General features: G+C 37.9%; 5 protein-coding genes and 1 pseudogene across 9 annotated transcripts; 3 read left to right on the top strand and 3 right to left on the bottom strand.

The window, feature by feature from the left end:
• The first annotated feature begins 7,137 nt into the window (after window positions 1-7,137).
• LOC127456402 (uncharacterized) lies at window positions 7,138-17,259 on the top strand. Of its 5 annotated transcripts, none has more exons than XR_007899831.1 (9): window positions 7,138-7,630; window positions 7,811-7,924; window positions 8,133-8,246; window positions 8,449-8,562; window positions 8,747-8,860; window positions 10,389-10,580; window positions 11,811-11,967; window positions 12,588-13,086; window positions 14,669-14,876. XR_007899831.1 is itself a non-coding variant. In XM_051724871.1 (9 exons), exons 1-9 carry the CDS (start codon window positions 7,444-7,446, stop codon window positions 14,936-14,938), a joined length of 1,383 nt encoding a protein of 460 aa, XP_051580831.1. In that variant the 5' UTR covers window positions 7,138-7,443; the 3' UTR covers window positions 14,939-15,404. The 5 variants fall into 5 exon arrangements, 4 of the variants coding, with proteins under 4 accessions (XP_051580831.1, XP_051580832.1, XP_051580833.1 ...); XM_051724871.1 differs by having other exon boundaries at window positions 12,588-12,776; window positions 14,737-15,404; XM_051724872.1 differs by lacking the exons at window positions 7,811-7,924; window positions 14,669-14,876 and adding an exon at window positions 17,019-17,259 and having other exon boundaries at window positions 12,588-12,776.
• Window positions 17,260-25,294: 8,035 nt separating this feature from the next.
• LOC127456401 (uncharacterized) lies at window positions 25,295-26,923 on the top strand (annotated as a pseudogene).
• Window positions 26,924-29,844: 2,921 nt separating this feature from the next.
• LOC127456398 (tryptophan 5-hydroxylase 2-like) lies at window positions 29,845-35,287 on the bottom strand. The gene is made up of 11 exons (XM_051724865.1): window positions 34,973-35,287; window positions 34,295-34,438; window positions 33,854-34,037; window positions 33,549-33,688; window positions 33,367-33,434; window positions 32,989-33,185; window positions 31,958-32,093; window positions 31,740-31,866; window positions 31,143-31,238; window positions 30,933-31,066; window positions 29,845-30,610 (listed from the first exon to the last, which is right to left on the bottom strand). Exons 1-11 carry the CDS (start codon window positions 35,207-35,209, stop codon window positions 30,436-30,438), a joined length of 1,638 nt encoding a protein of 545 aa, XP_051580825.1. The 5' UTR covers window positions 35,210-35,287; the 3' UTR covers window positions 29,845-30,435.
• A 1,322-nt stretch (window positions 35,288-36,609) lies between these two features.
• Window positions 36,610-48,072, bottom strand: LOC127456392 (TBC1 domain family member 15-like). The gene is made up of 17 exons (XM_051724858.1): window positions 47,998-48,072; window positions 45,979-46,074; window positions 45,638-45,709; window positions 45,278-45,419; window positions 44,015-44,219; window positions 42,147-42,249; window positions 41,186-41,383; window positions 40,902-41,030; window positions 39,667-39,770; window positions 38,884-38,978; window positions 38,606-38,722; window positions 38,250-38,350; window positions 37,981-38,080; window positions 37,774-37,871; window positions 37,532-37,648; window positions 37,352-37,438; window positions 36,610-37,168 (listed from the first exon to the last, which is right to left on the bottom strand). Exons 1-17 carry the CDS (start codon window positions 48,019-48,021, stop codon window positions 36,962-36,964), a joined length of 1,995 nt encoding a protein of 664 aa, XP_051580818.1. The 5' UTR covers window positions 48,022-48,072; the 3' UTR covers window positions 36,610-36,961.
• A 1,039-nt stretch (window positions 48,073-49,111) lies between these two features.
• LOC127456409 (chromosome transmission fidelity protein 8 homolog) lies at window positions 49,112-50,473 on the top strand. Its single transcript, XM_051724882.1, has 4 exons — window positions 49,112-49,198; window positions 49,312-49,413; window positions 49,505-49,622; window positions 49,863-50,473. The coding sequence occupies exons 2-4, from the start codon at window positions 49,391-49,393 to the stop codon at window positions 50,094-50,096; spliced, it is 375 nt and encodes a 124-aa protein (XP_051580842.1). The 5' UTR covers window positions 49,112-49,198; window positions 49,312-49,390; the 3' UTR covers window positions 50,097-50,473.
• A 1,166-nt stretch (window positions 50,474-51,639) lies between these two features.
• LOC127456396 (hyaluronan synthase 3-like) lies at window positions 51,640-70,937 on the bottom strand. Its single transcript, XM_051724864.1, has 7 exons — window positions 70,465-70,937; window positions 69,498-69,569; window positions 69,127-69,299; window positions 68,327-68,863; window positions 64,615-65,244; window positions 55,293-55,394; window positions 51,640-55,154 (listed from the first exon to the last, which is right to left on the bottom strand). The coding sequence occupies exons 4-7, from the start codon at window positions 68,333-68,335 to the stop codon at window positions 54,225-54,227; spliced, it is 1,671 nt and encodes a 556-aa protein (XP_051580824.1). The 5' UTR covers window positions 68,336-68,863; window positions 69,127-69,299; window positions 69,498-69,569; window positions 70,465-70,937; the 3' UTR covers window positions 51,640-54,224.
• Between the last annotated feature and the right edge of the window lie 385 nt (window positions 70,938-71,322).

Genomic DNA, 71,322 nt, shown 5'->3' with positions numbered 1-71,322 from the left:
GCTTCACTACATTTATCTATGACTGGGAAGGTTAATGTTATAAAAATGAATTGTATTCCAAAATTCAACTACCTACTACAGTCTCTCCCTCTTTTCAAGTTCCCCTCTTTTATTTTAAACAATTTGATAGTATAGCTAAATTCTTTATCTGGAATGGTAAACGTCCTCATTTTAACAAGTTACGCAGGCCAATTGACAAAGGTGGGTTAGGTCTCCCCAAGATTTTGTTTTACTATTATGCTTTTGGTCTCAGACATTTGCCGCATTGGTCGCTTCCTCCTGAGAGAGCCCCTCCCTGGCTCTTTATTGAACAGAAGTTCCTTGCCCCTGTCTTGCCATTGCAAAGTCTTTCTACCAAGCTGCCGGGAGAAGTAAAGACACATCCCGTTATATCGCATATGCATTTAGTGTGGACAAAAGTTTCCCGTGTGTTCAGTTTGGACATTTACCTGAATGTTGCCGCAAGTGTTTGTTTAAACCCTAAATTGTGCAGTAACAAATCCCCTTTCTGCTGGACAGAATGGATTGAGTTGCTACGCTGGGTGACCGGGGTTGGGAGGGTTACTTTTGAAATGTATTCCACTACATATTACAGAGTACATGCTGTAAAATGTAATTTGTAGCATATTCCGTTGAATACTCAAGGTCAATAACGTATTCTATTTGGATTTCTTCTTCAGCACTGGTAGATTTTTTCACTTGTTTTTGACTATAAAAATTCTGCCAGTACAGTAAGACAAAATACACATGTTAAAAATACATTCTCTGAAAAACCTAAATATCTTATGCAGTGTTGTTTCTAAAACAAGATAAATCAAACTGTTCTTTTTTAAGGATTTTTAGATATTTTTACAGGAAAACAATACAAAAATTATTAGCAAGTATACAATTTTTGCCCTAATATCAAAGGTCTTACTAGAAAAAAAGAAATTATGATCCAACGTGAATTTTCTTGATAAAAAAATATGATCGTGCCTGGTAACGTGCATGTAAAATGGCTAGAAATAGCATTTTAGCTTAGTGTAAAGCTGGCAATTTACACAAGGTTTATTTCTATTTCTTCTGCTCCAAACTTACTTCAAACGTACTTCTCTGTCTGCTCATATGAATGTAACACATCATAAGAAAGTGTTTCACCGCTGTTCAAATGCACTTTGGTTTGCATCATTTATATATATAAATGTTTTCCATCTGAAAGGACTAAATATTAAATGAATCAAATGACAATAAAATTCAAAGTAATCTCTTCAGTAATCAAAATACTTTTTGAATGTAACTGTATTCTAATGACCAATTATTTAAATTGTAACTGTAGTGGAATACAGTTACTTATATTTTGTATTTTAAATACGTAATCCCGTTATATGTATTCCGTTACTCCCCAACCCTCTGGGTGACCTGTATGAAAATGGAGTGTTGAGATCCTTTGAAAATATTATACAACGGTATGGGATTCCCAGATCTCAATTCTTCAGGTACTTACAGCTGTGCCATCTACTTTGTGCCAAATTTTGGTGTAGTACGCAGCCCCCTAAAGCAGCGGACACTCTTGAGATGGTGCTTGCTGCTTTTGGAAAGGGTCACGAGGCTTCAGCGTACTATTCCTGGCTAATTCAGAGTTTAGGGGATGGGATTTTAACATCTCTTAAGAAGTTATTTGAGAGAGACTTGAATTTAATACTGGAGAATGAAGAATGGGGTAGGATTTTTTAAAATGTCACGTCTATGTCTAGGGATGCAAGGGTGCGCCTCATTCAGTTTAAGATTCTGCATTGTTTTTATTGGGCTCCCTCTAGATTGTATAGGCTTGGCCTTAAAGAAACACCTATTTGCTGGCGATGCCAGTCGGAGGATGGGTATATAGCCCACGTTTTTTTGGTTCTGTACTAAGATTCAAGAGTTTTGGTTGAGGGTTCAGAGTTATGTCTGTGAGGTCTGGAGCACTCAGATTTTATTCTGCCCCAGACTTTGTATTTTGGGTGATGGGGCGAGTATTAACGTAGGGAATAAACACATAAAAAACTGGGTCCTTGCCAGCATGATGAGTTGGGCAGAGTGGCAGCCTTTGAAAAGATGTCACATAGATGGCTGGGCAGTTTGGGTACTTATGACAAGAAGTGGGGCACTTATTTGGCCTTCCTAGAGGGATGCCAGGGAGGAGCAGTGGAGAGGGACAGTTTGGATTGAATATATATAATTAATATTTGGAACTTTTTTCTTTTTCTTTTTTGTTGGTTAATCTTTTGTGTCTTTTTATGTCATCGAGTATTTTCTTTGGACTGTCTGTTTATATGTATGTCTGTTGTTGTGAAAGCTGATTCTGTGTTTTCATGTACTGTTTCTGTTGATTTGAGTTTGGAATCAATAAAAATTGTTAATGAGATAATGAAAGCATAATAGTAAGTTAAGTTCACACAAAAGTGAAAAATCTAAATCTCAATTATCCAAACAAACCATTTCACAAAAATTAATCAGACTTTTTAATGATTCATATGAGAATGTGTTTGATTCTCCTCTTTTATCATATTGTGCTGTAGCAGCGGGGGCGTGGTCAAGCGTCCATCCGGAGAGAGAGAAAGCAGTAAGTGTGCTTGTACCTGAGCTAGATTATGTGTAACACCTGTCTCTAATTCCAGTGTGCATGGGGAGAGCGGCATATAAGCAGTCACGCCACCAGCAGAGAGAGTGAGAGAGAGTCTGGCACAAGGAAGGCCACGGTGCTCCTGAAGCTGCTACGTTTAATCTGTTATGTTTGTGAAGCTGTTGTGTTTAAGTTACTATGTGCCTGTGAAGCTGATGAGTTTGTGAAGTTGTAAAGCATTGAAGTGGCTGATTAAAAGTCCTACCTGAGCCTGGAAAAACCTGCTTCCCTGTGTTCTCCTTCCCTTCTGTTTGTGAGCTGTTACATGTGCTTATAAACCAGGGTTCATATGTGAACGTATCCAGAAATTATTCAAATTCCAGGACATTTTGCATCCCGGAATGGAATTTGATTTTTTCAGGACAGATGATCAAAAACCGGGACGATCCTGGAAAATCCTGGATGGGTGGCAACCCTAATCCTAACCCTACACCTAACATTCACATAAACATGATTTGTCCGATTTATGAGCCCTTTTTATAGTGTGGACCACTTAAAATGTCCTCACTGGTAGGGTAAATCTCACGAAAAACTGATTTTAACGAGGCCATTCAAGATTTTTTTTAAAGTTAACGATTTAGTTTCTTATTTGGAACATAAAAAGGGAAGTCTGAAATCATTGTAAACAGTAAAATCAATATTTGGACATTTTTACAAATTTTTGAAGACAAAATTATCATTCCAGAAAAAATTCTCATTACTGCAACACATAAAACTGTGGCCAAAAATCTAAGTAGCTGATTAGTTTGAAAATAATAAAAATGTACATGCCAACCTTTATTAGATGCTCTAAACAAAAATCATTACTCGCCAAATTTGATTAAAAAATTTACAATTGGTCTCATTACCGAAACACACCTACCAATATCACACCTTGTTTTTTTTTGTGTTTCATATGAACCCATAATGACTAGTATAAGGATAAATGATCACAATTGCCATTTAATAATTGTAAAGGTTTCTTGGCTGTGTAATCTATAACGTATTGTTATGTGTATCAGTAATGATAAAAAAAGTTCTGATAATGAGAATTCCATTCAAGATTTACAGCTAAATTCCATGTATTTTTTTTTAGAAGATCCTTCCCTCCACCCTCAAGCACCTAAATCATTATTTATGCATATTAGTGGCTGTTAATATAAATAGTATGAGAGCATTTTGTCTACCTGATTTACCCTGTTGAACATGTTACTGTCTAGATCACTTGGACAGCCTTTAAAACTGTGATACACTCAAGTCAAGGGTATTAGCACACCTCCTTTAGCTGTATAATCATTTATTAAATAACAAATAATGGTACAAATAAATCATGTAAAATGTTCTTAAACTTTAAGAACATTTATTAATTTATTTTATTATAATAAAACTTGCCATGTTTTGCTAACAATAGAGAAGCTAATTACTTTATATCTAAATATATATCACAGATTAAATTTTCACAGAAACAGGTCTCTTCCACAGGGCCTAGTAAGGAGGATGAGAGACCTCAGAATGTTTTGCTAACAGTCTTTATGAACAAATCTTAATGGACAGAGAATGAGAACATCGCTGATGGACATTTAATTTTCCTGAAATTTTTCTATTTTTTTTATACAAGAATATTTAATTTATGATTTTAATTAATTTAGAAAACATTTAGTATGACATGCATTTTTTTAATTTTTTTATTTTTATTTTGTGTCACAAATGGAGACATTGTGTAAATGAAAATTTTAAGTACAATTATTGAAAAGGTATGTAAAATGGGCAGGACAGACAACTTGACTATATTTAATTTAATTTTAATTTAATTTAATTATTTTGTAGACTGGGGCTAGGTGTCACACTTTTTACTGCAGGGAATATTTCTCAGGGTAGTGGGGTATTATTGAGTCAGCGTCTCAACTTCTGCATTGCCACATACCTTAAAGTTTTGGCTACAAAAAGCTATTGAACATTTTCACTGTTATTGCCGAGGAAAAAAGCTAAAGCTTTTGTGAAAACTCACCCCAATAAGAGCACATGTTTACATACTATGTGGGGTAAGTTGTCATACAAACATCCTATCATAGGCTTTTTAGCAGCATATATAAACTAAAACAATTATGAGGCACAAAATGATTAATTAAATAACAGAAATGGAAAAGGTAACATACAAAAATATCAAAACATTGTTTTGGCCAATATGCTTATATCTCTCAATATTGCCAATCTAACTTCAGCAGCAGCTCTCTCTCGTTCAACCTAGGTAACAATATAATGCATTAATAATATTAAAATGCATTCATTTTGGAACTGAAAAGAAAATTTTAACTTGAAATACTGAAAAACAGAATATTTTCTCATTACTGAAACAATTATACAAATGTTGCGGTAATGTGGTGACCTAACACAAAAACCCTGATAATAGAGACACCCATTATAAGTGAGCAAAAATGATTGCTTCATCTCACAGAGATATGTAAAAACGAATATGGTTGGCAAGATTGATCATTAAATCCATTGTCTAACAAATTTAGCATTCGTTGCGGTAATGAGAATGCAAAGTGTCTGAAACAGGTTAAATAGACACAACTACAACATTTTTAGTAAAAAAAGTGAGGTGACCAGTATCTAAGTATTCATGTTTGAACTTCTACTCTTGCTGATGCATCACAGCAGAACAAGTCTTTACTTCACAAAAATTATTTGTTTTCAAAAGGCAGCCAAAAAGTGTTGCAATACAGAGAAATGGCTTGATGGACACCAGTTTTTTTCATGCTATTATCCAGATAGTGATGTTTGGAGTGTCAAATAAATTATTTTTATGTACTATCGGGTCTTGGGAACAACAATACATTATGGAAATTCCATTTTAAGATTGTTTTATTTTGTTTATACTACATTAAACAGTCCTAATTTTTAAGCTGGATGCATTGCGGTAATGAGAATTTTCCATAAAATTCTTTAAAAAAGGTAAAATAAAACATGACATGCTTTGTAATCTTTATGTCCAAGATGGAGCACATGTACTGTTTATCTATTGTGTTCATTTATCAGAATAGAATTTTATATTGATGTTTATATAGATATCCTCACTGCCATAGCTCAAGCTCAGTTTCATGAGATTTACCCTGTAGGTTTTCAACATGTTCACTATGTTAGTGAGAACATTTTCAAAAATGTGGCCCTTATAAATATAGTGAAACTTGTACACATACACATACACACACACCTAAAATCTTGATATTGCAATAAATAAAATCCATACCCTAATACTAACAAATCAGCCCACTACATTTCCCTGCCACTTGTATTGCTCTCATTGAAAAAGTTTCTGGCTGCAAATGGACAAACTAGTTATTCACAGTCCTCATTTGTATGATTGTTAAGTGGGAGCGATGCCAGTTTTTGTTTTGCACTCTTGATGAATGGTTCTGTGAGATCCTCCTTATTGCCTGGATATCAAATATTATTCATACAGTAAGTGTCAATGCAAAGAACAAAATTAAGCCCCAAAGATTCTTTACATGGTTTTAATTCTTTGCCTTTTTCACCAAACATTTTAATGCATAGCATTTTAAAGCTTAAAGTATTACTAAGTCAAAGTCAAACTAATTATTTGATATAAGGAAATTTGAAGCATGAGTAATAACTGTAGCTGCATACTGTATCAAAGCCCCTCATATAAGTCAACACTCATAGTGTTGTTCCAGTACACAGTTTCAAAAATGTAAAAAATACAACAGATGTGACTGAACACAGCTAAAAAAACAAACAAACATGTTTTTTGATTGTATCCTGGGTAAAATGTCCATCCATGATTTAACAAACATTCATAGGACATTCTACAATAAGACCATAGATGATGATAAACACTGTAATAATCTCTAGATTAAAGAAGAAACTGCCTGCATTATATACATCTTATCGTACCCTGTCTTGTTATGGTAAACACTGATATACAGATAGTGACACTGTTACCACGGTTTTAGTGTTATGCAGAGAGAAATCCTCCCAATAGCATCTCTCTAACACATCCCACACAGTCTAACAGACACTCTACACTGTGAATTTCAAACCCACTGTGCTCATCCAAGTGAACAAAATTCATACCATACTGGTGTTTGGCCCACGTGCCATCTTTAAACACCATCTGCTGCATCACACTGTTTATACACACATATGCAAACACACACGTTATTGTTCTTCGGGGTGCACAAGAAATCGTGATGCATTATATGTCAACATGTTGATCTGATGAAATATTATAAATATATAATATGCTGTGTGCCTACAGATCGCCTCTCTCTTTTTGTTGCATTTAGATATGAGACAGAGGCTTACATGGGCATCATGACATGCCTTGATTCACCCTCGGCTGTCCCAAGGGAGAGAGAGAGCATGCACGGGTTATTGGAGAGATGAGATCAAGGAATTTAGAGTGCACAAAATTACATTCACACGTGCTCTTCGTGTTATGTAAGAGCCCTGACTGCCTCACTGTATGCTGTAGGATAACAGAGGTGGTGAGCGGAGAGACAGATCAGATGCTGAATACACATAGAGGGAAACCTACACTTAATACAGCAAGAGAACAAGAGAAGAAGACACAAAGAGCTGAAATTTTTAGGAGCTATGGGCATGTGCTTGGACGATCTCAAAAACCTGTATATTTACAAACATCTTTAATAGGAGCAATTGGTTTCATGGTGATATTCTCTCATTGAGCAGTATGGATGGATTTTGGTCAGCTATGTTTATCTTGCTATGCAGATTATTGTAATAACCTGAGGACATATCTGCTATTTTGATCCTTGTGTTGTGGCCCCTGGGGGCCTTTGATGATGACATCAGTGTGGCCTTTGGTGTGGGTTATATGTGGACTGACTGTGTGGTTTCCGCACACTCATGCAGCCTCATTGAGCCCCATTCTGCTCATGACCACATCTGCTCCAACCACGGAGGAGCAGTCAACAGAACCAGAACATCAGACTGACCCTACAGATCCATCCAGCAACAACAACACAGGTGAGAACAACTGCACACAATGATAGATAGATAGATGGATGGATGGATGGATGCACACATACATACACATCTGCTGTTTTGATCCTTGTGTTGTGGCCCCTGGGGGCCTTTGATGATAACATCAGTGTGGCCCTTGTTGTGAGTTGTGTGTGGACTGACTGTGTGGTTTTCTGCATGCAGCCTCATTGAGCCCCATTCTGCTCATGACCACATCTGCTCCATCCATGGAGCAGCAGTCAACAGAACCAGAGTATCAGACTGATTTTACAGATCCATCCAGCAACAACAACACAGGTGAGAACAACTGCATAGATAGATAGATAGATAGATAGATAGATAGATAGATGGATGGATGGATGGATAGATAGATAGATGCACACTTACATGCACATCTGCTGTTTTGATCCTTGTGTTGTGGCCCCTGGGGGCCTTTGATGATAACATCAGTGTGGCCCTTGTTGTGAGTTGTGTGTGGACTGACTGTGTGGTTTTCTGCATGCAGCCTCATTGAGCCCCATTCTGCTCATGACCACATCTGCTCCATCCATGGAGCAGCAGTCAACAGAACCAGAGTATCAGACTGATTTTACAGATCCATCCAGCAACAACAACACAGGTGAGAACAACTGCATAGATAGATAGATAGATAGATAGATGGATGGATGGATGGATGGATAGATAGATGCACACTTACATGCACATCTGCTGTTTTGATCCTTGTGTTGTGGCCCCTGGGGGCATTTGATGATAATATCAGTGTGGCCCTTGTTGTGATTTGTGTGTGGACTGATTGTATGGTTTTCCACATACTCTTGCAGCCTCATTGAGCCCCATTCTGCTAATGACCACATCTGCTCAATCCATGGAAGAGCAGTCAACAAACCCAGAACATCAGACTTACCCTACAGATCCATCCAACCACAACAACACAGGTGAGAACAACTGCACACACTGATGAATGAATAGATAGATGGACGGACAGATACATACATTCATGCATGCATACAGTATCTGCTCTTTTGATGGAGCCTTGATTTGGGGTATTTGATGATAAAATCTGGCCCTTTATGTGAGTTGTGTGTGGACTGACTGTGAGGTTTCCGCACACTCATGCAGCCTCATTAAGCCCCATTCTGCTCATGACCACATCTGCTCCATCCACGGAGGAGCAGTCAACAGAACCAGAGCATCAGACTGACTCTACAGAACCATCCAGCAACAACAACACAGGTGAGAACAACTGCACAGATAGATAGATAGATAGATAGATAGATAGATAGATAGATAGATAGATAGATCGATAGATAGATAGATAGATGATGGATGGACAGATTGATAGACAGATAGATAGATAGATAGATAGATAGATAGATAGATAGATAGATGATGGATGGACAGATTGATAGACAGTGGCTGTGTTAGAAGACATGATATGATATACAAAATTACACAATACATGAACTTTCCTGTTGGACATTACAACACGTGTGCAGAGCTTTTAACAAGGCTCTTTTAGCACTTCATACACTTTTAGCACACCATAGCACAAACCTCTCTTCACCTGTGCTCAGAATGCCTTGACAGATCATATCAGCTGGGTAGCACTAAGTGCACTTTCACAGGTTCTAAATAATAGGAGAGCCTAGAGGAATAAATCAATATCTGATAAAGGGCCTTATCTTTATTTCATCAGATGCTATTCCAAAAGAGGGGAGGCCTCCTGACAGGAAGGTGGGAGGGGAAGGGGCATTTAAGAAGCAGGACATATAGAGTAGACAGTCACAGATTTGAATACAAAGTGTAATTTACTCTCAGACCACCATGCAAATAGGTGACAGCCATGTACACAATTATGAAAATGTACTGTGGTTCACCACAGGATACAAAGATGCAGTGGACACAGATGTCTACAATAATGACAACAACATGCATATGAAAGTAGAAACAATCCATACCATATGTAATATATATATATATATATATATATATATATATATATATATATATATATATATATATATATATATATATATTACATATGGTATAGATTGTTTGCTGTCCAGTTACTGCACACACACACACACACACACACACACACACACACACACATGTGTGTGTGTGTGTGTGTGGGCAGGTTTAAGTGGTGTACGAGGACTTTTTTTAGGTTATAAACTGATAATTACAAGGGTATTATGCTATAAATGTGGTTTATGAGGACATTTCTAGTGTCCCCATAATTCAAATAGCTTAAAAAACATACTAAATTATGTTTTATTGAAAATGTAGAAATGCAGTAAGTTTTTTGTGAGGGTTAGGTTTAGGGGTAGGGTTAGGGTTAGGGGATAGAATCTATAGTTTGTACAGTATAAAAATCATTATGTCTATGGAGAGTCCTCATAATGATAGCTGCACCAACATCTGTGTGTGTGTGTGTGTGTGTGTGTGTGCAGTAACTGGACTAGTACAATGGCAATCACAATCTCATTCCTGAGAGGGTTACATTATTTTGCATGTATTGGAATTTAAAAGATTTTACTGAATATAAAATACATTCAGGCATGTGTCATGAGTCAATTCACGGCTTAGTCATAATTTATCACCACAGGCACTCTTACAGAAACATCACGCAGGTTGACCAGCTAAACTAGCATAGACCAGCAACGAAATTCATGCTGGTCTAAGTCTATTTGCTCTGATCTTATCTATGTGACTGACTGTCCATGACCACTTCTGTCTGTCTGTCAATATGTTCTCATAGGACGTACGTGTATGTCTCTGCTTCCCCCTCGACGGGGATCATACTACGTGGAGCATGGCACAGGGGTGTCTGTGGGCTCTATGCTTGTGTTCTGGTGCAGGGAGGGTTACCAACTGGTTGGCCATGAGAAAATTACCTGTATCCTGAAAGCAGGCACCCCTCAATGGAGCAGCTACCTTCCAGTCTGTGAGAGTATGGCAGCCATTGAATTATATTTTATATAAATATAGTTTGTAAAAAAAAAAAAAAAAAAAAAAAAAAAAAAACTTTCCATTAGCTCTCCATTTCCATTCGATTGCTGTGTACATGGAAAACTTTGTTTATTTCCCCTAAATATACTGCAGGAACATGTCTGTTATTATCTGCAGGACATGTTCAGGTTAAAAAGAATATTCTGGATTCAATACAAGTTAAGCTCAATCGTCAGAATTTGTGGCATAATATTTATTACCACAAAAGTTATTTTAGACTTGTTCTTCCTTTAAAAAACCAGTGAGGCACTTTACAATGGAAGTCAATGGGGCCAATTTGTAAACATTAGAATACTCACTATTTCAAAAGTATAGCCACAAGACATAAACAATATACGTGTTAACATGATTTTTTGTGATAGAATCACTTACTAACCTTTTCTGTGTAAAGTTATAGCCAATTTTACAACTTCGTTGCCATGACGACACAACGCCCTAACCTACAAAATGGCTGTGAAGATGACAATTGAAACAACTTTACAGCCCAAATAATAGAGTTTTAACAGAAGAATTAATGTAAGTACTTTTATAAAATTATAAACTTCACATTTCTGCCTTTAAATCTCCAAAAATTGGTCCCATTCACTTTCATTGTGCCTCATTGTAACCCAGATGTTTTGTTTTTTTTTGTTGTTTTTTTTTAAGAAACAGAGGGACGAGTTGAAATAATGTTTGTGGTAATCAACATCATGCCACAAAATGCTTTTTATTGAGCTTAACTTCTGATGAACCTAGAATAGTCTTTTAAAGCTGAAATGTGTCATTTCAAAAGTGTATAATAGACCACTAGTGTCACCAAATGGAATTGCAAAACTAATGATTGTTTTCAGACAGGTTTTCCAAAAACACCTGCCAGTGATTTGTCAAACAGATAGTCCTGCCCCCAGACTCACTCCATTGAATTAGCCAGTGTTACTATGTTAGGCTGGTCGGGATGCTCAAACAAACAGAGCAATGTTTTGACACTATACAGCCACAGTTTAATCAACCTGAAAAATGGTTCACCTATAGATGTCTCTACATATTAACCTGGGATAGGAGAGAGTATTTTAACATGGAAAAAAATCACACACTTCAGCTTTTAAATATTTAATATAATGAATTGCAGTTTTTCTCTCTGTTTCTGGTAAATAGAATGATATCTGTTAAAAGCATCACATTATTTTTCCAGGCATCCCTAGGCCAAATGACCAGGGACTTCGCATTGCTTTGTTGGTTTCGATAGTCAGTGGGGTGGTCATCTTGCTCATGAGTGTGTTCTTCATCATCTGCTGTTGTCAAGAGCACATCAGTAAAAAGAGGGAAAAGCAACGGACAGGCAGGAGCAGGTTAGAGAGTCACTTTAACAAAAAACATTGTCAAATGAATAGTTCGTCTATGATTAAATGAGCTGGGTTCAAAAGATTTGCTTAATTTCTATAAACAAATACCTAACAAATACCACTAATATATTGATAGGCTATGTTGCTACATTGCTATGTCATAACAGCCTATAGTTAAAATAATGAACTATATTACCTAGCGGAATAAATGTTTATTTGGATAATGATCAATAATAAATGTAAGTGTTTGTTGAACACTGGTGTCTTTTATTATAGTTCTGTAACTGCTGTTTTATAAAAGCAATAGGCCACTCGAGTCCATGCATTACAGTGATTGTACCACAAGTAAGGGAGTTTTCTTAGACACAACGTAAAGCCTTATTGCATTATTTGCACATTCATATTAATTAAAAAAATCAGTCATAATCATGAGGACATGCCAACAGTTTTGGTGTCTCTCAATAGAATAATTTAAACAAATATGTTTGAACCTGATATTCATCTGTTCATGTATGAATATTTACATTTCCTAGAATACACAGGCCTAAGCAAATATACTGTGATCTATGGTTTTGATGATGGTGTTAAAAATTAAACTTCAAAAATTATTATTTGTTGACCCTTAGGAGAAGAGAAAAGCGGAGCTCTAGATCTCATAGGAGCCCATCCTGGTTACAAAGAGAGCAGCTGGACTGGGAGGCATTCCCCCCACCTAAACTTTTCAACCTGTCCCAGCGTCTTGACCGACCACTGCCTCCTGGTAGCCCTGTTTATTCTGAGGTTGTCAGAGCCTATGAGAACAGAGGGTATGAGAGGTAAGGAGATCAATTTTAAAGGGATACTCACAATTAATTTATTCCAAACTTGTATGAATTTCTTTCTTCCATGAAAAACAAAAGGAGATGTTAGGTAAAATGTTCAATTTCACCATTCACTTTCAATGTATGAAAAGAAATATGATGGTAACTGTGGATGGCAGACCCCAACATTCTGCTTAACCTTTCCTTGTGTGTTCCACCAAAAAAAGAAAATCTTATGGGTTTGGAACAACATGAGGGTGAGAAAATGATGACAATTTTTTCATGTCTTGGTGAATATAAACTTTTTATCCATAGCCACTTACAGGTGCATCTCAATAAATTAGAATGTCGTGGAAAAGTTCATTTATTTCAGTAATTCAACTCAAATTGTGAAACTCATGTATTAAATAAATTCAATGCACACAGACTGAAGTAGTTTAAGTCTTTGGTTCTTTTAATTGTGATGATTTTGGCTCACATTTAGCAAAAACCCACCAATTCACTATCTCAAAAAATTAGAATACATCATAAGACCAATAAAAAAACATTTTTAGTGAATTGTTGGCCTTCTGGAAAGTATGTTCATTTACTGTATATGTACTCAATACTTGGTAGGGGCTCCTTTTGCTTTAATTACTGCCTCAATTCGGCATGGCATGGAGGTGATCAGTTTGTGGCACTGCTGAGGTGGTATGGAAGCCCAGGTTTCTTTGACAGTGGCCTTCAGCTCATCTGCATTTTTTGGTCTCTTGTTTCTCATTTTCCTCTTGACAATACCCCATAGATTCTCTATGGGGTTCAGGTCTGGTGAGTTTGCTGGCCAGTCAAGCACACCAACACCATGGTCATTTAACCAACTTTTGGTGCTTTTGGCAGTGTGGGCAGGTGCCAAATCCTGCTGGAAAATGAAATCAGCATCTTTAAAAAGCTGGTCAGCAGAAGGAAGCATGAAGTGCTCCAAAATTTCTTGGTAAACGGGTGCAGTGACTTTGGTTTTCAAAAAACACAATGGACCAACACCAGCAGATGACATTGCACCCCAAATCATCACAGACTGTGGAAACTTAACACTGGACTTCAAGCAACTTGGGCTATGAGCTTCTCCACCCTTCCTCCAGACTCTAAGACCTTGGTTTCCAAATGAAATACAAAACTTGCTCTCATCTGAAAAGAGGACTTTGGACCACTGGGCAACAGTCCAGTTCTTCTTCTCCTTAGCCCAGGTAAGACGCCTCTGACGTTGTCTGTGGTTCAGGAGTGGCTTAACAAGAGGAATACGACAACTGTAGCCAAATTCCTTGACATGTCTCTGTGTGGTGGCTCTTGATGTCTTGACCCCAGCCTCAGTCCATTCCTTGTGAAGTTCACCCAAATTCTTGAATCGATTTTGCTTGACAATCGTAAGGCTGCGGTTCTCTCGGTTGGTTGTGCATCTTTTTCTTCCACACTTTTTCCTTCCACTCAACTTTCTGTTAACATGCTTGGATACAGCACTCTGTGAACAGCCAGCTTCTTTGGCAATGAATGTTTGTGGCTTACCCTCCTTGTGAAGGGTGTCAATGATTGTCTTCTGGACAACTGTCAGATCAGCAGTCTTCCCCATGATTGTGTAGCCTAGTGAACCAAACTGAGAGACCATTTTGAAGGCTCAGGAAACCTTTGCAGGTGTTTTGAGTTGATTAGCTGATTGGCATGTCACCGTATTCTAATTTTTTGAGATAGTGAATTGGTGGGTTTTTGTTAAATGTGAGCCAAAATCATCACAATTAAAAGAACCAAAGACTTAAACTACTTCAGTCTGTGTGCATTGAATTTATTTAATACACGAGTTTCACAATTTGAGTTGAATTACTGAAATAAATGAACTTTTCCACGACATTCTAATTTATTGAGATGCACCTGTACAGTAGACTTAAAAACAGGTTCTACTTTCTATGATTTAGTACATAAGATAGCTTTTCTCCCTTCTAACCAGGAGTCAGGAGAGCCTGCTGAGAAGCCCCCATACCACATACCCCACATACCAAGCCAACAGCCAAATCTACCCAGCCCTTGTTTTCCAGAGGGTCCAAACTGGGCCAAACCCCACCACCTCCACCAACAACTCTGTTTACGTACAGATTTCTACTCCTCCAAAAAACAAGACCACACATGGTCCTTCTGTTACCCACCCATAGACTCAAAGGGGATGCAACCATTATGCAATTTTCCCATCAGCAGCACTGAATGTGGCCAAGACAACACAGAAAACATTTTAGAAAAGAATGGTGGATAGATACAGCCAAATAGATGGTGAGGAGATTGAAAAGGAATTTGTGACCAGGAGAAGCACTTTGATATTTCTGCAGGAAAGCTGAAGATATTTTCTGTATTTTAAATAGTTTGGGGTGGGCTTAGTTATTCTGGTCAGATTCTTAATTAAATGTAATCATACTGTAAGACGTTTTGATGACATTGTAAGCAAATTAATACTAATACTAATCAGAATGTTTTGTTTTGCACAGTTCAGAGGTCTGCTTAAAGGGATAGTTCACCCAAAAATGAAAATTATCTCATCATTTACTCACCCTCATGCCATCCCAGATATGTATGACTTTCTTTCTTCTGCTGAACACAAACAAAGATTTTTAGAAGAATATTTCGAATCTGTAGGTCTGTACAATGCAAGTGAATGGTGACCAGAACTTTGAAACTCCAAAAATTGCATAAAGGCAGCATAAAAGTAATCCATATGACTCAAGTGGTTAAATCTGTATCTTCAGAAGTGACATGATAGGTGTGGATGAGAAGCAGATCAATATTTAAGTCCTTTTTTACTATAAATCTCCATTTTCACATTCTTTCATAGTCTGAAAGTGAAAGTGGAGATTTTTAGTAAAAAGCTATTTAAATATTGATATGTTTCTCACACAAAGTGATTGCATTGCTTCAGAAGCCATATATTAAACCACTGGAGTCATATGGATTACTTTCATGCTGCCTTAGTGATTTCTGAAGCTTGAAAGTTCTGGCCACCATTCACTTGCTTTGTGAGGACCTACAAAACTGAAATATTCTTCTAAAAATCTTCATTTGTGTTCATCAGAAGAAAGAAAGTCATAAACATGGCATGAGAGTGCATGAGGATGAGTATACATATGTTATATATATATATATATATTCGTTTTTGGGTGAACTATCACTTTAAGGTGGCCATCTACCACCAGTTTTCATTAATTATTTGTTGTAAAACATAGGTATACACTCTTGTTACAATATTCATAAAGTATCAGGCTTAACCATTGTTAACTTATAATCTAACTGTAAAATTTGCACTTTAAATGCACTTATTGTGCACTAATTTGTAATATATTGTTGTGTCCATCTTTTTGAACGTGTCTCTCTTCATTCAATTATGAGTATTCTACACTAAATAAAACAGCTTTTTTCTCTTAAGTGAAACCAGATGCTCCTGTTCTCCTGTTGATTTGGTTAGTATTTTTTTCTAAACCAGAAAAGAAAAAAATTCCCTGATTTTCATTGTGTGGACACCTTGTACTTGATGAGCCATAACATGTATTCAAATAATTGAACTTCATTTACATTGACACAACAGAACAAGGACTGATATAAAAGTGTGTATTTTATCATATATACTGTATGTATCTATCAAGAAGAGAGTGAAGAGACAGCAGACACAATATTTCTCTCACACCACAAGGTAGGTGTATGTATTAACACTTTCAGTGTTTTGTACTCATTTTAATTGTTTATACTAATTTTAATAGTTATGTATGAACATACACAATGGGGTCTAAAAGTCTGGGACCACTGTGAAAAATCGTTTTTTTTTTTTCATTTTTCTAATTTATTACTGTGTTTTCCATCAAAAAAATGTATTATGAGTATAACAATTTGAGTGAAAATTGCAAAGGTTTGCACAAAACCTGTTGTTTCAATGTTTCAAAGAGCATCTTGTGTGCTTCAAAGTAAGCAAAGAAATCTGACCTTTTACAAACGAGTTAACATGGTCAATGTATCAAATTTGCTCATTTCATTTTCATTGTTCATACTGTATATAAATAGTCTTAAATATTTCTAATTTTTTTTTACATTATAACAGTCCTAAAACTTTGTGTATTTCCAGATTTAAATTAGATTTTGAATCCAGAGTTTGAATGTGGATTTTTTAACCCCATTGTATAAAGGAAAATCGAACCATTTCAATGCCTTTTTGAATTAAAAGCAACATTCTTTTGTTGTTTGCTGTATCTGCAGTGCTCAATCAACATGGCAATCAACACAACAAATGAAATCTATACCAACACTACAAATCTACATATTTACAGAAATACCACTAACCATCCAAATCATTGGAGTGTGTTGTTTCTTACCATTGTGGATAAGTGCAATGCAAAAGATGCTTCTTATATTAGCTTTCCATTTAGCATCTTCACTTTCGTGGTGGCCCTCCCAACGAATGTGGCTCTGCTATGGCTGCTAATGAGAGGCAGCAAATCACTATCACCCTCTGAAGTTTTGGCACTCAATCTTGCCCTGCTGAACATAATCTTCTGTATCTCTCTTCCTCTTGATGTGTACATTACTGTTAGTGGACGCTTTGGTCTGATTCTCACAGTTTCAGAGGCCATCTCAGTCCTCAACATCTTTGGCTGTCCTCTCCTCTTGACCAGTATGTGTGCAGAGCGCTATATGGCCGTGGGACATGCGGTGCTCTACATGAAACTAGCAAGTAAATGGGAGTATCGAGCTCTCTGGTCTGCCCTAATCTGGATCTTCACGTTTTCCATTGCAGTGGTGACCTTCTACCTCAGACTACCTACAGTGGCTGCATACTTGTCAGTCATTCTTGATTTTTTCTTACTGTTCATGCTGGGGTGTCTTGTGGGCATTGTGTCTGTACTGTGTAAAAAGGGCCCAGGTGACGGCAAAACTGGTGGAGGAAATGGGTCATCCATAAAGAACAGAGCACTAAAGAATACTATATTGGTTCTAATCCCAGCAGTTATAACCTATGCTCCTCTTCTGGCTCTGGCCCCTTACATAATGACACTAACAGAAGAAGATCAACACCATGTCACCGCCTCAGACTGCGACCTCTTGAATCTGTTCCATGCTTTCCCCAGTCTTGGGGCCTGTATTGGGCCTTCATTTTACATTGCTCGTGCAAGACAACTATTCTGCGTTAAAAAGGGTGCTGGAAAAGAGCAAACAACTCAAGAGCTGCAGCAATCCAAGTGAAGTTTCCAATATGGCAGGTGATACTTCATGAAAATACATGGCCATTAAAATATTTCTAGAACATTGATTTTGTAAGATAAGTACACTTAAAATGATTCATAATTATTATATTTAATATTTACATTTTGTGTGTTGTATGCAATTTTTACTCATATAAAGACTGTGATTATGTAAAGTCATTATTATGGAAGGGATTTTTAGTCACTTATATCCAAATTATCTTCTTGTGCTTCAGGGTTTTAAAAACATTCTTAAAGAACAGAAGGTATCTTTATTTTCCTAAATGCAGGGAATAGTAAAAATGTGTTAATAAAAGTACTTAGTGTTAGTGAAAGTACCTTGTTTTCTCTTATAGCTTTCTTTACAGTGACTAACTAGATATTACTGTTTTACAATTATCTAATTTTTTCATGCTGGTGCCATAAGAAAATTTAAAAAATGGATGTGATGCAGCAGTAAACAGGTGAAGTAGGTTTAGTCTGGCAAATGTCTATTACTACTGGCATGTATCTTGTAACCACTAGCAAGAAGCTGGATTTTTATGTTGACTCTAGGACACTGTAAACACTGTGGGTCTGTCACTGTGACTTTTACATAAAAAACACACACATGCTTCAAATGATCCAATAAACCCATGTCCTGCTTCTTGAAATGTATGTGTATTTTATTTTTAATCATTCAAATGTCTTGAAAAAGAAATAGGCCTATAATTTATTTACAAATTCAAAATGGAGTTAATTAACAGAGGTTCGGGAGGAGCATGTTAATTTTAATTTGACAAATCACGGCCCGTGAGTAGGAGTTTACAAGCTGCTGCTTACCTGCTTCCTGTGACAATTCTCCTGAAATCCCTCCTCCACCCCATCTCCACTGTTCTAGATTCATAATTTATCTAAAGCAAAGTCCGGGCAGGGGGGTAATCTGGACTCAAGTCGAGTCTCGAGCTCTGAGCCCTCCAGTATACGGACAGCAAGCCAAAGACGTTTACCTCTTCTATACAATATTACATTAACATACAAGCTACAGAAACCTTTTTGTAATTGCATTTAAGTAAAACCTGCAATGTAAGACCACATGGGCATGTCACAAAAAACCAAAAAAAAAAACCAAAAAAAAAACAGTACATTCTTTTAAAGGCTAAAACTTTCATTTATCCAAAACAGCCATGCAACAACAAAGTCAAATTAGGCTAACTCTTTTGTAGTTTTATAGAACATTCTCTACCAGAATCTGTAAATGTTTCAATATACACTCACCAGCCACTTTATTAGGTACACCTGTACATCTACTTATTCATGCGATTATCTAATCAGCCAATAGTGTGGCAGCAGTGCAACGAATAATATCATGCAGATACGGGTTAGGAGCTTCAGTTAATGTTCACATCAACCATCAGAATGGGGAAAAAAGTGATCTCAGTGATTTTAATGATGTATCTGCATGATTTTGTACATTACACTGCTGACACATGATTGGCTGATTAGATAATCACATGAAAAAGTCATTTATTTATCAAATCCAGACAGGATCCATTTCCAGCAGCCATCACTCCAACACCTTATCCTTGAGTAATCATTGCTAATTTGCTAATTTGGTAATAGAAAATCACTTGCCATTATATCAAAAACAGCTGAAAGCTATTTGGTTCGTTAAATGAAGCTTAAAATTGTCTTTGTGTTTGTTTTTGAGTTGCCACAGTATGCAATAGACTGGCATGTCTTAAGGTCAATATTAAGTCAAAAATGGCAAAAAAGAAACAGCTTTCTCTAGAAACTCATCAGGCAATCATTGTTTTGAGGAATGAAGGCTATACAGTGCTTGAAATTGCCAAAAAACTGAAGATTTCATACAAAGGTGTACACTACAGTCTTCAAAGACAAAAGACAACTGGCTCTAACAAGGACAGAAAGAGATGTGGAAGGCCAGATGTACAACTAAACAAGAGGATAAGTACATCAGAGTCTCTAGTTTGAGAAATAGATGCCTCACATGTCCTCAGCTGACAGCTTCATTGAATTCTACCTGCTCAACACCAGTTTCATGTACAACAGTAAAGAGAAGACTCAGGGCTGCAGGCCTTATGGGAAGAATTGCAAAGAAAAAGCCACTTTTGAAACAGAAAAACAAAAAGAAAAGGTTAGAGTGGGCAAACAAACACATACATTGGACAACAGATAATTGGAAAAGAGTGTTATGGATCTTAACCCCACTGAGCTTTTGTAGGATCAGCTAGACTGTAAGGTGTGTGAGAAGTGCCCGACAAGACAGCCACATCTATGGCAAGTGCTACAGGAAGCGTGGGGTGAAATGTCACCTGAGTATCTGGACAAACTGACAGCTAGAATGCCAAGGATCTGCAAAGCTGTCATTGCTGCACGTGGAGGATTTTTTGATGAGAAATCTTTGAAGTAGTTTAAGAAATTCTGAAAATTTTTTCAAACTGTAATAGTCATTTTTCACATTATTAATGACCTGATTATACATTGTGATCAGTTGAATGCCACTTTGGTGAATTAAAGTACTAATTTCTTTCCATAAGAGCAGAATCTGTACATTATTCCAAACTTTTGGCCGCCAATGTGTGTGTGTATATATATATATATATATATATATATATATATATATATATATATATATATATATATATAATTAAAATTTCAAATAAACTTATTTGAAATGTTATTAAAATGCAAAATGTAGGCCTTTTTCCATGCCAAATATATCTAATATAGTATGCAATGGAAAAATAATAAATAAATAAAAAATAGTCTACCCTTACCCTAACCTTAACTCTACCAATAAAAGTAACCCTCCCTGGGTGCTTTTTGGGATGGCATTCCCCCTTAACTCAAGCCCTAATTATGAGAAATGAGAACTGTATGACTTGACACATGGGCGCCTGCAGGATTTCATCTGAGGGTACGCACAGAAATTTGCCTTGTACAACCTTATATCTATGGGAGTACGGTAGCATGCTCCCCTGGGATTCTTTTTTTTGCAAAAACAACACCAAAGCATTCAATTCTGGTGACTTTGAGAAAGCATTTTTTTTTTCCGAGTATGAGTAGCGTTCATGTAACTATTGCCTAAAGCATTTCTTCTAGTAACCGTTCAGAAAAACGTGTTCTCATGCTAAAAAAAAAAAGAAAAGAAGCAAAACGCACCACAACGAAGAGTGGAATGCAGGTGTCTCGAGACATGTTTTTATCAGTTGAAGTTTTTTTTAACTTGACACAGCGTCTAAAAATGCAGCACTCCTGTGAGAGATGCTAAAAACACAGTGAAACGGACGCAGTTGTCAAAAGACATCTACCTAGCGAATGTTTACATGTTTACATGGAGAACGATTGAAAAACAGCGTGAGCGGATGCAAAGTTTGAACAGCTGCTTGTTCGCATGACAGCACTAGCTGAAGTTTCTCAAAGTTAACTCTCAAAAATACAGCCTTTTGTCTGTTGATTGTAGGTTAATTTCCATTGTATTCAGGGCTGTTTGTTCTCTGTATTCGTAAATATCTCGATGCTGCTTTACTGTGTGAGAAACTGCTCCAAATGATTCAGTGAGAGAGTGCTCTGAACGAACTATACTGAATCACGAATCAATTCAGACAGTTTGGTAAGCCCGTTCGGCCAATTCGCTGAAAAGAACCGACTCAAAAGAATTATTCATTCGCAAACTGGTCATCGCTAGTTCTTTTAAACTGCCACAGTACAAACTTCATGATTGATGAAATATTCTGAGAGTAAATATTTCTCATGTCAGTCCAGTCGGAGCACGCATGGTACAGCCGCCTATTCTTGTCTTCTTTCAAGGCGAGGCGTTTGGCATCTCAAACGAGCCTATTTTGGCACTTTTCCACTGCACGTTACGGTTCGACTCGACTTGACTCTGCTCGCTTTACTTTTCTGAGCTTGCTTTTCCACTGCAGTTTAGTGCCGCCTCAACGTGGGTGGGATTATAGGCTGATCTTCATAGTTGCGCCACCTCTACTGCCGTGACATCATCTTAAACGCGACACAAACATTACTGACCATAAACAATAACACGACCGCTAGCTGTTAGCTACTAGCTCATTGTGCTGCATAAAGCAGTTGTTGCATGGTGATTTTGCCTGGTTGTTGTAGAAGCAAGCTTTTCAGTAGCTGGTCAACTAAATAAAGTGAAGCTTTCAAGCAGAATATAGAGTTAACGTAACAAAACGTACCATCCTCCATTGTGGACTCCAACAATGCTGAGTCCAGGGCACTCTCCCTCCCATTGCTTGCCGGTCTATTGCCATAGATAGCATCCATTTGGTCGAACCACTTCCACTTTATTCTGTTTGAACTACTCCGGCTGTTGTGGTCCTTGATGGTTCTGTAGTCACCGTGTCGCAAATCCAGTGACGCTGGTAGTGATGATTCTCTCTGACCAGTCAGTGATCTGCAGGGTTTTGACGTCACATTTAGTATCGGCTCGGCTCGCTTGGAACCTCGACCGAGGAGGTACTAAAAAAAAGTACCAGGTACCAGGTACTATCCACAGTGGAAAACCCCCAGAAAGTGAGCAGAGTCAAGTCGAGTAGAGCTGTACCGTGCAGTGGAAAATCCTGACTGGAACGCACTGAGGCCAGAAGTGGGAAATTTCAACTCGGATATTCCCACCTCCGCACAAGGAGCTCTTTGGGAACGTAGCATTACAACCACCCCCATCACCCCACCAGGACTTATGGACTGCGTGTACATGTGAAGTCACGAGCAAACTGATGTTCTTGTGTCAGTAGGTCCCGAGTTCGATGAGCTGAAGTTCACTGGTAAGTAAAATGGTATAATTTTATAATGCTGTGCGATTGTGACCAGATTGCTTTAACATACCTTCATTAATTTACCAGTTTTTTAGGTGGTCTTAGGGGCGGACTGGCCATAGGGAGAACCAGGACTTTTCCCTGTGGGCCGGCCACGAAACGGGGCCGAACAGGCAGTGATAAGCTGAAAAGGGCCGCAAAACTTTCTATGTAAAATCCAGGGCAGATTTCTCTTCCCAGTCCGCCCCTGGGTCTGATTAAATAAGTATAAAAATGTTTTGGCCGTTTTGCATTGGATTTGCATTAGTTTGAGGAACCAGTTTCACATCAGTATAGCTTTATAACTTCATAACAATTTACAAATTTAAACAGAGCACTTAATTCTCTTTAGATATGAAATGTACATGAGCTCAAATGTTTTACATTGCAACAAGTAGCAGAAGTAATAATATACTAATCGGTTAAGCGCTAATGATTAATCGTTGCAACAATCGCCAAATAGTCGAATAATCGTTCTAATAATCGTTAAATTAATCGATTATCAAAATAATCATTAGTTGCAGCTGCAGCCATAATATATATATATATATATATATATATATATATATATATATATATATATATATATATATATATATATATATATATTAGGGCTGCAACTATATATTTGATCAAATATATGGTGTATATTTTTGCAGGGTTGGGAGGGTTATTTTTGAAATGTATTCCACTACAGATTACAGAATACATGCTGTAAAATGTAATTTGTAACATATTCCATTAGATTACTCAAGGTCAGTAACATATTCTAAGTACTTTGGATTACTTCTTCAGCACTGGTAGATTTTTTTACTTGTTTTGACTGTAAAAACTCTGCCAGTACAGCAAGACAAAATACACGTTAAAAATACATTCTCTGAAAAACCTAAATATCTTAAGCAGTGTTGTTTCTAAAACAAGATCAATCAAGTTGATCTTGTTTTAAGGATTTTTAGATATTTTTACAGGAAAACAATACAAAAAATATTATCAAGAATGTAATTTTTCCCTAATATCAAAGGTCTGACTAGAAAAAAATTTATGATCCAACGTGAATTTTCTTGATAAAACATATGATCATGCCTGGTAACGTGCATGTAAAATGGCTAGAAATAGCATTTTATCAGCGTAAAGCTGACAATTTACACAAGGTTTATTTCTATTTCTTCTGCTCCAAACTTACTTCAAACTTACTTCTCTGTCTGCTCATATGAATGTAAGACATCATAAGAAAGTGTTTCACCGCTGTTCAAATGCACTTTGGATCACATCATTAATATGTATAAATCTTTTCCATCTGAAAGGACTAAATATTAAATGAAACAAATGACAATAAAATGCAAAGTAATCTCTTCAGTAATCAAAATACTTTTTGAATGTAACTGTAATCTAAATACCAATGATTTAAATTGTAACTGTAGTGGAATACAGTTATCTTATATTTTGTATTTTAAATACGTAATCCCGTTACATGTATTTCGTTACTCTCCAACCCTGTATATACGGTGTATATATATATATATATATATATATATATATATATATATATATATATATATATATATATATATTTAAGCAATATCACATGAGCAAGAGTGTGATATGGCCCTATATCAGCACTGCTGTGATTCGGCCGTAGGCCGAGTGCCATAGATAATCACAGCAGTGCTGATTTAGGGCCATATAGCACGATTGTGAGTGTGATATTGCTAATATACAACAGTTCAATGCACAACTACATTTAAAAAAATTAGGAATAACTGAGTACGGTCATAAAAACACATCTGTGCATGGAACTACTTTCTTACGCGGCAGATCAGAATCTGCCGTTGCTGGTTCAAACCAAATGATGCGTCCAAGCCTTCATTAGTAATTCAAAAATGTCACTTCAGAAATAGTATCACGGCTTGTGCTTTTATTGGATAAACAAGGATGGATGGATGTGAGTGTGTGTGAGAGAGAAAGAGAGAGAGAGAGACAGAGCGTGTGCGATCACCTATTGCCACTCCCAAGCAGAGATGCTGTCAGCTGTCATGCTGTCAGCTTTCTGAAGATCAAATTTCTCAGTGGAAAAGTAGCAGTCCAAGTGGGGGTAATTCTACCTATTTCGCGGTGGTCGGTGCGCAAGAGTCGATCACTATAGAAACTGTAATCTCCGCCATTTTAAACAGTGTGTCCATTCCAATGTGGAAAGTCCAATAAGAGGTAAGTGCCTTCAGTTTGTGTAATTAATCAGACTGTCGTGTCTCAGCTGTGATGAGCCGTAATGCTTAAGTTGTTTGTTTAAAGCTGTTTAAAGCTATTTCCTAGCTTTAGTAGTAGTAATACAAGCAATCATATAGCTTCTAGGAACGTGACGTCAGCAATGCAATGCATGTTGGGACTTTAGGACACGGAAGCTGTGGTGGATACTGTGTTGTATTGGAAATAGATGGTATAGTTTGTATTATACAGATAAAAATACGTAACAATGGTGAATGCTTGTTGTGTAATTAACTGCCATAATCGCACTCACGACCGGCGTGGAAACTGTATTTCATATGGAGTGCGTTTTTTCAGCTTTCCCACCTGTAAACAACACGTTGGATCTCAGGTCTCCGAATTAACAAAGTGGCGTCGCATGGCATGGGTAGCAGCAGTAAGACGGAAAAACATCACCTTCAACAACATTCCCCGACACGTTTGTTTGTTCATGGCATTTTCACAAAGGTAAGATATAATCAAAGCACATCTAACTGTTTTTGTTGTTACCGCTAGCAATGCAAATGTGGTGTAGAGTTGTTGCTACACCGCTAACTTTGCACTAGTAACAGGCTGCATAGCTACATAACCAATCAAATAAATTCGGCCTTTTCTTTTTAGGCAAACCAGCCTATGAAATGCTAGACTGTGATTCTGACTGGGTACCATCATTACATCTCGGGCACACAGAAGTTAAAGCAACACACTCTGGGAGGTTTAACCGGAGAACACAGAGACAGCAAACTGTCACAGGGAATAACACTGCACCTGCTCCACTTGATCTAGCTGGCCAGAGACCGGAGATGGATGAAGCTGCAACACCAGATGGTGCTTCACAGATGGATGACACTGGTTCAAAAGACAACACTGCAGAACAGCAGGAATGTCTTTTTTGTAGCTGCAGTCTTGCCGAAATTAACTGCTTGTTGAAGGAGAACAGGAGACTGAAGGAAGAGCTCTCTCAAAAGAAGATGGAAGATGATGACGTGAAGGTCAGGTACTACACTGGGCTTCCATGTTTTGCGGTTCTGATGGGTGTGCTGACACATCTTCTTCCCTGCCTGCCACAGACCGGCCGAAAACTTTTCTCCTTTTCAGATGCTCCTCTCAACTCTGATGCGCCTGAGGCTGAATCTGCCAATCCAGCACATTGCATACCTGTTCTCTGTGGATCGAAAGACTGTGTCCACCACATTCAGAGATACCAGAGGTACAATGTTTACACATCTCAAACCCTTGGTGCACTGGCCAGAGAGGCATTGTTTGCAAACCACCATGCCACATCAGTTTGTAGAGGCTTTCGGCAATCGTGTAGCAGTTATTATGGACTGCTTTGAAATTCGCATTGAAAGAGCATCAAATCTCAAAGCTGGAGTGCAGACATTTTCCCACTACAAACACCAGCACACCCTAAAATATCTCATTGGCATTACACCACGGGGAGCTATCTCTTTTATTTCCCAAGGGTTGGGAGTTCGTGTCAGTGACAAGCATGTGACTGAGTATAGTGGCATTCTTAATAAACTATTGCCTGGGGACTTGGTGTTGGCAGATCGCAGATTTGACATCAGAGACAGTGTTGGACTGATGTGTGCAGAAGTGAAAATACCTGCATTCACAAGAGGACGCAGCCAGCTGGATGCAAAAGATGTAGAGGAGACAAGCCAGATAGCTCACCTCAGGGTTCACGTGGAGAGGGTGATTAGATGTGTACACAAAGTACACCATACTAGGTGGAATTGTACCAGTGATCATGGTACTACCATGTCAAGGCGAGGACATGACATTCCTTGACAAGATTGTGACTGTATGCTGTGCCTTGACTAATATGTGCCCCAGCGTTGTTATGAAACCATAAACTATGACATTAAACATGTTCACTATGCATGAACAGCATATCCTGCATTATCAGTGTTATTCATGTTGCGTACCACCTGTTTCCATAATAATTGACAAAGTAGTTCAATTCTGTATCTCTTTATTCGTGTATCATAGCACACTGAGGTAAATGTCTACAGTTCACAGTAACTGATACAACATACAAAAACAGGTTAAGTGTCAGTGTAACCTTAACAACACATAAAAAGGTAATTAAGTAAACAAATTAAATATATATATATATATATATATATATATATATATATATAATAAAAAAACATTGCACCTAAAAGTTCAGTGCTACTGTAGTACAAATACAACAGGTGTAAGGGGTAACAGCGGTGTAACCTTCAATTATCAAGAACACAGATAACAAGGCAATAAGTAAACAAGTTAAATAGAAAACTAAAAATGAAAACCTATTGGAACATTAAATTAAAATACAATACTGTCCAGTAATTAAAAAGAACTATAAATACTAAAACACACTTGTGCTCCAATGTTTCAGTGTGTGCAGGAGGCACAGAACCATTACTCGCTTTCTGAAGGTGCCTGACTGAGTCCCACACAGCTGAGGTGGAACCACTGGACTGCACAGTTTTCATTGTCACAAGCCACCATGTCATCCTGGTCTTCAGGCCCTCTACAAATGCACCAGAGTCTTTTTATGTTTTCATGTGCCTGTGTTCTTGCCCTTTTTGTGTGAGATGGCTGTAACTCTGTTGAAACAGGTGTCTTTGTGGAGGCTGGTCGAGTATAGTAACAAAACACAAGCTCAGGTAGTGAAACTTTTGTGGAAGAACTCCTGTGCCCTCTTTAGAAGTGTTTTTCAGTAGTCCGCATTCGGTAAGACCCGAACCACAGCACAATCATTCGCTGTCCACACAACAGAGTCACAAAACTGTGACCCAGTAACAAAGATCTGTGTTTGTACTTGGCTGTAGTACTTGTGTGTCTGTTTCAAATGTAACTTCCCATCAGTTAGCTGGAGACAGAAGTTGCTGTCATCTGCACAGGCCTGCAGGATGGAGTTGTTGTGGTACTTAAATGTGCATTTAATTTCCAGACAGCCTTTCCCACAACATGTGCAGTGAATGAGCCCGTCAGGTGATGCCCCAACCTCAGGAAATAATGTAGTGTAATAATGAGATTTATTATGAATCCACATTGCTCCACTTTCAGGTTCCTGTGCTGGTGTGCTGTCAGTGTGACATAGGTCTGCCTTGCTGTTTCTTCATTGTCCATCCCCCATCTGATGGCAGCTGAGGTTGCTGTTTTTTTGGGATAGCACACACTTGACAGTTGATGTAGCTGGTTTGTCAACACTAGTGGACATAACGGCATGCATATTGGAAGCTGTTATTCTTCCTGCTCTTGATGTGTACCAAGCAGGCGATCGATGTTGCAGTCTCGTCTGAGCTTCCACTGCAGCTGCCTGTGTCTCTGTTACCGCTACCAGGTGTGTGATGATGTTGCAATGCTGGAGCAGGACAGGTAGTTCGCATCCATCCTTTCCTGGGTCACGAAGGTGCAGTAGTGACTTTGGCACTACATGTGGCTTAACAGGGTCTGCATAATGATGGTAGTGCTCCTCAATCCCAGAAAGACAAACAGCCTTGCTGTGAGTGTGCAAAATCTGAAGCAGGGGTGACAGGTTTGAAAGTGTGGGCTTATGCCCACAAGGACTCGCAGAGCCAAAACGAGTACGTATCCCTGGCATTCCTCTCTCCCCATTGATGCACTTGTCGAGTGCCAACCTCTTAGCTGCACTAGAGGAGAAGTCAATCTTGTAGCCCACCTCTGCTTGGACCTTGTCAACACTAGCAGGTATCATCCAGTAGGCTGGATGTCAGTGACAGTCTTGGTCCCCCGTACATTATTAAATTACAAATGTATTGTGTGGATCTTGTCTTTGGACACACATTACATGGAGCATGTCAAACCAAACTTTTACCTTAAACACACAGTGAAAGTATTCTGAACTTCTTAGCCAATATACTACTCAATCACTGGTGAGTGAAATCAAAACATTTATGAGCAGTTGCACATACACTACCGTTCAAAAGTTTAGGGTCACTTACTCATTCTTTATTTTTTATTTTTTTCACATTTTAGAATAATAGTAAAGTCATCACAACTATGGAATAATAGAAATGGAAATATGGGAATTATGTTGTGACTAAACAAAATCCAAAATAATCAAAACTGTGTTATATTTTAGCATCTTCAAAGTGGCCATCCTTTGCCTACATTTTGCAAAAATGTACTCTTGACATTTTCTCAAACAACTTCTTGAGGTATCACACTGGGACACTTTTTAAACAGTATTGAAGGAGTTCCCATCTATATGCTGGGCACATAGTGGCTGCTTTTCTTAATTATTCGGTCCAAGTCATCCATTTCAAAACTTTTTTTTTTAAATAACATTTTAGTTTTGTAATTAAGTAAATTAATATGTTGGCACAATTATATTTTTGTCTAAAAATCTAATTTCAAACATTTAATCATACGCCTTCAGATCAAAAGGTTTTTAAGATCATGAGAAACTTTTCAGGCAAGTGACCCCAAACTTTTGAATGGTAGTGTAGAGTAAAAGATAGATCTTGGGATTTAAGAATCGATATCAAGATCGTTCAAATGAAGATCGTGTTGCATCAGAAAATCAGTATTTTTACCCAGTCCTACTACTTGTGTTATTTTAATGGGTATATTTTTGACAGTATTGAATATGCACTTGAATAATTTCTTGTGGTTTGATAACTTGTTTACACAAATTTACTCTGTAGTCAGTAAATTTCTCATGAAGCATTTGTCAAGATAAAATAGCATGTGTTCTCAACACAGTGATAAGCAACATGTAATGCTAAAATATAATAGTTTATTGAAGTTGACATTCTTAGCAACAAATAATGCAAATACCACAAACCAACTCTTACGTAAACAGTATGGCATTGAAATCAGAGCAGTACTTAGTGATATATACATTGATTTGTGTTGTTGAGTATATATATAAGCTAGCATCACGTGCTGCACACTGCAATATGTAGTTAAAATAAAACACCTAAACATGTTAATAATCCGTTATAATTCTTTAATGAGCACATTACAATTATCAGAGGCACAAAGAGGCAATATTTGATAACTAGCGATGACTTGAACAAAGTTAAATCCTGTTTTCCTTGGTATCCTGGTGAAAAATGTGAGTTAGTCACATTGTGTTTTATTACAATATAATGTTGATTATGTATGTAATATGATGAATATGTTTGCAGTATTTCAGTACTGTGCCATGTTAACACCTTTAATTAGTGTACATCCTGATAACAAGGCAAGTCTAATGAACTTGATATTGATATGATACAGCTTGAAACTGTTACAGTATTTAGTTTATGTAATTTGAATTCAATTATATTTCTAATGTAAAACACAAAGTTGCATTTGCATTCATAATTCATCTGCAGTTAAGCCATGTATTCATTGTTAACTTTGGCTCTAGATCCCAAGGTACGTGTTCATTTTTCCCAGGGCGTCACAGACAGTGGTTAGGTCACTGCGTAGATCTTGCACCACATTCTCAATGCTCCTGGTGTCCTTCAGTAAATCAATGCTCTGAGTGTACGGGTTGTAGTAGACAGAAAAAGGCCTCTTTATTGTTTTAGCAAATTCCCTGTTAAGGGGGAACACTGTTAGATCATGAATTAAAGGGTTTGTTCAACCAAAAATGCAAACTATTGCAATTTACTTATCCTCAAGCAATTCCAAATGTAAAGGAATGATAGCATCTTCGTGTACCACAGATGAATAAGTCAAATGGTTTTGGTACAACAAGAGTGTGCTTAAATGATGCCAGCATTATCCATTTAAATTCTTGTTCAATGTTCATTCCGAAAATGTCAAATATTTTCCAAGTCCAAATGTGTCTCTTTTACACAGATGAAATCTGTTATTAGATTTCTGCTCATGACTAAATAGATGTACTGTATAGTTACCTCATTTTCTCTTTTGCCTCTTCAAAACTCTCAGAGACAAAATAAACATCTTGAAATGTTGTAATGAGGCACTCCTGGTAGCATGTGGTTCTGGGATCAAACATCTTGACAGTTGCTTTGTCAGATAGTGCATGCTGCATAATCAAAGAAGATTATTCATTCAAATAATAATTAACATGTGCCGTATGTTTGATTATGTTGGCTTCATACCCTTAACTCTCCAATAGAAGACAGTAGACCTGCTCCATAGGCTCTCAACTGACCATCCTGTTTGCACAGGCCAAACTCAATTGTGAAGAAATAGCACTGACAAAAAAGCATAGCGGTTAATTACAGTAGTGTGTAAAACCTGCTACATAATAAACGTTGCATAAAAGGTACAGAGACACAATTTTCTAGTAGAAATGTTGTTATAATCTTGCAATATACCATGGTTAAGTGTGATAAGAGCTGTTGTCATGCTTAAGCAAGTAATGTACTTTAATTCTGTCCTCTCTTCTCATATAAGGCTCTTATGAGAAGGATCCACTCATATTTGGGCCCCCAAAGGCCTTATCTCCAGATTTGATTGTCTCTTCTTGAAATTCGCCACATAGAGCCACTGATCTGATTTAAACTCAGTGCAAATGCATGTGACTCGACACTATAGATCAAATCTTGACAGTAAAATGCTGCAATAAAACCATGAAACAATCCTGTGACCTTTTTATTTCTGTATCATTTGTGATTATGTTAAGAACCTGTGCCAGTCAAGTGCGCAAAGTCAAGATGACATTTAAAGATTCATTTGGCTGGTGTCACACTTACTGTTGCCAGCTTTTGCACGTCCTCATCTGAAGCACCAAGAGAGGCAAGGCCAATCTCCTGTGAAAACTGAGCAAACTTGGGATCTGCCAGGAGCGGTACATGACCCAGTAGTTCATGGCAGGTGTCGCTGAGGCCAAGCATTGATCACATGGAAATTATTTACAGCTTAAAAGTGATAAAGAGTAAAAAAAAATATTTTGTTTGTGACTTGTACTTACGGTTCTGGTGTGTAGAGTGGGTCTGTGCTATGACGTATATACTGAGTGCAATTAAACACTCGATACGCCAGACCAGCTAGGAAGTCTCGTGGTGAAAGATACCCCGCTACAGGTCGTACGGTAAATCCGGACCTCTCTGCAATGGTCACAACCTCCATATTAGTGTTTCATAGAGTTCCGTTTATTCTTCATAGTAACACTTAATGTGTTAAAGGGAAAGTTCACACACAAATTTAATTTCTCATAATTTACTTACTTTCATGCCATCCCAGTTGTGTAGGATATTCTTTATTCTGCAGAACACAAACAAAGATTTTTAGAAAAATATCTCAGCTCTGTTGGTCTTTACAATGTAAGTGAATGGTGACCAGACTTTTGAATCTGCCCCACTCATGTTCTGGCACCACACTTTCAATGAAGGCTGTGGTCAGTCTGTCAAATAATCTATAAGAGAAAGCACTCTGCAGATATCCTAAAAGCTCATGGTTCCTCTGAATCTGAGAAGGCAGAGGAAGTGTTTAAGAGCCAAAAATCCAGTGGTTTAATATATGTCCTCTGAAACAATGCCATCACTTTGGGTGAGAAACAGAACAAAATTTCAGCCCTTTTTTTTTTTTTTTTTACCATAAATCTCTACTTTCATTTTTAGAATGTGAAACTGAAAGTGGAGATTTATAGTAAAAAAGGACTTAAATATTGATCTGTTTCTCACCCACACCTATCATATCACTTCTAAAGACAGATTTAACCACTGTTAGAGTCATGTAGAATACTTTTATGCTTGCTTTATGTGCTTTTTGGAGCTTCAAAGTTCTAGCCACCATTCACTTGCATTGTATGGACCAATAGAGCTGAAATATTCTTTTAAAAATCTTCCTTTGTGTTTTGCAGAATAAAGAAATTCATACACATCTGGCCATCTGGGATGGCATGAGAGTGAGTAAATGATGAGAAAATTTTCATTTTTGGGTGATATATCCCTTAAGTATTTGTTTAAAGCATTTACATGGATGTGATTTTCACACTTTTACCTCGTAAGAATAGAGATACATCTTCCAGCTGTGGGATGTTGTCCTCTCTGTACCCGCAATGCTTTGTGAGAAGAGGGAGGTTTTTCAAATACTCGCAGCAGGCATGGGTTGGATAAAGTTTGGTCAGCTCTCTGAAAACCACTCCCCAAGTCTTTACCTCCTCTGGTGTGTACTCTATCCGTGGGATTGGCTGCCCACTGTTAAACAAAACATATTTCCGATTCATTATAAGGAAGAAATGGAAGAAACCTCAGCAACTTTTTTCAAATCAAATGCATGACCTTAGTGTTGATAGTGCCATGCTCTACCAGAGCTACAGGAACCCAATACCAATATTAACTGTATGAGAATATCAACTATACTATAATCAATACTAACAATTTGTAGTTCATTGCAACCTCCACAAAGTACTTCCTTCTCTGCCGATACACCTTGTCTTTAAATCCCTGCAACAAGAGAAAAGACAATCTCTAAAATCATGAGTAAACAGTCTATATTGTTCATCCTTGAAAGGAGGTACCATTCAAGATGCCACAGTGCCACAAAGCAGATTTACTTACCGGATGGTCAGCATCCAGTTCAGAACCATACATTAGCACTCTGTGAGAGCATTGGTCCAGCTCAGAGATCTTCTGGGGAAACCAAGGTATTCCTTCTCCACTTGGCAACCCACCCAAAACACACACACAGTCCAAACAGTCTAGACATAAGAGCCAAACAACATTAGCATAATTTCAAAGCCAAGTACACACTCCACTCAAGCAAATCCAAAGCAATAACAAAGTGCTTTTGAATAAAACTGATTGACAAAGGTCCTAGTGACTCCAAATTAAGATTCAGGTGTATAAGCATATGAGAGGCTTACCAGTCTCTTCTGACCACACATGTTGAGGCGTGTCATATGAGATAACGTTGACATGATCTTTCAGGTACTGCACCATCTCATTAAACTCCTTCTTTGTGCAACTGCACTCTGCATATATCTCCACCTCATTGGAAACTCTCTTGGATCGACGAGACTCAATGTGGGCCAAATTCACATGCTTTTCCTTTAAACATAGGTACAGCAAACAGAGACAATGCACAGTCAGTTTACTAAAATGGCAAGATGTTACTCTTGTTGTCACGGCTGCATCACAGTGTCAACATTACGGAATGAAGAAACGTTTCAAGATGCTTGAAGTACCTTATTCGTACACAAGTATAGTGAATTAAGGTATGTTGGGCTATTTTTTACATTGGGATGAATTGGATACATTCATTGAAATGTACTTTTTACTTACTCCATGGAAGGATATTCACTAACCTGAAAGAGCCTCAAGGCTTTCACCAGACAGCCCACTTCATTCTTCAGAGAAAAAATCACTGATAGTTTCCCAAGGTCATGAGTGGATTTATGTTCCTCTTTGTCAGGTTTTTCTTCTATCCGATTAAAGGATGTCCCGCGGAGCTGTGTGAAGGTGTTTAGTGAATATAAAACTCTTAAGATGCAACATGGCTTGAGATTAAAGCAGATCTTTTTTTTTTTTTTTTATTAAGTGCTTTAAATGAAAGTGTTGCATTAAATAACCAATAAGGACCTTAAAAGCAGAATTTTCAGAGAGACACTTTGACATTTTAACTGCCTTTAACTGATTTTTGGTTTCTCGGTTTCAAAACATATTATGGCACTGTACCTGAACTTAAGCTAAGAAATGAAATTAGTGAATTTAGTCATTTCACATTCATTAGATTTGTCTCTACATTCAGCATCCCCAATGAACACACCTCTCAATAAGCTTTCCAGTGTAAATTTAAGATTGATGGAACAATTAGGTAAAAAATGACAAAAATCAAATATCATTTCACATAGTCCCTAAGCAAAGTCACTGTTTCCCCATATATGAATAATATGTATATCTGACATGGCATTTCAAAAACATTGAATGCACCATCAAAACAAGGTTACTAATGTTAATGTCTATCAGAACTGTTCAGTACGCACCATGGAGGCTCCAAGGTGTTGCTGGTCAAACATTGCTGAATCCAAAGATAGTCCTCGGCGAGCCCAGTATTTGCTGGAGAACATCATCATAGCAGGTTGCATCTTGGGGACTGCTTGTTGACCCCTCTTCCTAAGAAGTCCCACGGGTGATTTAGGGGCTGTTGGGGTCCCCTTCGGATAAGCTTGCAGTTCAGAGGACATAGTTACTGTCTCTTGGGACGTCTTCTTTCCCTGCATGTCATATGGTAAAGGTACTAATGCCTAAGATGATTTTTATTTGAACAGCCCCTCCGAAGTCATAGGCAGCTCCTTGGCTGTGGTTCAGTACCTGACACTCCTCCCTGTCAGTAGCAGAGCTTGGATTATATACTGTGACGAATGACGTTGATAAGGGCCGCTCTCTCACAGTGTAGGTGATATTCTAATGGAGGCTGGCTCCTCCATTAGAAAATGCTGACACGTCAGGCCCCTGATTGAAGTGGATAAGCTCAGTGCATCATCTTACCTAGAGGAGAAATGAAATCTTGAGCTAAAGAATTCAGATTTCAAGATTTCCAGAAATTGTGTTTTTAACTGCTTACTGCTGGAAGACAAAGAGAGGGAGACATTCAAAATGCACAATGGCAAATGTCACCCACCCCCTATTGTTTTTGTGTGATTTCAAGGACTTTGTGTAGTGCATCCTTTAGATCTTGGGTTTAGAGACAGGAATTACATTTTCAGTATAAAGGATAAGCAAAATCTTTTATGAGCTATAATGAGAATCGGTCAAAAACCAGGGTAAATTGCAAGGATGCTAACAACAATAATGCAAATTTCAGCATTATTGTTGTTAGCATCCTGGCATCCAACAAGAACATGTCCAGGGCAAAAGTGTCCTCTGACCTTATTGTTTATGGTTTTGCTAAATGAGTGAATGTTTGTCAGTGCACAGAATGCTGCCATTTCTTAATGAAAGAGTGCTGGAAGAAAGATAACATTACTTTGGTGTGCAGCGAGCTATCAGCTGCCTCTGAGGCAATTTCCTGTGAAACAGGAAATGAAAGAGATGGAAGTTGATTCTGAGTGGCTTTGTTGTGGGCTGTTGTTATGAATGGATAAAAGACATTTTGGTCCTCAATCAGTATTTTCACCGTCTCCTCATCTCATCTGCAAATGTCAGAGTACGCGGATTGAACGAACACTACCGACTATAAATAATCGGAGCCATTTTAGAGGCCAAATTTGTATGCCAGTTGGAACTATTGACTTTAGTTTATATAGTCACAAAACTTTCCAGGGGTCCATTTAAGTCTTTCTCCCACTTTTATAACACATAGTTTTGAGATTTTTGGCTTTGCAAATTTATAGTGAAACTCTATTTTTTTGTAATTTATATATGGGTAATCTTCTATTATGTAACACATTAACTATATAATAATATTACATAGTACTAAATGGCTAATTTCAACTGACAAAGAAAACATAAAGCATAAAGAACAAGCACGATACATTTTGGGTTGTTTCATTGTAAAATATCAATTCAGTTCCACCACCACTGAATTACCCTTTTCTCTCCAAAACAACAACAACCTTTCAGTTGAGCTCAGCTCAGTTTCAAGCAAACTGGATTCTGAATTATAACACAGGCTAAAATGTAGAGGACTGGTTTTAATTTGAATCTTTGGATGATTTAGGAGAAGGGCAACTGATAAGAAAAAAAATATTTTAATATTGAACAAAGGTAGCCCCACATCTGTAACATTGTGAAAACTCTATACAGTGAGAAGGAATGGTTATTTCAATTAAAGACAATATGGTACAAGAAATTACAAAAATAATGCTTTAGGATCCTTTTAGATCCTAGTTTTACATTCATATATTTTCTCTGGGATATTTTACAATGTGACATTTGATAGCAAATATCTACAATGCTATCCAATACTGTTCATCCTGCTTGGATACAGGGGCTTACAAAAATCTGTACTATACATCATGTAGTGCTGTACACTAGGAAATGAATGCTTCTTTGCAGCCATTGTGTGTTGTCTCTTTTAAGTGACTATGGCCATTGGAGATGAGGTGATCTTGTCTGTGCGTGGATCGTGATGAGGTTTGAGGTGACTCAAGAATTCCATATTCACTGGTTTCTAAGAGTGCAGAGGTTTCAGTGACTGTGTTGAGACCCAGTATCTCAATCACTGAATGGGGCAAGTCCTTAGAGGGAATCAAATAAACAAAACTGGATATGAATGTAAAAATAAACAATTACAGAATAAATCACATACTATTGAAACAGAATTGAACACTTTCAATACAATACACAAGAAAGAGTTTCACTGATCAGTGTACTAGAGTAATGGGTCAGATTTCATGTTGTGAATCACTATTCAGACTTACCTTACAATTCTTTATCTGCATACAGATGGATTCGGATTTGCAAAGAATTTCTTCGATGTCCAGTTTCATGGAAAGTTCATTTATATGCTGTAAATATAATGTATCATTAGGTTAATTTTATGCACAAGCAAATTTATTAGACTAACACACTTGGAGTTATAGTTAAGTCTATAAGCTTACCTTTAGGATTTCATTGAATCCATATTTTCTGTCCATGATTTTTTGTTTCTCTGAGTCTAACATGGCACAGCACACCAGAAGGTGAAAGTTTTGGCAAGGCAGTCCAGTCCACATGACCTGACAAGAAAAATATTAATTGAATAAAATATTAATATCAAATGCAACCTAACCAAGTGTAATCAAAATTCTGATGGAACATCTCAAGTTGTCATGTACACTTATAAACTTAGATTATCACACACCTCCCAAAGGCGAAGGACATCCTGAAAATGAAGTTCTCTCTTGAATCGGATCAATAACCACCGAAAACAGAAATATAAGTACCCAGAATCCTGTGCCTCTGCAAAATACATAAACATAAGCAAGCACAAAGGAATCCTCACAATAACACTATGAAGTAACTATTAAGAAAAAAACAATTCTAATAAGTATTCTTCTGGGTATCTTACCCAAGTAGTTCCAGAAGGCCAGGTCTAAAAGCCGTAGCAACGTGCTGAGCTGGATCAGTTGGGTCTTCATCCCCTGCATCTGCTCCTCAAAGTTTTCATGCTGTAACAGACATTGTACAACTTATTGTAATATTTTAAATGCGGTTATTTTAGCTCATTTACTACATTTAAATTGTTTGCACACAACAGCAATAGCATGAGGACAGGAACATGCTTTATTGATGCAACTATATCTTTGTGCAACAAAACCATCAAGATAAAGTCATTACCATCTCATCCATGAAGGAAACAAAGCACCAGAAGGCATCAACTTCATTCTCCATCACGAAGAGAATGGGAGACAACAGATCACTCATGCCCTGCACATACCCTGCACAGGAACAGGAAACTGGGTAAATACAGGCAACATTATTTTAAAGAGCACTTAAGATTACATAATCTAAATAATTAAATGTGCAAGTAAAGCCAAATTACATTAGCTAGAGGATTTTAGACAATTCTTAAAAAAGGATTAAAATGTCCTTACCAACATGTCAGAACAGAACAGAATTTGCTATTTTTTATTAAGAGAAACTGTACTGTATTTCCCCACAACAAAAAAATTCAAACATTTATAATCACTCACCTAAATCAAAGTCGTACATGCAGTACGTCATCAGAATGTCATGTAGTAACATCAAACCAGGGTTGTCCAAGCCTTCATAAAACTTGTTGTTGCGGTCGGTTCGGTTGACATCTTTTTCTAGAGATCACAAATTCATCAAAAGCTTCATTGCAGGTAAAGTTGCATGTGTTGATTATATTTCCAAAAGTAATTCCTTTAGGCAACTGTGTTTACTACTCTGTGAAAAACAATTTTAAGAGAACTAAAGAGTTAAATTTGCAATATGATTACAGACATACCAATGAGACTCCGGTAATCTCGTAACCTAGAGTTCCTCCTCTCCTGCTCCATACTGATGGACTTCCATTGAAGCTTCATTCTGAAGTATTCATCCCTGTTGAAATGAGAACACAAGATCTTACGAGAATTAATAATCATGCTCTTGTTGATTCTCTGAGGCTACATTTACATTATTCCAGATACATTTAAAAACTGCGTTTTCATTTTAGAAACATTCTCTGTCCACACTGCCATTTTCAAGCATTTTCCAAAAGTTGCTTGTCCACACTGAAACGTATGAAAATGCTTAAATCCAATTAATGCGCATGCAAAAAATCAGCATTCCTTGTGCGGTCTGAAATGCAATTGTCCTCGTGTTGTGTTGCTGGACAGCAATTCCGAGTAAACTTCCCGTCGCCTTTGAAGGAATGCATTGTGAAGGTTGTACAAACGAACATTTATTTTTAACAACGCCATAAAAATTAGCAACAGGCACAACAACACTGCAACAACATAGGTCACCATCTTGATTGTTTTGGGTTGAATGGATCACATGACTGCGTCACATGACAACAAATACGTCATTGTTTTCAGATATCTCCGCTTTCCCTGTCCACACTACAACACAAAGATAGCATTTTCATATTTATCCACTTGGGAGAGCGAGCGTTTTCGAAAAGCTCAGTTTTTTGCTGTCAAAAATGCAGTTTCAGTGTGGACCAAAGGCCAAAACATAAAGAAAAAGATGCGTTTTCAAACGAAAACGTATAAGTGTGGACGTGGCCTGAGGGCGCTGTGCATACGTTTTTCTCTTTTGGATGAGTTTCCTTTCTTCGTGGGTACTGTTCCATGGAAAATAACCCAGCAAAAACTTCCAGGCCTCTTTTCTCACCACATGGCAAAGACCCTGTTAAGATCAAAAACAACAAAAACAACCTTGATGATTTTCATCTTCTGAAATACAGTTTTTTCTGGTGGTCTTACTGAAAGATGGACAAAAGGTCATAGGACAACAGCTCATTTCAGACTCCTTTAAATTCCGTCAAGTTTCCAAGTTTGAATATATAACATTTTAAAAGAAATGCATCCAAACCTGTCAGATTGTGATGTATGCTAACAATGTATCAAGAGACGTTACAGATATTTTGCTTTAACCTCCTAAGATCCGAGCATGACTGCTGTGTGCATTTTCCATTTCCCTTTTTATTTGTAACTACTAGACCCTAAGACATTTTTAGGAAAACCAAATAGTTTTCCTAAAAATGTATGTCAACATATGTGGACATTGTGACTAAGTTGTGAAATTTTAAATAATACCAAGATATAGAAAGTAGTGTTGGTTATTCATGTTTTTGAGACATTACATACACTACATCAGAAATTAGCATAAATAATTCTGCTCCCTAATTAGGGAATGACTCGACCTCCAGTGTGCTGTCTGTCTGCACTGGTCTTAGAACAGTTTCAAATGCACCTTATTTTCATTCTAACTCTGTATGCAGCCTCTGAAAGCAACATTTTCCAGCTTTTGGATGCATCCATTGATTCTCAATGTGATAATGCACACTGAATATAGGACATTTTAAGGAAAATGAACCTATAGTCCACGTACGTGGTTATTGTGTTTAACGGCATGCCATTTCCCGATATATCAATGAAATTTTTACAATGGCATATCGGATGAAACTAGAGACTCTACTCTTTTGACTCAAACAGGTTTTAATTTAAAAACGTAATGAGGTTTCTTACCAGATGTAGTTTTGTTGCTGTTTCTCCCAAAAGACAAAGTAAGCTGAGATCGGGGCCATGTTGTTTTATCATATGACTTGGTGCGTTGAAAGTTTAACCCTTTAATGACAGCCTAGTGTCTCTTGAACTGAGATCAGTCAGTTTAAATTAAATTAAATTATGCATAGCCTAAAGCAAAGCCAAAACGTAATGTCCAAGCATGTGGACGCAGGGTCTCATGAGATAAAAAAAAAAAAAAAAAAAATGACGTATATTATCATAACGTGATGATTTCAAAGCAACATCTTACCCCTTTAAATATAAGATTCTTTATGTGAGGTACGTTGTTCGTTCTTCCCTCTGAATCCTGGTATTTTGCCCATTCTTTCATTGTAACTGGCTCTTTCCTTTGCACCTCTGGCCTCAGTCCTAGATCAAGCTGGCAAACACATAGACACACTTCAAGTCGATTGTTTTACAACCACATGTTTGCAGACACAGTATTTTTTGTACAGGATGCCTCAGGTCAGCTGTCTGTGTCTAGAATGAACCTGAATCTGGGCAGGGATTAGATTTAGATCTGTATCCACTCACTCTGGTGATGACTTCAAATCCTGGCTCTTCCTGTTGGTTTATCTCTAGTCCGGGAATGAGTTCTCCCAACAGGTCTGCCACCTCCTCCACTGGCCGCTGGTGACACTCTAACCCAGGTGCCCAAAAGGCGTCAAAGATGTAGTTAGTGACTTTGGAAAAGCCACCCAGCGTCGTAGTGTAGGGATCCTTCTTGAATTTCTGTTTGGGGGAGGTGAGCTTGTGAAATCATTGCGAAGGCTACAACATTGTTGACTTTCAATCTATCACACAAATTAGGGATTGTCAACCTTTTCCAACCACCCAAAATCTCATCCAACCCAACGCCATAATATTAAAAAGCTAGGTTTTATCAATAACAATGTATAATACCATTCATTAGTAACTGTGGAGATGAGGGTGTGGTTGAGCGTGAGAGGAAAGTGGTAAGGATTGCCACCTGGGAAAAATTACCTCTAACAGCTGTTTTGTGTTGCAGTGAGATGCTGGAGAGAGATAAAAAGCAGCCAGAGCTGCAGATGAAGAGAGAGAGGTACAGGAGCCCTACGACGACGCTGCCAGAGTTTAGGAGAGATAGCGTTCCTTTATATTGAAGTTTATTGAGCGATTGAGCTTATTCTGTTTGTGTGTAAGCTGAAAAGCGTCAATAAACAACACTAAAGTGTGTAAGCTGGTTCCCGCTTCCTCATTTTCCCTGAAGCTGACATGAGACCTGTCACAGTAACATTATCAAAACCTTGACCATGAATGTAAAATAAAGCTATACACCACATTACCCACTTCTAGAAATAAATTTTTGGACCCTTGGTAGAAAACACTGGACATAGACATATTTTCACTTTTCCGTGCTTTAGCATAACTGTATATACTTCATATTTGAATAAACACAGTATAAAGATCAATGCATGAATGGTAACTAGTATAATACTCTTATCATATAGTGTTCTCACTATAAATCACATACCTGTACAAAGCCATAGTTTGTGTCATCCAGAAGATTTTCGAAGGACTGTGAGAAAGCTTTGCTATAGGTGCTGACGATTAGGACATTTTCATCATCCGGACTCCTTTAAAAGACAGAGACAATGGAATTAGCATATTGATATGAAGATTCATTGTACAGCTCAATAATGCAATACCATCAATAATTACAGAGGTAAACATAACAAACAAGCAAAGTATTTGAATAGTAAACATATGACATCATTGTTCATATCGCTCTTTGGGTTGAATGACAGCAGAAGCCGAGCCAACAAAGACCAGCCTCCATTTCATTATGGAGCCTGAGATAAGAACTTTAATAACAGCTATCTGTTCCTCGGCTGCACTGAATTCAGCATGCTTACAGCCAGATTTAATCTGGTGTGATATTTAACAAGGGTGAGAGGAGAGTCTTCCTGTCCCTTTCATGAAGCCTTAACTCTAACGAACAGCTGTGTTTTGACCTTACATGAGTCACAACATTTATTCATTTCATTTCATTTCAGTCACAAGCACAGCCTCTCGCCACAGAATACATGCAGGACTTCCTCAAAGGTGCTGAGATATTCCAGCACAGTCTTCTCGTTTGCATGCAAATTGGGTTGCATTTTGATGTTTTCAGTTTTAAAGAGGCAAGTCTTCAGATAAAGGATTGTATTTGGTCACAAGGCGATGAGTCTTAGAGAGTAATCTTAATGCCTGTGGTATTTAGTGAATTAAAAGGTCAGGGATCACTTTTCAGATAAGGACAGGAATAATGAAAGCATTAAGCTATATTCATTCAGGGGAAGAGATCTGATGGTACATACGGTTATGTACAACCCAACAGGGCTGACCTATGGAATATTTATATATTCATGATTTTGCTGGAAATATCAAATGAAGCAACATCGGGAACATTGCAGCCCAGCCCCATTCACTTCCATTGTACCTGCCTTACTTCAACCATAATTTTTTAATACACTAGTCTATATATTGTAATCAACATAATGCTACATTACAAATGCTTTCGATTGAGCTAACTTGTATTGAATCCGGAAGATTCCTTTGGATTTCAGTAGCAAAAGTGTAGTTTAAGCTAGTCAGTTTCAAATTATTAGTTTCCGTTATTCCATGGTTCATTTCAATGAAATGATTCAAAACTTTGATTCAATTACTTGTTTGCGTCATTACTCAAAAATTTTCACAGCAGTTAAAGGGATAGTTCACCCAGAAATGAAAATTCTCTCACCCTCATATAATTATTTCCTATAAATTCTCCTCTCTGCCCAGTAGGTGGCAATATGTACAAAGAATGTGAATCGTCAAAAACAAAAGAAGAAGAACATGGAAGTGAAAATAGAGATTTTCAGTAAAAAAGGACTTAAATATTTAACACATCATATCACTTCTGAAGAAATGAATTTATCCACTGGAGTCGTTATGCTACCTTTATATGCATTTTGGAACTTCAAAGTTCTGGCCATCATTCACTTGCATTTTATGGACCAACAGAGCTGAGATATTCTTCTAAAAATCTTTGTTTGTGTTCAGCAGAAGAAAAAGTTATGCACATCTGGGATGGCATGAGGGTGAGTAAATGAGAGAATTTTTAATTTTTGGGTGAACTATCCCTCTAAATTAAAGGTCATTAAAGATAGATTTAAAACTGTTTGTAGAAGGTCTGTAACTCTGGGGTGCACGCTACTGGTCAACAGCTCCCATAGAAAAACACCACTGCAAAATCATTCAGATCTAACATAAATAGAATTTTTATACATTTTAAGCAAATGTATAAGTTTGCCTTTAGCTAAGCCAAGGATGAGGCTTGACCCATTCAGACAGAAAATCAACCCCTTATACTTCACTTACTTGCTTATCTGAACTGATTTCCTCAGGCTATCCAGAAACGCTGTGCTCCCTCCCTGGTGGAAATGAATGGTTGGCAGTGCTATGCCATCCTTCAAGTGGAAAACGAGGCATGACCAGTCCTCACATTTGACTGTGATAGATCTGAGGTCATACACATTAAAGGAGAAGGCCCACTTGACCCGGTCATTTATGTGGTTTGATCCACCTGTGACAACAAAACAAGTAAGGGATATTCCATGGTTAGGTGTGCATTAAATGATTTTAATGCACGACATGGAGGAAAAGAACCACTTGATGCGGAGCAAAAAAAAAAAAAAAAACGTTAGACATTAGTTACAAATAAAGTACCAGGAGTTGTAAAATCCTGGCAGAATTTTTTTAATTCTTCCACCACGACATCACACACATAATAACCATCAGACACATGAGACACCAGGGTAGGGTTACACCAGCTGTGCGTAAGGTCTCGCTTGAGACGTGAAGTTCACACTAAGGGCTTAGTAACTACTAGTTAGTTTGTAACTAAGTCAGTGCTGAATTTGGTTGCACCACCTGTTCTTAAGGCCAGACTTAACTAGTAGTTCCTAAGCTCTCTGTAAAGTGATGCATAGTCAATAATATGATGTTTACCTGTATTTATCCAATAAACAGCCTTCAAATTTGTACACAGAAGTGTTAAACAGCCGTGAACTTCAATTTGATCTTGTTCAAACCTTGTTTGTTCATAACTATCAGCTGTAATAAATGATATCCCATTAAAATACGATAGGTAATAAAACAAGATTTCATTAATTATATATTTAGCTTATGTAAATAACTACATTCAATAACTGTATCTAAAATGAATAAGGGACAATAAATAAATAAATACTAATACAACAGGCTGGAAAAATAGTCATTTATTCATTTTAATATTTGATATTTCGTACATGTTGAAACTTGACACCAGGCAACGTACACAGGAAAGTGCACCGTTAGATCGGTTTCATGCTGAAGTAGTGCGTTTTTTACATTGTTTTCTCCCGTAAATGTAAATGAGTGTAAATGCCAACATCATCATATATGTCGAAAGGACAGAAGCCTGTCAACCAATACATGCGCTCATTGATGTCATTTATTGAGTCTGATTTTTTATTCTATCCATTACTCCTGGTCAGAGGCTTCTGTAAATATTTAGCTTATACGTAGGGTTACGTCCTACCTAAGTTTAATGGTGCAACGCTCAAATATTTAGTAGTGCGGCCCCAGATGTGTAATATTTACCCTCTCCATGGGCGTGGGCTTTCCTCCTGAATGAGATGGCATTGATTACGTCCCATTCTGTTTCATAGCTCAGCTGATGGTCAACAGGATGGTAAGGATTGTCTTCTGAACTCTGAGTCCATTCCACAACTGAGCTGGAGTCCTTTACATGAGAGTAAATAAAAAAACAGACATCAGCATATGTAAAAGTATTTAAAATCTTAAACAGTAACAGAGCATTGCAGAACTGTATAACTGTCAATACTGGAGAGGACTGCAGGCGGATAAACTGACTAACTGTGACTCTCAATCAACATAAATGCTCAAATTTTCACAGATGAAACAGACAATGCATAATTACTCATGAACTAACAAACAAACCTTGCAGGCACACAACATGTTCGAGGGATCTGCATCCTCCAGCGGTTTATATTCCACAAGGGTTTCACCATCCTGTAGTTAAAAAAGAAATGAAATACACAGAGAGAAATTGGTAACTGCAAATTAACTTTAATTTACTTGGCAGGATGTGATTATCATAAAATTATATTAGCTGTCCTAATCATGATAAAATTATGTAGTATAACATCTTTTTAATAATGTAGGTCACACTGATCCAATTCAGGTAAAACATGAATAAATCATAACAATCTTGATTCACAACAGCAGCCCAATCAAATAAGAACAATTTGATTAAAAACAGCAACTGACAACCACAGTACCTTGTCAATGATCCGGAGAAACCCTGATATTAAATCGTGATCCTCAGATTCATCTGGAGGTGAGTGAATGAAGACTCCCTCATGTTCAAACACCACCTATAAAAAGAAAAAGTAACTATCAAGAGAATGCTACATTGTTTGATTATTCTATGCTCTCAAAGGGGTCATGACACCCTTTTTTTCTCCTCAATTTGGAATGCCCAGTTCTCAATGCACTCTAAGTCCTCGTGGTGGTGTAGTGGCTCACCTCAATCCGGGTGGCGGAGGACAAATCTCAGTTGCCTCCGTGTCTGAGACAGTCAATCCGCGCATCTTATCACATGGTTTGTTGAGCGCGTTACTGCGGAGACCTAGCATGCTGGAGGCTTCACGCTATTCTCTGCGGCATCCACGCACAACTCACCACGCGCCCACCGAGAGCGAGAACCATATTATAGCGACCACGAGGAGGTTACCCCAACGTGACTCTACCCACCCTAGCAACCGGGCCAATTGGTTGCTTAGGAAGCCTGATTGGAGTCACTCAGCATGCCCTGGATTCGAGACACACCTTTTTTATTATCTGAATATGTTCCTTGAGGTTCACTTATAATATTAGTACAGTTTTTTTTGCACAAAAAACAGTTATATATTTGTAAAACATGATCATTTTCCACCCTCATTCTGATCCTCTGTCAGAAATGTTCAGTTTTGGTGCTGCTTCTCCTTTAAGACTTGACAGTACACGCCCACTGTTATGATTGGCACTCTGCTCTTGACTAACCTGCTCTCTCTACTTGCCATCTCACTGCTCACCGCTGCTGGGCGGGCTATGTAAGGTAAAGTAGGTGTTGATGTGTTGTTGTGGAGGCGGTCAGATGCAAATGTCCACCACAGTGTGACATCACAATGTGAAGGCAGTAGAAAATGAGTTGGTTTCAACAAATGCTCTTTTTGCAGTGAGGAGGAAGTTTTGAGTTCTGAAACTAACAGTATGTTTTTATAGTACAATGACCTCTTATATGTCAAAATATTAAGGAAAATGTTATTCCTCATGTCATGACCCCTTTAAGCCAATCCATTTCTCTAAATAGGTCAGCGAAAGCAAACATTTCTAGAACTTGTTTCAGTACTCTATTCCCTGTGACTGGAAAGGCTGGTTAGTCTGCAGCCTGAGGCTTGGCATCTCCTGCCATGTAGGGACACAAATACTGTTCTTTCAAGTTCTTTGATAGTAAAAACAACATATGACATCAAACAATTCAGAAAACCTCATATGATTCAGCAAATACAATAGCCTACTGGTATAGCTCAGGGAATGCATTTCTGATATTTAAATCTATGTGCATTTCACGTGGTAATTTCTCCTAGACTTTCAGAATGGATCTGTAATGGCAGCTGAAATATTATTGCGTGCATTTCCTTACTAAGATACTCAAACGTCAAAACATTATTGTGCCCAAGATGCTTGCTCATGCTTGAGTTACAGAGACGAGAAAACGATCCACAAGAAAGTGAAGTTTGTGCCAATAGTTAGCTCATAAAAAGAAGCGAAACTATTTTAAAATATTGGCAACAAAAACGTCCCCGGAGACTGGCTTAACGTTGTTGGTTAACCTGTCGTGTAACTCAAATCATTTCTAAGATTTACATAAAATATGACTGTGTTAGTTTACAACACAGGCCAGCCAGCTCATGACTCATGAATACAGAACACAGAAATATCACTTAGGTTTCTACTATCCAGACAGCAGAATACTATCAGTATTGACTTCCTGGGACTATTGGCTGTTTCCGATGTTTGTGTTTTTCACAGTTGAGCTGCTGTCTGCCAGTGTATTTGGCTGCTAGCAGCCACGCTAACTGTTGCTAAACACAGCAGCTTATCAGACCAGTATATTATTGATTTCTCACCGCTAAATGCTCAAACAGTTAGTCAAACAGAACATTTACACCAAACCCTACAGAGAATCACTGGTAAAGTGAAGGTTTCTTTCGTTTTTGACAGTGAATTGACCTAAAAAGTAGCATGCTCAGTACCTTGGGAGCAGTTGTGGCGGCCATGTCGACTGCTAAATAGTCGACTTAGCACCACCGCTCACGTGCCTGTCAGCGATCCACAACAACACTGACGAGTCATCCTCCGCATGGCCAGCGCCTCGCATGCGCACTGACATCCTTGCATTGAATTAAAATAGTAATTCATTTTTAATAAAAAATAAAAAACTTGATGTGTAATAATAGTAATACAAATGTATTATTATTAATAATAATAATCATAATAATAATAATAATAAATGTGCGTTTTAATAAATGACTATTTATTTTTATACAAGTATTATTGTTATTGTTCTTCTTGTTGTTATTGTTCTTCTTCTTCCTATTATTATTATTATTATTATTATTACATGTTTTAATAAGTGACATATGCTTATATTTCTAAAATTATTATTATAATTATTATTATTGCTGTTAATACATGTGTTTTAATATATGACAAATGGTTTGCTATTACTACTACTACTAACACTACTACTATTATTATTATTATTATTATTATTATTATTATTATTATTATTATAGTTGTTGTTGTTTATTGTTGTTCGGACTAGCGAATGCACTGCAAAAAGGACATGATTTGTCACTAAAAGGAGAGAACAGAGCGGTCAACTAGCGTGTTACGACATTAAGTCAACGTTTGCGGACATCATAATAAATTAATGGTACTGGTGACACCTACCTGTCGCAAAATTATCCGTGTCTCCTCTTATAAAAGAGTAATATTATCGTAGTAAACTCCACACATAGTTCATTCCAAAAGGACTTTTTAGTGTAAAACATGTTGAAGATTAGCGAACAGGCGGTCAATTCATTAACTGGTGAGCTGTTTCCTCACAAAAGCAGTTTATTCAGCGTACTGAAGAATCTCCTCCATAGACATCCCATTAAAACGGCCTCTTGTCTTCTCGCCAGTTCCATTCCATAGAATGTCTATGGAACATGCTATTTTATGCTAAGATTGTAGGCTCACTATGTAAAAGGGTACTGCCCCGACTGCCCTCTGGTGGTACAAAACATGCTAAAAAAAAAAAAAAAAACAGGACGGAGCTTTGCGCGTGCTAAGGACTTTTATTTTGAAATATAGTTCCAGCTGGCGGGAAAATTCTTGTACGTGTCAGTAAAAGAGCATAAACAGCTGGAACGGATGGAACATTAACTGTCTAAAAAGTGACTGACTACTGTGAGAGTTACATTATATCATGTAGTATATCCCTATGCATTTATGCATGTAGATAATCTGCGGAATGTTCGGGGGGAATATTTAAATTTGTTTTTCGTTGTTGTTTGTTTTAGATGTTGTAAAGAAGGTCTACACCGCATAAACTGTTATTTGTGAATCCTGGTCGAAATCAGTTTAAAATTTAAAAAAAAAATGGTTCAAATAGTCATATCAAGGTAGGTGTGAAGATACAAGTCAACTGTTTTCACAATATGAAATAAAAGTGCTTGTTCCTTTCTCTGAGCAAATTTGGGATGCTTATTTTAGTAATGCTGGTGAGGGTCCAGCTGAATGGCTGCTAGTGGAGCTGCAGGGAGAAGTGATGTCAAGACAGAACACAGGATTAGCTGGACATCTGATGGGCGACCTTCATTACACAAAAGAGGTTTGTTTTACACTAATGTTTATGTGGATGACCGAGAAAGAACTAAAGGTCTAATTATAACGACACCGAGTGTTTTGTTTGCTTGCATTTCTTAAGTACTGTAACCCCTGCAGTACCCCTTGAATTGTCATTTATTTTGTCCTATTTGAAAGGACTTTAACGATGAAACCACTTCTGTATCCATTTACTGATGGTGAATTCTTGGTTGAATGACCTGCCATGCACTCTGTCCTCTCCAAGGGTGTTCCAGTCCTTATAGTTGGACATCACATCCTGTACGGCAAACAGGTCAAACTGGAGAAGCCCTTTGCTGTTCTGATGAAGCACTCGGGACTATCTAAGGATGCAGAGGAAACTATGGAAACCAACCAAGAGAAACCAACATCTTACACTGTCTCCGCCCTCATCAAAAAGAAACTCATCTTTAAAAACCGACCCAAACCTATCATCACTAATGTGCCGAAGAAAGTGTAGCAATTTCACAACTTTCAGACTGACTGATCGGCACAAAACTCTAGAACTGCTTCACAGACATTCAGAAGTCATACTGCTGGATTCAAGTCATCTCTTAACTCTTTGAAATCACAAAGGACGAAAAGTCGTCTTATTGAGTTTTGATGTATACTATCTGATCACAGTATAAATCACTGAATTAGGTTTCAGTAGTATTCTTGCCATATGTGATTTTAACAGTCAAACAGTGGTTGAATATAAGTTGATTTATTGTTGACAGACGATGCTCTTATGGTTGTTTATTGAAGAATAATTACATTTATTTGCCACTAAAGAAATGTTACCTGCCAGTTGAATTAATAAAGAAACAAGAAACCACACATTGAATTGAAGTTTTATTTGATCAAACCCTCACCTACAAGTGTTTGCAAAAATAATAATAAGGGACATGTATGTCCAGGAATCCCCTTTACATACATAATTTACATAAATACATATAACAAGTAAAAAAAGTAACGAAGTTAAAAGACCATGATGGTCATTTTTAGGTATTGTATGCTGTGGAAGTATAGATTCTTTAAGTATATGTAAGCTGCCACAGTGGCGATCTCTAAAACAACTGTGCATTTAGTTTAAAAACACTATATTCCCTCAGTGAAATGTACCATTGTGGAATATGAATAATTTATAATTTCCTAATTTCATAACAGTGTCATGAAAGTAATTTAACAGGTTTTCCATCAATTAAATTATCCTAAGAAAATGTAGATACATTAGTATGTGTCAGGATAATTGCATGTTTAAAATATCTCTGAATTTTACATTATAAAAATATATATTCCTTTACAATATACTTGAAAGAATGACTGATGTAAACCTCATTTACACAGAATCTGATAAAAGAAAATACGCTATCTACAAATTGTTGTTTCAAAAATCCATTAGTTCTGTATCACTGTGTCTGGTGGACAGCAGTGTAATATCATTAATTGATATATCATGGTAAATGTTACTCAATTTCTTTTCTTGTTGTATATTGCTTAAAGTGGTAGTTCACCCAAAAAGGAAAAATCTCTCATTATATACTCACCCTCATGCTATCCCAGATGTGTATGACTTTCTTTCTTCTGCAGAACACAAATAAAGATTTTTAGAAGAATATTTCAGCTCTGTTGGTCCAAATAACACAAGTGAATGGAGACCAAATCTTTGAAGCTCCAAAAAGCACATAAAGGCAGCATAAAAGTAATCCATAAGACTCCAGAGATTTAATGCATATCTTCAGAAGCGATCCAATCGATTTCAGATGAGAACAGACTAAAATAAAACTCCTTTTTCACAATGAATGTTGACATCAACAGTCTCCTTGGCAATCATGATTTCAAGCTTGATTATGCTTCCTATATTTATAATTGTATTTTGGTCTGTTCTCACCAAAAATGATTGGATTGCTTCAGAAAACATGATTAAATCACTGGAGTCTTATGGATTACTTTTATGTGGCCTTTATGTGCTTTTTGGAGCTTTAAAATTCTGGTCACCATTCACTTACATTGAATGAACCTACAGAGCTGAAATATTCTTCTAAAAATCTTTGTGTTCTGCATAAGAAAGAAAGGCATACACACCTGGGATGGCATGAGAATTTTCACTTTTGGGTGAACTATCCCTTTAAGCAATTCATCCAAATCCCTCATTTGAATAATTTTTAAACAGCCCTCTCAGAGGCACATGTGTTCCTGAGGAGCATATTAATCTGGTAAATTTGGCACCTAGTCTACAACTGAACTGCATAAAATCTTAAAACATACACATTTGAACAGTGAGATTACAAGTTTGATTGTAAACAATTTTTTAAAGTTGAAAAATGCACACTGTCATGTTTGAGTTGTCACAAATGTTGCAGCCTAGTCCTCCACAGCAGTCCACAGCGATCCACTGTTACAACACAGTATTGCACATGTAAGCAAGAGTCATGTGGGCTAGTGTTTCATAGGCTTACAGCTCCTCTCTAAACTTGTGCATGCACAAATACATACTAGCCTCAGTGTTAAGATTTCAGCTCTTTGAAAGATGGCCAGAGTTAAATGTGTAATTTAGGGGGGAAGTAAAAGTTAGCCTTAGCATTCATGGAGAAGTGGTACTGAAGTAAATCCACTAATTGTTTAATTTGGAGAGCTGAGAGTGGAAAAAAGCTGGAATCTGTCTACCTTTGCTCGATATGTAAATGCACAATTAAAAGTCATATCTAAACTGAATTCTTTAGGAATCTTTTGAAACACATATAGCTTGGGCATAAATAATTTACTTCGGCCATGTGGTTCTTATTTATCTCTCTTCCTAACATTTTATTCAACCTAAATAATGGGAACCATTTAGTAAGCAGGGACTAAAACAAAATGTTTACATTTCGGTTCGTTCTGAGCAAAAACAGCATTTTTTTCATTCCGGTTCAGAAGTTCCGCAGCCTCCTTTCCAAAAGGTTACTGTTAGAACAAAATAAAAGAATGGTTAATAACTTTTTAAAATGACAGTACTGTGCGCTAATGGGTGGGTGAAATACCAATTGCAGTTTTGCCAGATCTCGCAAGAGAAACAAGCAACATGGTCTGGAAAAACAAGCCCAAAATAAGTAACTTGCCTCACCAAAATAAGCGAAAATAAGCAACACATTTTTTTCCGGTGTGGTGGATTTATCGGCGTAGAAATCCTAACAAGCACATAATTAACAGTTAAGTATAATTTTAATTACAGATCTGCTTCTGAGTCAAAACCTGGCAGCATAAATTCTGTATTAATGTATCATATCTAACAATAATTTAGTGAAGACTTGGAAACAACTGAGAAATGTTATTTTGACCTCTAATAATGTTTTCCTTTTATCTGGATTAGCTGTGCATGTATATGTAGTATGCAATTCATTCCTTATTCACTATTTAATCCTCTTTGGTTGCCTGACACATTTATGGGAAATGGATCTTAAGCTTGAATGTATCTTGAACTGTAAATAGTTTTTACAGTGCAGTTTAAGGTATAGTTGACCAAAAAATGAAAATTCTCTCATCATTTACTCTGTTGTTCCTTACAATGTAAGTGAATGGTGACCATAATATAATATAATATTTAAGTCCATTTTTACCATAAATTCTCCTCCCTGTCCAGTAGGTGGCAAAATGTGCAAAGAATGCGAATAACCAAAACAAAAGAAGAAACTGAAAGTGGGGACTGATCTTTATAAAAGGACTTGAATACTGATCTGTATCTCACCCACACTTATCATATCGCTTCTGTAAATATAGATTTAACAACTAAAGTCATATGGATTACTTTTACATTGCCTTTATATGCTTTTTGGACATCATTTTAGTACCCATTCACTTGCATTGTGAGGACCTACAAAGCTGAAATATTCTTCTAAAAATCTTCGTTTGTGTTCAGCAGTAGAAAGTCCTACACATCTGGCATGGTATAAGGGTGAGTAAATGATGAGAGAATTTGTATTTTTGGTTGAACTATCCCTTTAACCTTAGTGAAGTATCAGAAAATCCTATTTAAATATAGTTGTTCAATCTTTCTTGAATGTCCTAACACGTTACACCTCAAACGTATTAGCAGCACCACAAAAATTCCTATTTAGAATTCTGCTGGATTGTCAGATAAAACACTAAATAAAAATAATGACTGATTTGGGCAAATACTGTCAGCTTAGTGTCTTATAAAGGTGTACCTCACGTGTTGGAACACACTTTACCTTAACATGTTGATCACTATATTAAGTATAATTATAAGTACAATCACCTTAACTTAATATGACAACCTAATGACATGAACTTCTCGCTCCATAACTAACATTTGGCTCAACTTTTTGCGCCCACCTTGGCTAGCCAACTCAGTGTGTGCTTTATATTCATGAGAAGCACCGTTCCTGATTTCAACTGATGCAAATTATGGCTCTGTCAAAAACTCTTGATTATGGTGACTGCTTGAAACCTCTCAAGTAGCTTTAAACCATCTAACAACTGATGGCTTTGGACTCATGGTCCATAATAATAACCAGGAATGCAGCAGCATGTAAAGACAGGGGTCATTTCAAATGAGCCCTGATAGCATGTCCTGCAGCACCACTAAATATGTTTTAGAGAGACCATGCTAGGCTTCAGCGTAGGACAGGTGATACTGTTCCTCTCTTTTGTTACAGCGCTTGGCCACTATGGCCAGGTAGAGCACCAGGAGTATGAGCCAGTAACAGGCATAGAGGATGGTACCAGCGATGAGAAGGGCCTTCTCTGTCTCACTGAAGGGCTCCTGCACCTCACAGTAAATGGTGTAAACCACGCCACCGATCAGAATGGCTGCCCATACGGTCACAGGCACAGCTCCAATAAGATTCACTACTATCTTTTTCCTGCCTGATGTGCCCCAGCCTGCTTTGTTAATAGTCAACATTGCAAAGATCTTAGCTGGTAGCAGGCTGGACATGTACAGCAGAGAGTACAATGACATGAAGATCATGACAAGGCTGCCTCGTAGGAAGCACGCATAGGTGGCCTTCACCATGCCCACCAGCTGGACTGTTAGCAAGAAAAGTAAGATGTTCCACAGCCGACCTCGGTAAAACAGATGGATCACTGTAGCCACCAGAAAGAATGGGAAGAACCCAGTGACCACAGATTCATAGGTCATCCAGAGGCTGTGCTTGTGGAACCAAAGTGCGTTATAGAGCCACTCTCGAAAGTAAGACTTGCTCCAGCGGGTCTGTTGGTTAAGCCAGCGCAGGTATTGCGTGGGGGTCTCAGTCAGACATTGTGAACGTGCCGTGAACTTGGTTTTATAGCCAAAGCTTAGGACACGGTTGGTGAGGTGCCGGTCATCACCAAAGCTGCACTTGCTGCCTAGAAAAGTTTGGTGGTACCAGGGCTCCAGGAACTGCTGGAGGAGAGAGTTGCGGTACATTCCCAGTGGGCCACTGATGCATTGCACACATCCAAAGTAAGACTGGCAGGCCCGCTCCACGTTGAAAGCCATCCAATAACGGACGCTGCTCAGGAAGGAGATCCAGGAGTCGTACTTGTTTAGAATCTGAAACAGACAATGGAAAAGTACTCAAGGAACACAACATTAACAGCAAAGCTCCTCAGATGAGTTACAGTAGTTCTATGTCAAAAGTCATTCCGCACATTTATGACTAATAAGTCTTTGTCTGAGGCAAAATCTCACCTGAACATCTCCTCCCACTCCACCCACTTGCGGATCCTCCTCTAGAATTTTTAGCATCTCAATTGTGCATGCTGGATCCAGTACAGTGTCCGAATCACACACCTACAGACAAAAGAGATTTATAATTATCAGGGTTAAATTGGGCCGGTACGGTCGGGGAAACATAGGGGAGACTTTGACACAAAACCGGCACCTTCGATTCCAAAAAGAAAAAAAGAAAAAAATGCTTGTTTGTCAATTCATCCCATTTATTGTATTCTCTGTTGCGGTTTTTGTTTGATCCATTTTACACATTCCATCTTTAGCGTGCTTGCTAAAAAATATTTCAAGTGAATTATGCTTCGCTCTAGTCAGTTGCGGGCTTTTATAGGCAGCATACAGGTGAGCAGCACTCGCAGCACTCGCCCCCGCATATAGGCGCACGTTCCGCTTCTGTACCGCGCCGCGGTCCGATCGCTGTTTCAAAGAATGGCATCAAATGCTTACCCGTTTCTTCTTAGATACACTGGTGTGCAGTAAAGATTTTGCTTAGTTGTTAAAAATTTTTATACATGAAGGGAGTTTTAATCCGAAATTACTCACATCCAAACCAACAATAACACTGATCAATACAACATGCAACTTGACAGGGGCGGATTGGCGATCGGGAGAACCAGGACTTTTCCAGCTGGGCCGGCCGTGAAATGGGGCCGAATGGGTGGCGATAAGCTGAAACGGGCCGCCGCGTTATGCCGAACGGGCCGCGACAGGCTGAAGAGGGCAACAAAACGGCGCCGCGATATGCCGAAGGGGGCCGCGATATGCAGACAAGGACAGCGACACCCCCCCCCCCAAACAACATTTGGGTTGGTTTCTATGTAAAATCCAGGGCAGAATTTCTCTTCCCAGTTCCCCTTGCAACTTGATCAAAAGACCACTCGACCAACACACTGTAAAAGATTTCACTGTTATTTGTATTATATTTATGTGTTCTCCATTTTTGTTGATTCAGCATTTGTGTGTGTGTGTGTGTTTTTCTTTTGGAAAAAAAATGTAGCAAATGTACAGTGGGATTCACTAGTGAAAATGCTTCTTCAGGCCACAGTTAAGAATTTTAAACTCTTTTATAATTGAACGCAAAGGTTTTCATTACAATATGAGTAAAAGGATGAAGGTTGACATCATGCAAGAAGCAGACGTGTGAACGACGAGCTCTGCTAAAATTGTTATTATTCTCATGTTATAATTTGGTGAAATTCGATACACCCAGCTACACATTTGCTCTTTGAGGTAAAACATGGCAAAGAAGTCAAAATCATCGGGCTCTGGAGACATTAAAAGACACTTACGTGTTCAGGATGAAAGCCCCGACAGACCTACAGACCAGGGACTCGATGATGTTGACGAAGGTTCTTGCTGACTTGGAGGATCTCGCTGTAATACGTCGATCGATTACGGTGATGGAAATAAAATTCTCTGAGTTAGTTACAAGAGTGTCGGATGCTGAGAAACGAATCGATTATTTGGAGTCTTCGGAGAGGGAATTAACCGCTAATTCTTTTTGTGTTGGCTCCGCCTAGCGGCTGGAACTTGTGCCGTTTACGGGACACTGGAATGATTACGTCATCCGCTGAACTCATAACAGTTGGTTCACTGAACATTTGTTTGTCTATCTGTGAAACTGAACGGTTTTATATCAGCTGAAATTTGTTTTGTGGAGGATCACACCTTTAAAACAATTCTGTGAATTAATCTACATGTTCTGTGTTCATTCTTCCTTTTGGCTGAGGGTTATTTTACAAAGTATTTTCTGTTATGTAATTTTGCTTCACAAATTTGTGAGGCAAAATTTAGCAATCCAATGGCAAAGTTGTCATGGGGGCTCTTGGGTGTTCATGGACCTTTTGAATTGAAAGGGATTGTCGCCGGTTGGCGCTTTCGTGCACAGGATTAATGCGTACATTTTTCTTTTTTCTGTTTGTTTTGTTCGGGGGGAAGTTTGGGGTTTGATTGTTTCACTAATGGGGAATGTGGTCTGTATAATTTTGTTTTTGACACACAGTTTATTTATTTTTATTATATCAATATGTAAAATGTTAATATGAGTGTACTATCTCTCTCCACATGGAATGTGAATGGGTTGGGGCACCACATAAAAAGAAGGAAGGTTATTACTTTTCTTAAACGTAAGAAATATGATATAGTGTTTCTTCAAGAAACGCATCTTTCCCCGCAGGAAGCTGAAAAATTTGGGAAGATATGGGTGGACACGTTTTTTTTAGTGCTAGCTCAAGTAAGAGCAAGGGAGTCATTATATTGGTAAATAAACATCAACAATTCAAATGTCTCAAACAGACTAAAGATAAATTAGGAAGAGTCATTATTGTGTTAGCTGAAATTCAAGGGCAAAGGTTGATTTTTGGCTAATATTTACGCACCTAACACTGATGATCAGGGCTTTTTTATAGATCTTGAAGGGATGTTGCAAGCCGCTGGCACCCCTCATGATATAATATTGGGAAGAGACTTTAATCTTTTGATGGACTCTGTCCTTGATCACAGTAAAGCAAAAGTGTGTAAACCCCCTAGAGCAACATTGACGCTTCACAAGATGTGTAAAAATCTTGGTCTTACGGATATTTGGAGACTTTTGAACCCATCTGGTAGAGACTATACATTTTTTTCATCAGTCCATAAGATTTATTCTAGAATAGATTTTTTTTTTTTTTTTTTTATATCCAAATCCCTCATTTCATCTGTTGTTGATTGCTCAATTGGAGATCATGCCCTGGTGAGTTTAGAGGTGTTGCCATATACAGAGAAAAATAAATCACATAGATGGCACCTTAATGTGTCCCTTTTGCAAAATCCTGATTTCCAACAAATGTTAAAGACTGAAATCAATGTTTATATGGAGACCAACTGGTCCTCAGTATCCTCTGTGGGCATGGCTTGGGAGGCACTTAAGGTGGTTCTAGGGGTCGGATCATACAGTATGCCTCATTCACCAAAAAATCCAAAGCACGAGAACTCGTGGAGTTGGAAGAGAATATTAAAAGTGCAGAGGCTGAGCTGAAGCACCGTGTGTCAGCTGATGGCCTCGGAGAATTGACCCAATTGAAATATACAGGTGCATCTCAATAAATTAGAATGTCATGGAAAAGTTAATTTATTTCAGTAATTCAACTCAAATTGTGAAACTCGTGTATTAAATAAATTAAATGCACACAGACTGAAGTAGTTTAAGTCTTTGGTTCTTTTAATTGTGATGATTTTGGCTCACATTTAACAAAAACCCACCAATTCACTATCTCAAAAAATTAGAATACATCATAAGACCAATAGAAAAAAATATTTTTAGTGAATTGTTGGCCTTCTGGAAAGTATGTTCATTTACTGTATATGTACTCAATACTTGGTAGGGGCTCCTTTTGCTTTAATTACTGCCTCAATTTGGCGTGGCATGGAGGTGATCAGTTTGTGGCACTGCTGAGGTGGTATGGAAGCCCAGGTTTCTTTGACAGTGGCCTTCCGCTCATCTGCATTTTTTGGTCTCTTGTTTCTCATTTTCCTCTTGACAATACCCCATAGATTCTCTATGGGGTTCAGGTCTGGTGAGTTTGCTGGCCAGTCAAGCACACCAACACCATGGTCATTTAACCAACTTTTGGTGCTTTTGGCAGTGTGGGCAGGTGCCAAATCCTGCTGGAAAATGAAATCAGCATCTTTAAAAAGCTGGTCAGCAGAAGGAAGCATGAAGTGCTCCAAAATTAATTGGTAAATGGGTGCAGTGACTTTGGTTTTCAAAAAACACAATGGACCAACACCAGCAGATGACATTGCACCCCAAATCATCACAGACTGTGGAAACTTAACACTGGACTTCAAGCAACTAGGGCTATGAGCTTCTCCACCCTTCCTCCAGACTCTAGGACCTTGGTTTCCAAATGAAATACAAAACTTGCTCTCATCTGAAAAGAGGACTTTGAACCACTGGGCAACAGTCCAGTTCTTCTTCTCCTTAGCCCAGGTAAGACGCCTCTGACATTGTCTGTGGTTCAGGAGTGGCTTAACAAGAGGAATACGACAACTGTAGCCAAATTCCTTGACACGTCTGTGTGTGGTCTTGATGCCTTGACCCCAGCCTCAGTCCATTCCTTGTGAAGTTCACCCAAATTCTTGAATCGATTTTGCTTGACAATCCTCATAAGGCTGCGGTTCTCTCGGTTGGTTGTGCATCTTTTTCTTCCACACTTTTTCCTTCCACTCAACTTTCTGTTAACATGCTTGGATACAGCACTCTGTGAACAGCCAGCTTCTTTGGCAATGAATGTTTGTGGCTTACATGATTGTCTTCTGGACAACTGTCAGATCAGCAGTCTTCCCCATGATTGTGTAGCCTAGTGAACCAAACTGAGAGACCATTTTGAAGGCTCAGGAAACCTTTGCAGGTGTTTTGAGTTGATTAGCTGATTGGCATGTCACCATATTCTAATTTTTTGAGATAGTGAATTGGTGGGTTTTTGTTAAATGTGAGCCAAAATCATCACAATTAAAAGAACCAAAGACTTAAACTACTTCAGTCTGTGTGCACTGAATTTATTTAATACACGAGTTTCACAATTTGAGTTGAATTACTGAAATAAATGAACTTTTCCACGACATTCTAATTTATTGAGATGCACCTGTAGATATAATACTATTTTGTCACGGAAAGTGGAGTCTTGGTTATTCAGGGCAAGACAGTCATACTTTGAGTCGGGTGACAAAGCAGGGAAGCTTTTGGCTAGATATATTAAGCAGAGAGAGTCTCTTTCTACCATTGCCTCAGTGAAATCTGCTGGTGGTGACATTTTTACCTCAGCTATTGATATTAATAATGCCTTTAAAGAGTTCTATATTGATCTTTATAGTTCCACGTCTTCGTCTACTGATGAAGATATTAGAAACTTTGTGGAACCATTAGATCTTCCTAAACTGACGATTGAGCAAAAAAACTCTCTTGATTATGAGATAACCTTTGGAGGAGCTTGACGAGGTAATTAAGTCCCTACCTACTGGCAAGGTTCTGGGGCCAGATGGTTTTGTCACTGAATTTTTTAGATCCTATGCTACAGAACTGGCTCCATTTTTGTTAGAAGTTTATATTGAATCATTAAAGAATGGAAAGCTTCCTCCAACCATGACACAAGCCCGGATCAGTCTGATTCTTAAAAAGGACAAAGATCCAAGCGAGTGTAAAAGTTACCGTCCAATCTCCCTGATCCAAATAGATGTAAAAATATTGTCAAAAATGTTGGCTAACCGATTAAGTAAGGTTATGACATCTCTTATACATATAGATCAGGTGGGATTTATTTGGGGCCGTAGCTCTTCTGATAACATCAGGCGTCTCATCAATATTATGTGGTCAGTGGCAAATGATCAGACTCCGGTCGCTGTCATCTCACTTGATGCCGAAAAAGCGTTTGATATGGTAGAATGGGATTATCTTTTTAAGATTTTGGAAATGTATGGGTTCGGGAGTACATTTATTGGTTGGATTAAGTTACTTATAAACACCCTGTAGCAGCAGTACAAGCAAATGGATTAATTTCAGATTATTTTACTCTGGATAGGGGCACTTGGCAGGGCTGCCCTCTTTCCCCATTATTGTTCTGTCTTGCCCTGGAACCATTAGCAGCTGCGATAAGAAAGGAAGATGATTTTCCAGGGTTGATGGCGGGAGGCGTGGTGCATAAGCTTTTGCTTTACGCAGATGATATTTTATTATTTGTCTCTGAACCTACTAGATCTATGCCTTGCCTCCACAGAATTATTAATTCCTTTTCCAAGTTCTCAGGATACAAAGTTAATTGGTCTAAATCCGAAGCTTTGGCTCTGACAGCGTACTGCCCAGTAACGGCTTTTCAGCCGGGTGCCTTCCAATGGCCCAAACAGGGCATTAAGTATTTGGGGATTTTATTCCCAGCAAATTTGTCTGATTTAGTTAGTGTCAATTTTGACCCTTTAATAAAAAGTTTTTCGAGCAAAAAAAAAAAAAACAATATGAGTAAAAGTTAGTTGTGTAGAAGGTGTTTGTTCCCCCGTTAAGAACCATGTGCATTTGCTTTTAAATTGTAACATAATTAGATTTAAGTTTAGCATGTTCAACTATTTTGGTAAAGGGGCCACATCAGGCTTTAAGTAGTGCATAGGGGGCCACATTGTATTCCTTTTGAGATACAGTGTTCCGCACTGATTTGGTTTTTGTATCTTTTAAGCCCAGAAATAGTTGTGTACTAAATTTTCTGAAGTGTAAATGTGACTAAAGGGACTATTCTGCAATTGCCTAAAGTATTGCATTGCTCTACAAATTTAGATACTTTTCTATCAGGCATTAAAAAACTGAATAAAGGCTGAGCTTATTATAAATTATATATTTTACCATCTCTACTTCCCTGTTAATGTATTATTCAGTTTAACACTTTCTACATCAGGGGTCTGTTAAAAAAAAAAAAAAAAAAACATTATAGACCTTTTAATGTTTGTTGCAAAGCAGGCTAGATTACTTATTTTATTCTCAAAACATTACCCGTTTACATGCTAAAAGGGTCATGATATGGGTCTCGTCAATGGTTTGACTTTCCATTCAGCACACAACTGAATAAAACAGGCTGCATGACTATGATTAATGATGACTGCAAGAGTTAGATTAACATACAGGTGTGAGGGGACTTCAACATTTCTAAACTGCACACATAAAAAATACATATTCGTCTCTCGCTTGCTTTTGCTCACGTCAATGATGCCGAGATCTACTTTTATATTTAATTTCATCACTGAGAAGGTTTACCTGCAAACTTAGTAGCACCAAACATCACAAGTAGCCTCAAAAATGGACACAGAGTGGCTGTATATCACTTTTCCTTGAGCAGAATATTGCATTAGAGATCGCTAAGTTTGTTCAAAGGGGAAAGCGAGAGCTAGAAAGAGCGCATTCCCATGGATGGTTGCCAGACTGCATAAAATATGTATAACATTGTGTGGAATATTTTCAATTCGCTAAAGTATAAATCTCAAATTGGGGGTGTTGCGTCTCTTATCTGGCAACCCTGAGCATGTTAAATGCTTGTGGAGGCGCGTTAGGTCCCAATGCAAGATAACTGAAATATCCAATGAAAACAAAAAACACTTTAAGGATAAATGAGCCACGGGCCACATTTAACCATGTGGAGGGCCGGATCCGGCCCGCAGACAGTAAGTTGCCCAGGTCTGTTCTATAAGATGACCAACCCCCAACCTGGGGCAAGTAGGAGGTAACTTGTCCCAGCTTTCATCTGATTTGTATAAAATGTATAAAATACATTTGATGGCATTTTTTTTTTTTTTTTTTTTTTTACATCTAAAGTAAAACACAAAACCAAATATTCCATATAATTATCTATTTTCACAATTAAGTTGAATAATAACATGCATAAATATTGACACACAAATCTTTAGCCCAATAAAATGTATTAATCTGAAAGAAAAAAAACATCAATGAATTACATACCATACAGACATATTAATAAATCCATATTTATATACCCATGTATTTTACTAAAACACTTATAATTTTTTTTTATGTGGGGTTGCGACATCGCCCAACTTCAGGGATCTCCCACTTCCCAATTTAACCCCTGATTATTAACATTAAAGGAGAAATGTATCTTTTGCAAGTTTGATGCTAGGGATGTCATAAAATATCGATTATTGATCGGTACGATATTTTATCTATACAGTTTGAGGCACCGATACATTAACATCAGCCGACATTTAAATTAGAAGCTTAATTTGTGTGCTTTCAATCCACTGCCAGTTGCATTCCATTCAATGTAGTCTGACGTAATTGCTTTGGGAGATCACAAAGGGGGCAACATATCACACAGAAATTTCGAGCTGAGTAACCGTGCTGTCACGAGGACCTACTAAGTAGTGGGAACTGGGCATTCCAAATTGGGAGAAAAGGGGATAAAAAAAAAGTGACTTGATGAGTTTGCAGGTTAGTGTATGAAACTGGTGTAACTGTGCAAACTAAACGATTAGAAATAGCGACATTTATTATGAGATTTCCCTGTATGTAGCCTTGAATAGTTCTTTCATTCAAGCTGCCAAACCACAAAACAACATATTTGTTACTGAAAATACATTGTGTAGGCCCTATGAAAGATACTTAGAACAATAGATCATCTAGTAATGACAAGAGTAAATAATCTTTGTCCTCTGATAATGATTTAGGTTAAACATAATGGAAAACTATGCGAGTTGAGCTCCGTGGCGCTGCAGTATTTTTAACAGCCTCCGGAGCCTGCGAGCCTGCAGTTTGTGTAAACCTTCATAATAAATAATTATTTCTAAATTTTAAAACGTGCCATGTCATCCATCAGACAAGTCCGGTGTGCGACCCACTTTAATTTACCCTGCCGCTCACACTTTACCAAAGTTGTGTTGAGAAATATGTTTGAAAAGACAAAGACTATTGTTGAACGAGCAGCCCTATTTAAATCTGAAAAAATATATAAATGTATATCAATTATCATCTGAAAAATCTTCTGATTATCCATGCGTGAAAATGGCATCGATCCCAAGCCTAGTTGATGCTGATGTAGACTGTCTGAACAATAACTGACTGTTACAAAAAACTAGAGGCACAGATGTTTCAAGGTCATCTTAGTTTCTGCAGATATCAGTCATATCCTGAGCAAAAGAAATGAAAGGCTGCTGACAGCACACAGGTGTGTCAGGACTATAGGTGACGGAAAAGTGACCTTTGACCTCACTGCTGCACAGATTTGGATTATGATTACATTTTATTTTATATTCAGGATGAATCTAGGTCTGTTTAAAGAAATATTTCACTCCAAAATGAAAATTCTGTTATTATTTACTCACAAAAATGTTTCTCCAAACATGTATTACTTTCTTCTGTTATACACAGATTGATGGGTGTAATCCCATCACAAAGTAATTTGTTACTGTAATCTAATTTCTTTTTAGTCGAAAGTAGTGTAATGCATTACATTTTGAATTCTTGTAATCAGATTACAGTGACTGACTTTCAATTAATTACTTCTAAGTATATTATAGTGTTATGGTTATTTCTAATATATTATTTATGTCGAAAACGCAAAAGAATTATGTCCCTGTAACGAGTCATTGTGAAGGAGAAATGTGATCATATTGCTTTAGAAGACTTGGAATATGCTGCAAAAGAAAGGAAGTAATACGGGTTTGAAACAATATTATAATAATGACAGAACTGTCTTTTTTGGGTGAACTATTCATTTTGAGTGAACTATTCCAGTGGTGTCTGCAGACTCACCTGTATGTAATCCACAGTATTTCCCAGTGCTTTGAAGGCTGTGTACATCACCTCTCTTTTGCCTCCCCACTCCTGCATAATACAGGAATACCGGCAGCTCCGCACCACCTTGGCCACCTGTGCAGCCTCCTCTGCATGCAGTGAGCCCTTTCCTCCTCCTCCATCTCCGTCGCTATGGTAGTTCCCCTTCCACACCACACAACCTGTCTGCTCCGCTCCCCCCAACACTTCCTGGAAGATATCCATCATGTAGGCATCTTCCTGCTGGTTCCCATCCACCACCAGCACCACTTTAAGGCCGGGAAAGGAAATGCGCCGTACGCTCCGCAGACATTTGCGGAGGTAGTCCGGATCCTCCTGGTAGGCTGCGATGCAGAGGGCCACGGTGCACCACAAGTGCTGGGGTCTGGAGGGTCCCCGCATCTGCCTGTGCTCCAGGAAGGCAAAGAGGCTCTGCAGCAGGAGGTGGAGTGATAGAAAGGCTCCGTACAGGCCAAAAGAGAGGTGATGCTGCTCAGTGTGGATGAACTGGTAACCCGTTACATAGGCCAGCAGGATGGCAAAAAGCACCACTGCTGCAAACAAGGTGGTGGTGAAGATCCGCACCGCAGTGCCAAAACGAGAGGGCATCTAAAGAGAGAGAGAGAGAGAGAGAAATAGCAGTAATTACTAATATTACTGATAAGACAGATAAATAAGTCAGCTGTGGCAATGTTTGTGGAATGCTTGAGTTGTCATCATTTCTATTCATTTCTATTAATGTATTTGGAAGACTTTTTTTTTTTTTAATCCAAAATAACTTGGAGTGCATTCAAGGTATACATTTTTGGGCAGGATGTGTGTTCCTTGGGAAACTGACCCATGACTTTGGCATTCTAGTGCCATGCTCTACTAGTTCAACTCTTCCGTGTTGGTTCAAGCAAGTCTGTATCAGGCAGACCCTTGTCAATCATAACCCATGGCTGCCTCTACTGCTGGCATGTAAGAGACTGAGGGAAGAGTAAATAGTAAGACCTCATTATCTGTTCTCCCTTCTTAGCAGAGTATTTCCTCTTATTGCCCCTCCCACTAGCAGCTATTTATCTACAGTGGGACCATAATAGTTACTGTTACCTAAATATTAACTTAAAGGTATAGTTCACCCAAAAATTAAAATATCTCATCATTTACTCACCATCATGTCATCCCAGATGTGTATGACTTTCTTTCTTCTGCTGGACACAAAGATTTTTAGAAGAAGATCTCAGATTTGTAGGTCCATACAATGCAAGTGAATGGGTTCCAAAACTTTGAACCTCCAAAAAGCACATAAAGGCAGCATAAAAGTAATCCATATCCAGTGGTTAAACAGATCAATATTTAAGTCTGTTTTTACCATAAATTCTCCTCCCTGCCCAGAATGCAAATGACCGAGAAAAAAAAAAAAAAAGAAAAAACGAAGAAGGATGTGTAAGTGGAGATTGAAAGTAAAAAAAGGACTTAAATATTTATCTGTTTCTCACCAACACCTATCATGTTGCCTCTGAAGACATGGATTTAACCACTGGAGTCAAATTAATTACTTTTATTCTGCCTTTATGTCCTTTTGGAGCTTCACAATTTTGGTACCCATTCACTTGCATTGTATGGACCCACAGAGCTGAAATATTCTTCTAAAAATCTTCATTTGTGTTCTACAGAGTAGAAATCATGAGTAAATTGAGAGAATTAACATTTTTGGGTGAACTATCCCTTTGAATAGACCTTCCTATGCATGAGGGAACAAAAAGTGATCTACAGAATATTTCAGTATTAAGAGATTTATGTATTTATTTATTACCTAGTTTTAGGGTGAATCTCACAAAGACATTTCTTAGCTGCCACAAGTCAAAAGATCATACTAGTCTAAGACTCTTTCCTTTTACAAAAACATTTTATTTGTACAAAATATAATTTCTTATTTCTTTTTTCTTTTGATATTGGGTGAAATATGTCCGGTCATGTTCTTGACAGGTATGTAAGATTCCCCCATTAACAGGAGAGAAGATTTTAAAAAAAAATATATATATATATTTTTTTAACAATTGCATTCAAACTGGACACTACAAAATGTATTTCAAACCTTTGGCAACAACTGAGTTCTTGATAATATTAGATTATAACAAATGATACGTGACACTCCATATTCTTTTTCTTTTTCAGTCCCTCTCTCTTTCTGTCTAACTTTTTACTCTTTCTCTCTGGTTAATGACTTTAATTAAAGGCTTAGCCATGCTTGGCAGGTAATCAGAGGCAGCCAGACTGGGAAACAATTTCCCCCTTTCATTCATTCCATTGGCTCCCTGCTCCGCCTCTCATGGAAGAAAGAGTCGCTTCACTCAGTGGCCTTATATCATAACAGCCGCTGCAATGGAGAAGAGTGGCAGAAATAATGTTGACTTCTACTGAAGTGGTTGTTGATTTTTCTACCACAGTAACTGACTGTTAGTCTGTTTCCTACAGTTATTTACAGCTGCACCAGACAGGCATTTTTACGTCATTTAAACATAATTCCAAGAAACACATAAATATCCTTTTCATGTAAGCATTTTGACTTGAAAAAATCACCAATGTAACATACTGTAAGTACATAGTAAATGTGCACATCTCTAAATTCTATAATTGCAATAAATCCAAAAACATTTCAATATGACCTTGAGCAATATAAAGGATTTATCTTCCTCCCTTTCTTGTCTGGTCCTATACTTCTCCTGGGAACAACAAACTGACAATAGACCCTGAGGGAGAGATTGAGACAGCGGGCTGATACCGAGTGGTATGTTTGACCCTAATTAGAGGGACTCTTCCTCCAGAGGACTTGTTAGCTCAGAGGGACAGGGGTGAAGAGGGGCCCCGTGTCAAACTCAACAGGATGCCAACTATCACTTAGTCCCCAAACAATACAAATAAACCCACTGCAATATGTGTGATGAAAAGTAGAAAGGCATTCACAGAAAAAAATAAACGCCACCATCATTGATAACTTGCAAAGGAATGTGTCACCAAAAAAACAGTGGAGAATCAGAAAGTCCAAAAATGAAGCACCTCAACAGCACAATATCTCATATTTGGCCCTAAATAACACCAGAACAAACACAAAATTCCAATGGTTGTTGGGTTTTGTTGGATCAGTGTCTTAACCCTGTTGGTGTTTGTTGGGGCAGTGTGACAATGCCATTTTCTCATTTTCAGGGTTTGGAACATGGAAGTAAACTATAACAGAGTAAACTTCTATAGCAGTAAATGGGGAGACAAATGCTACACAGCAAATATTATTTTTGTGTCCCTTTTGGCTCCAACAGCAAAAGTAAAAACCCTATTACATTTCCATGAGAGCTGTGGATTTCGGCAGTCAGAAGAGAGAAAGATACCAATTTTACCATCACTCCCTATAATAATAAAGTTTTATTTTCATTCAATCAAAAATGGAAATATAAAAAGTTTGCTAGATTTACACTGCAAATTTTAGGCAGGGATTCATTATCACAGTAAAAATGGTCCATGACAGTAACATTTCCCAAAATTCTAAATGCAACAAGTAACTTTGTATGTTTGAAATAATGGTGTTTGTTGGGGCAGTGTTAAACAGCCTTATAACTTGTTTAACAAACCAGTGAACAACTTAATGACAGAAAAAGAGTCAACATTTCATCTTTCCAGGCATGAAAGAGGTCAAAGGTTAACCTTTACTCACTGTTGTCATGATGAGATGTCCACAGCCCAAATGGAGATCAGTCCATATATAGTCTCTCTCCAATGATCTCAGATCCTTAGTTATATGACAGCCCTTAAATAATTAAGTTATGACTATTAGGAGATCATTCTATTTCATCTGCTGTTTGAAATTTCTCCAGTCTGTTTTACTGGCTCATTTCAGTAATCCAGCTTTCCAAAGAAAATCCAAAGAAGATGCAGAAAGCTGTTCTCAGGTCTGATTATCATGTTAATGATGGTAGGGATGATCATGGCAGGTGGTTGCAGATGACAAAGAAGCAGACAGGATCCAGAGCTATGAAGTCACAGGTGTTGCGCATGTTGGTAGGAGGGTGACTACCAACCAGCCGAAGCTCCTTGCCCTGAGATAGTCTGTATTCTCAGATATGGAGCAGATAGAGTGAGAACTCTGGATGGAAGACACTCCACAAAAGGAGGAGGTGGGAGAGGAAGGAAGGGGGGGCTGGGAATCACCAGGAGAGGGAGGGAGCCAGGTAACAGGAAGTGCGATGAATGGCTGAAAAGCAGAGCATGGTGTGAATGGGTAAAATAAGAATGTGCCAATATTTGTCCAATAACAGACCAAAATGTAACTAATTTTTCACTGTACATCTTGCCATTGCAGTCTCTAGGCACGATCATGTTTTCCAGCTCGATTATACTTCCTAGTGCTTAACACTTGCGCAGAGCACTAGAAGGAGCTAGGAAGTGAAATCGAGCTTAAAATTATGATAAACAAAGAGACTGCTGTCAAGATGTACAGTGAAAGTCTGTTCTCACCCAAAACCGATTGGATCACTTCAGAAGACATTGATTAAACCACTAGAGTCTGATGGATTATGTTTATGCTGACTTTATCTCCTTTTTGGAGCTTCAAAGGCCTGATCACCATTCACTTGCTTTGTATGGATCTATAGAGCTGAGATATTCTTCTAAAAATCTTCGTTTGTGTTCTGCAGAAGAAAGAAAGTCATGTGGGCGAGTAAATGATGAGAGAGTTGTTATGCACTCTATTTCTTAATATTTTTATCATAATAAATCAACATATGAGAGCTTCATAAAAATGTAAGAAAAAAGACATTTGCCAAAGAAAAAAGTAATAAAGTACAAAAAGACATTTCTTATGGTGTCCCGTTAATGACACCACCCACCTCAGTGTTGTAAAGAGGAGGCGACTTATCAGCCATCACCACTGGGGGGCATTTACAGAGACTTGTGTCCATCTATCCAATAAAAATAAATAAATAAAATAAAAAAATTATATACAGTATTGCTTATGTTTTAATACAGAAATGTTTATATATTTTCAATTATCTAGCATTTAACAATAAAAAGTAAGATTTAACACAAAAATTAAGATGATATTATACTGAATAACAACAACAATAATAATATTATTAATCCTGTTGAAGAAACTCTAAATACTTGCAGTGCATCTGCAAATTAGCATGTCATATTTACCAAATCTTTTGTGAAGTCTTTCCAGCAGGCTTCAGCCTTGAACTGTTGTGAATCCTGATCACTTGGCTATTATTTTGGTCTCTGGCTATTTGTAAAACTCAGCAGTGCCTTTTGAAACTCTCACCAGACCCTTGTGTTGTCTACACATGATGACATGGAAATCTAAACATTCATTTTTCTCGGCTGTGCAACACGACTTCGAACCAATTTCTGAAGCTTTCCTGTCTCACTCTGTACTGTCTGCTGTTAGTAACTTAGCCTTAGGGCACTAACAAGGGTGCCAGGAAACAGAAGGCCCTATACCACTAGGGCTAAAAGTGTAATTACTAATAACACACACAGCACAATTTTAAAAATCACATAAATTCAGTATGCAGAGCTACTCCGAAGCATTTTTCTTAAGTTATTTAGTGCAGTGATCTTTTTTGACTGCCTTGTACAAACACAAGCTTACAGAAGGCTGTTTGAGTGAAAACACTCACCCTACCAAAAACTCCATGCTCTGACTCAATTTTGTGTGTGTTACAAACACATATAACCACATATTGAACATGTCACATAGCACTTGAGCTGCAAACTCCATATTTCATCTAATTACCATTCCTGCAATACACACAGACACAATATGAAAGTCTAGTTGAAATAAATGTTCCTTACCTTTCCAGCCCTGCAGCTGTGACTGTGGGCTCTCTCTCCTCTGGTGGAGTCTTGCCGAGCCGGTGTGTGTGTGTGTGTGTGTGCGTCTGTCTGCCAGGCGTCTGCTCCACACTCCTCTTCAGTACAGCAGAGTACAGCACTGTCCTTGTTCAGCCTTCTGCCCACACTACATCTTTATTCAAGCCACACTTAATTCAGGAGATCCCTTATTCAAAAATACAGCACCATCACCCTCGTACTCAACCGCCCACACCCCCGGCCCCAGTCCTGGGGCATGAAGGCCTCTGCTATCAGCTCTGAATTAAGTTCTCACCTGGCATTGCGTCCATACCCACTACAGGCAGTGCGAGACGGTTTGGGGTCTGCTAGTAGACCTCATCTCTCTAAGTGCTGTACTGCATTGGAAACTGCTCTCCTCTCTACATCTTTCTGCAGTGCAGCCTAAATCTCAGCACCCCACCTGCACTGTTGCCTCTTTCAAGGTCCCCTCTTGCCTTTCCCTCTGCTCTGCAGTGCAGCCGGCCCCCTACAAAACCCAGGACTGTTTGAGCAGGCACCCTCATCCCTTGGCTACACACACACACCCTCTCAATGCATCCTTTATTGGGTTATTTATTTATCTATCACCCCTCCCTGCACCCCTCCTGCTGGCAGCCTGCAGGTCTGGCGAATGAAGGAAGAGAAGGAAAGATAGATTGCAGCATGCTCTGATATAATCAATATACAGTTGTGCTCAAAAGTTTGCATACCCTAGCAGAAATTTTGACATTTTGGCATTGATTTTGAAAATATGACTGATCGTGCAAAAAAACTGTCTTTTATTTAAGGATAGTGATCATATGAAGCCATTTATTATCA

The sequence above is a fragment of the Myxocyprinus asiaticus genome, chromosome 18 (assembly GCF_019703515.2).
Source record: "Myxocyprinus asiaticus isolate MX2 ecotype Aquarium Trade chromosome 18, UBuf_Myxa_2, whole genome shotgun sequence".
In the NCBI taxonomy this organism is placed as follows: Eukaryota; Metazoa; Chordata; class Actinopteri; order Cypriniformes; family Catostomidae; genus Myxocyprinus; species Myxocyprinus asiaticus.
The sequence above is the reverse complement of the archived record's forward strand: the minus strand, read 5'-3'. Positions and strand labels throughout refer to the sequence as shown.

Excerpts from the sequence above, each read along its gene's own strand:
- LOC127456402 (XM_051724871.1), top strand. The coding sequence starts at position 7,444 with ATGATGACATCAGTGTGGCCTTTGGTGTGGGTTATATGTGGACTGACT. Across the intron at positions 8,861-10,388 it reads ATCCAGCAACAACAACACAG|GACGTACGTGTATGTCTCTG; the intron begins GTGAGAACAACT and ends ATGTTCTCATAG. Across the intron at positions 10,581-11,810 it reads CTACCTTCCAGTCTGTGAGA|GCATCCCTAGGCCAAATGAC; the intron begins GTATGGCAGCCA and ends TTATTTTTCCAG.
- LOC127456398 (XM_051724865.1), bottom strand. The coding sequence starts at position 35,209 with ATGCAGGGAAAGAAGACGTCCCAAGAGACAGTAACTATGTCCTCTGAA. Across the intron at positions 31,867-31,957 it reads CCACTCTACACACCAGAACC|CGACACCTGCCATGAACTAC; the intron begins GTAAGTACAAGT and ends GCTTGGCCTCAG. Across the intron at positions 31,067-31,142 it reads CTTCTATTGGAGAGTTAAGG|CATGCACTATCTGACAAAGC; the intron begins GTATGAAGCCAA and ends TTGATTATGCAG.
- LOC127456392 (XM_051724858.1), bottom strand. The coding sequence starts at position 48,021 with ATGGCCGCCACAACTGCTCCCAAG. Across the intron at positions 39,771-40,901 it reads AGAATCTTATATTTAAAGGG|GGTCTTTGCCATGTGGTGAG; the intron begins GTAAGATGTTGC and ends TGATCTTAACAG. Across the intron at positions 37,649-37,773 it reads ATGTCCTTCGCCTTTGGGAG|GTCATGTGGACTGGACTGCC; the intron begins GTGTGTGATAAT and ends TTTTCTTGTCAG.
- LOC127456409 (XM_051724882.1), top strand. The coding sequence starts at position 49,391 with ATGGTTCAAATAGTCATATCAAG. Across the intron at positions 49,414-49,504 it reads GTTCAAATAGTCATATCAAG|TAATGCTGGTGAGGGTCCAG; the intron begins GTAGGTGTGAAG and ends TGCTTATTTTAG. Across the intron at positions 49,623-49,862 it reads ACCTTCATTACACAAAAGAG|GGTGTTCCAGTCCTTATAGT; the intron begins GTTTGTTTTACA and ends GTCCTCTCCAAG.
- LOC127456396 (XM_051724864.1), bottom strand. Across the intron at positions 55,395-64,614 it reads ATACTGTGGATTACATACAG|GTGTGTGATTCGGACACTGT; the intron begins GTGAGTCTGCAG and ends TTTTGTCTGTAG. Across the intron at positions 55,155-55,292 it reads GAGTGGGAGGAGATGTTCAG|ATTCTAAACAAGTACGACTC; the intron begins GTGAGATTTTGC and ends TGTCTGTTTCAG.